Genomic DNA, 72,089 nt, shown 5'->3' with positions numbered 1-72,089 from the left:
AAAATCATTTCAATACTATTAGATCTAAGCTGATTTACAGGACTGAGGATAGATTACTAGCGGTACGGAGATTATGGAATAACTGAGATTACTGAGCTTTCTTAAGTTCTGCAATTGTCTAAGGATACTAAGTTCTATAGCTCACTGAGTTCTGAGAATCATGGCTCGACTGAAATTATCGAGAAACTAACACAGGCTCTAGACAACAGCTCTATTATCGGGTATAAATACCCCCAGGACTCGATAACATAAAAGTAAAACATAATCATTCTTGCATCATCACGACCATCCATTCATCATCGCAATCATTCATTCATCATCACAAACATTCAAGTATCTCTCTAAGTAATTAGGAATCATAACATACTTTCCCCCTTAAAAATCCATAAGGCATCGCATCAAATATTTAGGAAACATAGGCCCCTATTCATCATCACAATCACCAAAGGGTCACTTTAAGCATCTCGAAATAATAATCATATAATAACATAGGCACTCTATTCAACAAGGTTTTACCTCAACTATTTCATACCTATATCAGTATTAACCTATGTTTGGATATCACATGGCTTAGGAAAACTTCATACTGTCATGTCATAACTTACTTGCTAACCACTTGGCTTGTATTAAAAACCTAGCATATATTAAAGAGCACATAATTGGGGAATTTACTACTATCACATCTCCACTTATTCACTAAGGTCCTTCAATAAATACTAGACATATATAGGTTCACATTTATTTGGCGATTTACTACTATCATGGAATAATTCATTCACTTGGGAATTTTATCAAACACTAGGCATGCATAGACTAGCTCACAATTTGGGGCTTTCTATTCAACATACTATATGGCCCATATGCTTCTCCTATGCTTTTATCAAACCTATGGGAGACATGCTCCGCTTATTCAACCAATTTTACACCCAAAAGTCATAAACACATCACATAGAGAGTAAATTCAAGAGGATTTATCACCAACATCACATGAATTCCACATACAAGGGTCAAAGCTCACAAATCTTGTAAACAAACATGAATCAAAACTCAACAACACATGGAACATCAATTTCAACTCATACAAATCATGGAATTTCACAAACATAAAATCTTTAAGGTTTAAAGATGGGTGCTTGAGCTTCTTGGATGAAAATGACCCAAGAATTAATATCTACATACCTTGGGGAAACTTCTTTCTTGAAGGTTCTTGGAGAGATTCTTGATTTCTTAACTTCTCTTGATCTCTCTTGATTTGTTCTTGAAGAAGAAATATGGGTTTTGATCTTGTAAAGAAACCCTACTTTGATGTTTTGGATGAATGAGAAGTTATGAACTTTATTTTGGTGCGATTGGATGTTAAATAGCGTGAAAAATGACCCAAAAATCTCTTTAAAACGGTGTTTCAGCGCTGTCTCGGACAAATCTGACGGTCAGAGTGATGGACCGTTACTCTGGTGACTAACCATCACTTTGGTGACTAACCATCACTTTTGGTCCAAAAAAGGTCCTTACTGCTTCAGTTTTGACGGCCAAAGTGACGGTCCATCACTGACTTGACGGTCCGTCAGTTTGTCCGTCACTTCTGGACAGCTCAGATAGCTCTCAGTAAAATGGTCATAACTTCTTACTCCGATATCGTATTTTGGTGAAATTAGTATTGTTGGAAATATAATTCAATTATATATCTTTTGGTAGGTCATAATCTCAAAAATTCTTTCTATAATGGGAGATATGCTCGTTTGAAGTTGACTATGGCAATGTCCTTCTAAAGAATTCAATCGGTAAGGGATATTTTGATTCGTCTAATAGCTAAAATGTATTTAAGGCCTCAATACACATCAAACTTGATCATAAAACTACCAAATAACTAATATTTATTTATCATTATCTTGAATCATGATTCTACTATTGGTTGGGATTCTCGGGGTATTACATGTGAGGGTCATGGTGTTTGGGATCGTTGTGAACAATTCCCAGGGGTTTTTATAAACTTGGATGTTTTGGCACCCGATTAGGGGAAGAACTTGGACAAATGTCTTATAGATATAGGTTATGATTTTTGACTTTCTCGAGAAAGATTTGGCCATACTAAATACTTTTGTTGATTTATATTTCGTAATTTATTTATTACATAGTTGACCAAAGAATTTGATTTGTTGAGAACTTAGGTCGCCACAAACTATAAAATATTTGTTACTCTCTTTCCCAATTTAAGTAATTTCTAACCAGTAATACTCACTCAACTAGACAATATTTGTTATTTCTTGTTAATCAATGTGTATTCGATAAAATAGATATATGAACTACACTTTCTATTAATTAAATTTGTATATGATAAAATAGATATATGGGCAGCAAAACAATATTCAAAGTATTTCTAGAATAACAGTAAAATAAAATGAACAAAATTAAATTGAGTTCACTATATTCACAGTGTGTGTCCTTAAGAAAATTATCTTCGACAATGTATCCAAGATAATAGAATATATTCTTGTTGAATAGAATGATTTACTCACCAGTATAGTGTTACAACAAACTCTGATAAACAATGAACTCGCTGAACAACAGTAAATCACAAAAAAAATTATGAACTACAAAAAGAAGAAGAGTAGAAGATTACAAAATTTGTAAGGAATATCTGAGGATTTATCATGTATACATAGCCATCAAAGTACTAAAAGTTGTAACCTTTCCGAAAGGTGAAAAGGCGGAAAAGGAACGATAATAAAAAATCTATTCAAATAGGTCAAAATTTGGTGAGAAGTTTTGAATTAAGTAATGATTAAATATAAATAAATTTGATCCAAAAATGTCTCTCCATCAATTTCAATTTTGAGATTGAGACCAAGCAACAATAACACACAAGACATGTCTTCATCTCAATCCTTTAACAACATGACACAGTGCTTTTATATTTAAGCATAAGAAATTTTTACGACAAGAAAAAGGTCTATTTAAGACCAGCATTTAGGGACAAGCCAATAATTTCGTCGCTAAAAGTATACTTATTAGGACGAGATTAAATTTTGATCCTTAATACTATACTTTATTGCGAAGGTACAAAATTCGGTCCCTAATGTTTTTTTAATTGGTCCCTAATTCTTTGAGTGTGAATAACACCAAAATAAAATTTTAAAATTTTAATAATTTATTCTATTTCACTAAGGCGCCAAATTCTTTTTACTTAGCTTTTAATTAATTAACATTCTGAAAATTAAGCTAAGGTAACAAATTAATTATAATTTCTCATCATTCAATCCTCTCTATAGCAGCCATACGCGACCAACATCGATCATCGACGACGTCGGCTGGACCAACCAATTGTAGAGGTAAACTTGAATTGGGCTTCTTGTTTCTTACTTTTGGTTCACACCCTTTTCAAATTACTCAATTTTTCACTGTGGGATTGCACTATAAAGCTCTTCTTGATTATGTTTAGTGGTGGAATTGCAGTAATATTACGTTATAGGGTTCTTACTTTTTTTTATTTTCCCTTATTTTTATCTATTTCTTGTTATGTTAACCCTTTAGATAATGAGTATGAACTTGGATTTTGTTATGATTTTGATGTTTAGGTGGTGACCATAGGGGTTTTTTTGGATATGGGCGTTTCTGGTTTTCTTGATTTTTGTTGTTGTTTGATGGGATTGGTCAACCAAACACATGGGTTTATGGAGTTAAAGGGTTTTTTTGTCTACTTTACTTTTGTGTATTGTTAGTTTGGGGTTCTGTGTTGTTTCATCAAATAACTTGATTGTGTCTAAGATATGGGGGCAAAGGTAGAGAGAGTGTAGTCTGTGTATATCTGATTCTTTTCGGACCCCATGTATGGGATTACATCGAGTATATTGTTGTAGACATGTGGTTTAGGTATAACTAAGGAAAGGATTGCCTAAGTCCAAATGAGCAGATCACTAAGTCCATTTCCCAAGCTATGGGACATGGAATCCAAATTGAAGTGAGCGATGTAAAGATATTCCAGTTGAGCCTACCTCAATCCCAAAAGTTAAGTTTATGACAGAGGAATTGTACAAGTATAATTAAGCAGACCACCAGTCCTTCCATAACTAATGTGGAACTCGAACCCACTCTATCGATTATTGTTGTTGTCTAAGATATAAGTGTGGATAAATTGTCAGGGTTTTATCACATTATGATCTTGATCCTATTAACTATTTCTGTTGTTCAAGTAGGAATGGGCATTTTGATTTAGTGGTTTATATGTATGAGAAGAATTCCTTGGGGAGAATCTTTTTAAGCAGCTAAAGTGAAAGGGGATCCAACTATGTTCTTAGTATTATTTATATGAGAAGGAATCAAAGAGCATCAACCATTTATTTTTGCCTTGTGTAGTGACTTATCAGCTGTGGTAACTATTTTTAACATGAAAGATATCAGAAGAATCATGCCAAAGCTTCCTGGAGAATTGGTTACTTCCGGAAATAACATTGGTGGAAACATGAGATAGAAGAAATGGTGGAAGACAATTCCTGAATGTATTTGGTAGTCTATATAGAAGGAAGGGAAAGCAAGATATTTTGGAGATAAAAGTAGCTCTATTCAGAAAATTAAGATGAGCTGTGTATTTTTATTCAACTTTAGATGTAAAGAAATTTTAGAAGCAGCAGACTCACATTATAGTCCTTGTAAGAAAGGATTCACTTTTGTTTTGTTTTTTGAAATGTCATATGGATCCCAGCACAGACTTTCTTCCGAGAATATGTAATGTTGTTTCCTTTCTTAAAAAAAACAAAAAAGGAGTTTCTAGTGAAGTAATTCTTTTAAGAACACTTGTTGATCTTATGTAAATCTTATCCCAGTTTATGGATACTCCTGCATGCACCTGTTGGTATGATCTTACAGGGGTTGTTCACTCTACAACCTTCTTGTCCGCATTTGCTGGAATCCTTCTAGTAGTTTATGTTTTTTATGCCTCATACATCTGGGAGTCCCTGGGATTTTTTTTATGCTGCTGGTTGACTTGCTTAGCTTTATGATTAATTTCTCTATCTCAATAAAAGGCTGTCGTATGTGCCCACCGAAAAGTGCCATCAAAGGACCATAATCTTGTATATTGGGTAGCTGGGGCTCTCTTAGGCCTCTCTGTATTGCTGGAGAAGAAAGATAGATGTGGAGAACTTGCGTTGTATGTTCTTCCTCGAGCTGCAGATTCTTTGTGGTATATACTAGTGAACTGTCATTTACTTCCGGATATCAAGAATGTCGAGGTATATTATCTCATCTTTCATGCAATTTGGTGCGTTTGCACTGTCGACCACTTATAAAATTTTATCTTACAGTTTATGACTACTAATTGTCTACTTATATAATTAAAGCATATCATGGATAAATTGAAAAACTTAAACTATTTACGGGAAGTTTGTTCCAAACCAAGCATATGACAAGGTAAGATATAGAGTTTTTAACATCTTGAAAGTATATGTTTCATGAAGTCTTCAAAATTATTGACGGTGGCGTGTCGGATCCCTCCAAAAGTAGTGCATTTTTTAAGGATTTAACATCTATGTGATATCACTTTTGGAGAGTTAGAGCAACACAGCTGAAAGTAATGCTTCATACAGAAAGCTTGATGGGATGATGAAAAGGAGAGAATGTTGGCTTCTTAGGACAATTTTCTTCTTGCAACCTTTGTCTAAATACTTCTCTTTTTAGCCGTGGGTCTATGAAAAACTGCCTAAACTACCTCTCTAAGGTAAGGTCTGCACACATCTTATCCTCCCCAGACCCCAGTTGTGGGATTACGTTAGGTATGTTGTTGCACTTGAAGATGCATCCTTTTTTGAGTGCAATGACATGCTAGAGCACATTATTATCTTTTTGTTTGACTATTACCTGGTTTCTCTCTTGGGAGAGTAAATACACCAAGTAGGGTGCAACAAGACTAGTATTAACATGTATGAAGGTCTCTCAACATCCATATATGCATTTTATTTATCAAAGAGTTGCTCAGCCTGTTACTCAAAGTGGTTCAGTTAACTATTGTTTCTACTTGTTGATTTGGATTGAAGGTTACAGCTCTTTGGCCTTTGAGTAGGAATTGTGTTCATTTACTAACTATTCTAATCATTCAGATACATATGTTTGTAATGGACTTTACAAGTAGTGGTAGAGCCTGGATTGAAAAAATTGGTGAAAAGTTGGAAAGTCTGTGTTCCGAAGTTGATGCTAGATCTCAGGTATCATTAGTTGGCCTTCCATATATTTCAAGTTCCATTTTCTTTCTTTGGCTTTTCACCTGTTACTTCTTTTTGTAATACCCTACCCTTCTCCTAGTTCAAATTCGTCTCTAGAACATCAAAGATCTTTCTTCAAAGATGAATATATTTTATTCCATATGAAATTTTTAATATTTTAAATTTTTATCCCGTGGGAAATCGAATAAGCTTTCCATAGATACCAAATTCGCCCAAATCCAGCACTCGGGCGAAGAGTTAGAGCCATTTTAGTAATACAGTGTACCACCTAGTACTTTAGCACGTCGCGGAGCAAGCCAAAATGGCAATTGTCAAAATCCATTAAGCCTCCGCGATTCTACCGCATCGCGTCAAGGCTCAGTTTCCCAATTGTCCAATTTCCAGTAAGCTGGCGCAATTATGGCGCGTCGCGCCAGGATGTAAAATTGGGATTTTTCTTGTTCTGGATTTTAATTCCAAGGGAAAGAAGGTCATTTTAATACCCCTATATATATTTTTTAACACGATATTTCTCATTATTTCACCCAAATATACTAGTTTTCTCTCAACTTTCTTCAAGAACAACCATTAGGGGCTCAAGAACCAAGTCATCAAGATTCCTCCGTAAATCATCCGAGAATCATATAACCAGGTATGTTAGATGTTGATTCTTGGATTCCTTCCACCCAAGAAGCTCAAGAATCCTTTTCAAAATTTTGAGGTTTACGTATTTATGAAATTTCATGATTTATGTGTATTAGAGTTCATGATTTTGTATTGTTGGGTTTTAATTCATGACTTAGACTATCAATTTCAAGAGTTGATTCTAGTGTGTGATGAATTGTATGATGTTCATGATAAACCCACTTCAAGTGGCATAATATTGATGTATTTATGATAATTAAGTATAGAATCTGTGGTATAACCAAAGCATGCTCTCCATATGTTTGATAGAATGCTTAAGTAAAGAGAATAGTGCCCTTTTTAGTATGTTAAGCATGAAATCCCCAATTATGTGATAACTAGTGCATGTCAAGCGTTTGTTGAAATTCTTTAGTGAATTTATTATGATAAGTTGCATGTATTCTTATCCATGTGTATTCCTTATTGAACAACTATAAGATATTAGTATGCATTCCCTATACATTTACATGTGTATGACATTTAAGTGATTAACGAGATATCGTATTGATTGTGTTGTGAATGAAAGTCCATGGTCATGATTATTTAAGAATAGTTATGTTTTACTTTTATGTTATAGAGTCCTGGGGTATTTATACCCAAAAAATTAGCTGCTATCTAGAGCTAATGTCAATTTTCACGATAATCTCAGTCAAGCCATGATCCTTAGAACTCGATCAGCTATAGAATTCAGTACTCTCAGACAGTTACAGAACTTAAGAAATCTTAGTAATCTAAGTATCATTAGCATTCCAACTTCAGTTCAGTACTCAACTCAGATCTTAGTAGTATTCAAGAATTCAGTTTCAGACCTTAGTAGAATTCAAGTAATCAATTCAGAATTTAGTATCATCCAGTTAGATAATGAGATTCAGAAGTATTCCATCAGATAATGGAATCAAGTAAACTCAGTCAGATCAGTCAAGTAAGATAATCCAGCTCAGTCTAGTATAGTCCAAGAATCAGTTTAGTGTCTTTCAGTTGGGAGTAGGAACTAGCACCGAGCGAGTGCAAGGATGGAGACTTCCCCATTAGAGAGGCAGAGTCGTTAGTAATAGTCCCTGAATTCCAGAACTGCATCACCAGAGGAGGACCAGGAGTCACCCGTTAGATTAAGCTTGACTGTCATATTGCCTTAAGCTTGACTTCCTGTTCAGAATTGCCCGTTAGAGAGGCTTGACCATAGCAGAGGTCTTTACCCGTGGCACGGTATTGACACCCTTCCAGCTGGGGTTACAGGTTGGACCCTACTAGATCAGATTCAGGGCATGTCGGTTAAGTGAGAACTCTCACAGTTGCAGTTTCAGTATCAGTCTTCAGAGTAGAACTCAGAAATCAGGACTGTTAGATACTGTCACCCATCTCAGTAAGGAACTTAGATAGTTCTATAGATCTATGGACCACCCGCTAGATATGCCTGGTCTCACATAAAGTTAATCAGTATCAGTACTAATAGAGCCGGAGACCACCCGTTAGATAGGCCTGATCTCAAACTCAGTCCGTCATTTTTATTATTAAAAAATTCGGAGATCTTCTGCTAGATAGGTCTGATCTCAGATATAATCATTCTTTATCATTATTAGTAGATTCAGAGATCATCCGTTAGAAATGTTTGAACAGATTTAGTCAGTCGATAGTAGCAAACTAAGAACTCAGTCATTGATATGAGCAGATTCAGTTAATCAGCTTCAGTATTATCAGTTTCAGAGATCAACCACTAGAGAGGACTGATCTCAACTTTAGTACTCAGCCATCAATATTAGAAGATTCAGTTATTCAGTATCTCAGTATTAGTAGTGAGTTCAGATGTAAAGCAGTATCCGAGTATTAGTATTCAGAGTCACGATGATTTCAGTTATGGTTTATGCATTCATGCATATGTCCTCATTCAGTACTCTCATGTTATTCAGTTAAGCTATGTTCATGCATAAGCCGTTGCATTTAGCCTTACCTCATCTATCATACCAGTACATTCAAAGTACTAACACATATTTTTCTCTTGAGCTATGGTGTCTTATACCATAGGTTCCAAAGTGTGAGATCCAGAGCACCCTTAGTAGTGCAAACTCAGTCAACAGCAGTAGACGTAGCAGTGAGTCCTCTTCATTCAAGGATGATCCTTATTTTACTATGGCATTAGACTCACTTTATTTTCAGTAGACGGAGTTAGTTAGGGACATGTCCCATCAACTCCATAGTTCAGATAGTTAGAGGCTTTTCAGATAGATGTATCAGTATTCAGTGTTCCATTTTGAGTATTTTAGATATTTTGAAACTTATGGCAAGTTTTCGCCAATTTTTCACATTTATTATATCATATTATGCAGTGCTCAGGTACAGATATCAGTAGAGGGTTAGCTTGTGGTCTTTCGGGATCATAAGTACCGTGTGACGTTTCGATTCCAGAAAATTGGGGCGTTACACTTTTAGCTTGCCTTTTTCTTGGCTTTTTTTTTTATTTTCTTTGCTTGTTATCAAATTGGAATATATAGATCATTTCATGTTTTGGGACATTGCAATTGGTGCTTTCATGCAAATATACGCATAGAATAAACTAGCATAAATTTCATCCGAATGACCACCTCATTGATGTCCCTATTAGTTTTTTTATTCCTGCTAAAATAATGGATCTACGAAAAAGGGTAGGCTACAACTATTAATTGTGGTATCATGTAAAATCAGTGAACCTCTAGTTTTTGTTTGAGTTCTGGATATTAAAATTAAGTTTCTGCCAGCTTCGGTGTTCCTTGATATTCTTTTAATTAGTTTGTTAATTTTGTGTTAGAAGGAACACTTTGGTTTGATCGAAAGCCAATTGCAGATGACGGGTACAAATCTGAAATGATTTTGTTCAGAATTTATTCAATAAATACTCCCTGCATCTTTGTCAGATGCCGAGGTGGAGACCAGTAATTTATCTTTAGAACAAAATACAGAAGAACATCATCCAGCTTCTGAGTTGTTGAGCATCAGTGTGCAAGAAGATAATAAGAATGAACTTTTCTGTCCAAACTCATCCTGTCCCGAGCTAGCTGTGGAAAATATGGAAGGAACACATGTTGATTCATCACTTTCTCCACAAGTAGATAAGAAGATGAACATGTCTGTTGAAGGTAATTTGGAAAAGGCACTCTCTTTTTCTGGTAAAAGTTCAGCATTAGTTGCTTCTACTGGGGAAACTTTAAAAATGACATTACCATCTTGTAAGGGTGATAAAGGAGTTGAAGGTCCTGCCAAATCTTCATCAAGTGCATCATCAGTTGAATCCCTAGAATTTGACCCTTCTTGAAAAACGAGAAAACTATAAACTTCATGGATCTTGGTTTTAACACTTTGAATGTCCCATCATTAACTTGTTCAACTTACTCTATTGAGTCACAAAAAGGTGTTGTTCCTGATTTTGACGAAATAAATTCTAATGCAGCACTTCAAGCAGTATCAAATAGTATGTCTTCCCTAGTATTTAGACTAGTATATCTTCTTGTTGGTTCTTTTATGATGCTAATTTCCCCATTATGGTATAATTTTTTCTCCCTCAATTAGCACAGTGTTTCCTCTTTTTATTAGTAACCTTTTTAGTTTTTTGTCAATTATATATGGAAATACTTCCTTGGTATCTCTGACTACTTTTCCTTTTTTTTTTTTTTCTGCTTTTGTGCTGATAATAAAATCTTCTTCAAGTAGTAGGTTAGTTAGAAAGCATTGCTTTGATGGACAAGGTAATTGCTGTATGTGAAACGACTCGTCAAAACAAAGTTGTATATAGAAAACTACATAGAATTGATAATTGATTTCTGATAACCAGACATGACCACCAATACTGTTATATCCTTTTAGTCTGGACTTTACTAATGCCTAATGCTTGTTTGACTCATTTGGAGTCACTGAAACAATCAACATTCATACTGTCAATAATACAATTGTATCTCCTTTTGCTTTTGACTTTGTTTTGGTATTTTATTGAATATTGATATATTCTTATTGATTCAATAAGCTTGATGGAAGTGAAATGGGATCTCCTTTTGCTATGTTCTTTATTAGTTCTAGCTCTATTTTCTTCTAATTTTTTTACCCTCCTTTTTAATGTTATGTGCGGTTAAGTTATTTCCTTGGTTAAACTGAATAGATCCATAAACAATCCTTCCTGGTTTCACATGCCTAAGGGAGAAGTGTACGATTGAGAAATCATTGGCCTTTAAATCTCCGTTTCTAATAGATTAACAATGCAGGAGCGTCTGTTGAACATACTGTAAATGAACCAGCCATTGACTCGGTTTCTGAAGTGGACTCGGTTTCTGAAGTGAAGTTTGATGGAAGCTGTGTTCTGGTTGATAAAGGATGATGTGTTTTCAGGCTCTGAATTCCATGGATCTCATATCTCTAATAAGGTTTTGCCTGCTTCTTTCCCCTGATTTTATCTTTCTGCACCAGATGTCGCCTTTTTTTTCCCACTGATCTGTTTGGCTCCTTCGTGTCACCTTCCATTTATTTTCTTTATTTGTATGTTAGTCATTTATCTTTGGAAGTTGGGGTTGAGCGTGCTTGTGGCTAACTGAATATGAAGCGTTACAACATTGGACGTGGAGTGTGCTAATTTGTGGTAGCTGATACTTTGTATCTGGTGTACTGTGTGTATCCTGTATGATTTATGCTTTTATCTTTGACGTGAATACTTTCAGGATGTCATGGAAGTTCCACATATAGCAGCAGATGATTATACATATGAAGGTGATGCAATAAAAGGATGGCTGTAAAGTAGACACGATACTTCTCCAATGACAAACCTCAAGCTCGATACCTGTGATTTGATTCCCAATTATGCTCTCTATCGCACAATTCAGGAATGACAGCAGTAGTGCTAAAACTCATTCAGGTCTATAATGCCTTCTACAAACAAAAACAGCTCCAAAGATGAACTATATATACTGATATAGAAAGTTATTCATGTCTCGTGGTAGTTCCACCGAGTTAATACTTGGATTTGAGTTATTTGAACTTGTCAGGTAAGTATTAAGTGTTACTACAATATTGAGATGTACAGACTTTATCACTATGTATACTAGATTTGATTCTCGATAGCAGTTTGATATAAATTGATGAAATTTATTATTTTGTGATATATATTAGGCTCATTTGTGATCAATTAGAGACTAGAAATATTGTTCGTCTTTAAATGTTTATCTACTACTCGTCCTTAAAGTTTGATTTAGAACTAGAATATTGCTCGTCTTTAAAAGTTAATCTACGATCAGGATGTTGCTCATCCTTAAAGGTTGATCTAGGAAAAGAATTTTGCTCGTCACTAAAGAATATTCGGAATGAGAAATACCATCGCAAAAAGATAATTACGATGGGGTAGTTAGTCTATTTGAGACAAGAAATACCATCGCTAAAAGATAATTAGGACAAGGTAGTTAGTCTATTTGGGACGAGATTACTCGTCGCAAAAGTAATTAAGATCAGGTAGTTAGTCAATTGAGACAAGCTATACTGTTGCTAAAAGGCAATTACGACCAGCTTTTTTACCGTTGCAAAAGGGTTTTAAGGACTGGTTTATTGGACTCGTTGCTAATGACCTTTAGTGGTGGAGCCTGTTAGGACGGGACGCAACCGAATTTTTCTGGTTCTAAAAAAGCAATTGGGACAAAATTTGGACTTTCTGGGACCATATTTCCCTTCCTTCTAGACTGTTTTTCTTGTAGTGTTTCTTTCCAACACTAATGTGGGACAAATGCTTCATCCAAAAAGCAAAAGCTCACTCAAATTTGTTTTCCTTTCACTTACATAGAAGCCAACACTTCCTCCATCCTAATTTCAAGTGTTCGAGTTTGACTGAGCACGAAGCATAAGAATTAAAAGTTTTTTTTGAATTTTATAGTCTTCAATTAAGAGTATGTACTTTTTTAAACTTTGTCATCTTAAATTTATTATATAGAATATTAGAGTTGAAAAACCTACTAAATATAGAATGAGATACTCATTTCAGACAAACCAAAATAAAATGCAGAACACTTAAATTGGGAGGACGGAAATACTCAATTAATAATTTTCAATTCTTTTAATTGTTTACTCGTCCGAATAATCAATACTCCTAGGAGTCGTAGGAAATAAATTATTTTGAACTTAGTTATCCCACCATTAAGATCGATATAAATAATGATGTAGTTTCAAAATATTACTCCTATTTAAAAAATAATGAACTTTTCTTTTTACTCCGTTTAAAAAAGAATGACTTCTTTTCTATTTTTTAGCAAATTTTTAATTTTAATTTTTAATGTGACATGCTTAAGATCATATGATTGAAGGATATTTTAATACATTTGACATATTTTTAATTTATGATCACAAGATTCAAAAATCTTTTTTAATTCTTAAACTCCATGTCAAATCAAACTAGATCATTATTTTTTAAACGAAGAGAGTAACTAATAATTCCATACATTTTATCTAATTTAAACTGAAATAAATTTATCTTAAAATTAATTTCAAAATTAGTTCTTCCTCGTCTTTTAGGAGCGTTTGGCTAAGAAATTAAAATTGGGGCGGCATATCTGCAATTTGAGGGAGTGGTCCCAGTGATGAATTGAAAAGAGCCAAACTTTACGCCCCTCAAGTCTTTAAATATGCAACAAGAAACAGATAAAAAGGGCCATCCATCCCAAAGAGACAACCTCTAACGGGAGAAACCCAGCAGGGATGTGGGGATCAAGTCTACTCTTACGTATTAACAATCCTCACATTTATATTCATGTCCTATTCTAAGTTTCAACTGCCTCTCATCTTTGCTTAATTCTCTGCAATATATTACACACATTACCACAAAGTTTCTAAGAGAAAAAAAAAACAGAGATGAGATATGTTCGTACAAGTAGCCTTAAGAGGCTCTTCTCATTCAGAAGACAAAGTTTTGATGGAGAAATTCCAAAAGCTTGTGGTTTCAATGATACAAATACCCCTACTGCTGATGCTGCTACTGCCACAACACAGACACCTCATAGACCCACATGGAAATGCTTCTCTTTTCAAGAAATTTTTCATGCCACAAATGGTTTCGGTTCAGGTTATCCTCCTCTTATTTATACAAATTTGTTGTCATATAGCCAAAGGGAAATCTAGGATCCTGAGTCTCAGCGGGTTCATAATAATAAATAGTAATAAATACAACTTAACCTATAGTAGTATTTTACCAGTATATGATTCGACATAGCATCAATTTTTGTTTTTTCTAATTAATAATTGAATGTTCAGAAAATATGGTTGGGAGAGGAGGGTATGCAGAGGTGTACAAAGGAGTACTAGAAGATGGAGAAGCAATAGCTGTAAAAATGTTGACAAAAGCCACCGATGATGAGAGAAAAGAAAAGGAGTTCTTGACAGAAATTGGGACACTTGGTCACGTTTGTCATCCCAATGTCACGTCACTTCTTGGTTGCTGTATTGAAAATGGACTTTACCTCATTTTTCAGTTTTCCTCTAAAGGCTCTGTTGCTTCAATTCTCCATGGTACTTTTTTTTCTTCAACAATTTCAAGTTTTGCTTCCCTTTTTTAATAATTTGTAGGTGTTGGATCATAAAAATTTTTTAATTTTATTTTAAAAATTATTTCACTTTAGTGATAAAAGTGGAAATCATAGTCTAATCATTTCATTTTAGTAAAAATTATTTTTACAAAAGTGAAAAACTTGTTTTACTCTTCTATCTTCTTCACAAAATTTCAAAAACAACTTTAATTTATATTAATGTTCGAACGTAACACAAACTCTAATTGTAACTCCAATTCTGAAAAATTATTATTTTCGTGCTCAAACGGGAACTTAATTAATCTTGTGCCAATATACATATGTCAGATGAGAAATCACCCACTATGGACTGGGAAACAAGGTACAAAATTGCAGTTGGGACAGCAAATGGTTTATATTACTTGCATAAATCTTGTCCTAGAAGAATAATTCACAGGGATATCAAGGCTTCAAATGTTTTGTTGAGTGAAGAATATGAGCCACAGGTATTTTTTTTGGATATTATTTCAAGCTTCCCTTCAAATTTCAATGGCCACTAATTACTGCTGATGATAATGTTAGTAATATGTCATGGGTGTTGCACTGCATGCCTAAGCTGTTGTACCGAGTTAGAATAGGAGTAGTAAATGTCGGTTCATTAATTAATCATCTGTTGGTTGAGTGACAGATATCAGATTTTGGACTAGCAAAATGGCTTCCATCACAGTGGACCCATCATTCTATTGTTCCAATTGAAGGGACTTTTGGGTAAAATAGTCCTCTCTTATGCGTAATCCTAATTAAGCCATTTGACAAGAATGTAACAAATGGCTCAATTTTTATTTTATTTTAAAATTGTATTCAGTCTTGTATATGGCATTTCTCCAGGCACTTAGCACCAGAATATTTCATGCATGGCGTAGTTGATGAGAAGACAGATGTTTTTGCATTTGGAGTGTTCTGCTTGGAGCTCATTTCTGGAAAAAAGCCAGTTGACAATTCCCATCAAAGCTTACATAGCTGGGTATGTAATCCATCGATTCTTGAATATTTTCATTAGTCACTAGACTGAACCATAGCAACATTAGTACTTACATCAGATATTGGTTATGAATATTACAGGCTAAACCTCTTTTGAGCCGAGGAGTTATAGAAGAAGTAGTTGATCCTAGTCTAGAAGGGACATTTGATTATACACAACTTTATAAACTTGCCTTCGCTGCTTCTCTTTGCATTCGTGCTCCTTCTGTATGGCGCCCTACCATGAGTGAGGTAACACAGTAAACTATACTTCTTTTCCCTTTTATCTTTACGCAGTTAAAAATCAAAAGAGCAAAAATATTAGTAGCGTAAATCGCAAAATCATATTAATTTCCATAAATTAAAAATACAAAGAACATTTGTATTCACCAAAAAATGTTGAAATGCACCTGAAGATACAACTTGCATGGTCTAAATCTAGCAAAATGAAGGAACTAAAACTAAATGCACTTGAAGATGCAACTTGCATGGTCTAATCTAGCAAAATGAAAGAACTAAAACATTGTCAATCAATGTTGAAAGTATTTGCTTAGACTTGATGAAGTGGTAGCAAAATAATGGTGAGCATTTGCAGAGTTTTTTAAATTGAAAAATTACTAGCATTTATAAGAATATTCAAAACCGAAATCATTTCTAAATATTTTTTTTGGAAGAACGATACCAAGTTATTATTCCTTTTAAGTACTTTAATTTATTACGATAATGAGTAATTCCAATTATTATTACTTTATAGGATTCCCTTAATAATGTTGGAATAACCTTCCAACTTGCATAGAGTAAAATATTTGGTAGTATTATTTTCTATTTGTCTTGTTCTCCTAGGTTGGCCAACTGAATCAATTCCAAGTCTCAATCTTCTCACAACATATACAATAATTCTTTCAAGAGTGCCTTATCCCCCTGTCTATATATCTACCCACTTTTAAAAATGTTTGCTCTAAAAAGGAATTCGTGTGACAGATGGACATCGTGTTAATTTCTTTAATTTTATGAGTGCAGGCAAAGCATTCTTGTAGTTTTAATTAGGTAATTCACCTAAACACACTGCAGAGTTTTCTCACCTGCTTAGGGTTTTTTGATAAGGACCTTAATACTTCTTCTATCTTAAACTAAATTTTCAATTCTTTTGCTTTTTTATATGGTAATGTTTAAAACATTTCTTTGAAACCTTGAAAAGCCAAAATTTAGAACATGCATTTCTTTAATTTTATTAGTGTAGAGGCTACGCATTATAGCAATTCCAATTAGGCAATTCACCTAAACGCCAAACTTTTCTCACCTGCTTAGGCTTTCTTGATAAGGACCTTGATAGTACTTCTTCTATCTTAAATTAAATTTTCAATTTTTTGCTCTTTTTTTTTGTTTATGTTTAAAACATTTCTTTGAAATCATAAAAAGCCAAATCTAGTACATGCATTTTGTTATATAATATGGATGTCATGTGACATATATATGTGTGAAATGTCATTAACGAGAGATAATAGTTAATAGCCAAATTGAATTTGAACAGAGATACTTGTTCAATTTGAATTTGAATACCTAAAATGGTCAAATTGCCAACTTACCAACTTGAAGTCCAGTTTGGCAACTTAAGAACTAAGTTTGGTAGTCTATAAATAGTCACCCTTTGTACATTTTATTGATACATCAAAGTAGTAACAAATGTACTACTAAAATTCTTTAGTTCTCTGATACAAGAATGACAAGGGTGTTAACACACCAAAAACAACCAACCAAACTAAGTTAAAACACAAGATGATGAACAAGATAACAATAACAACAATGTGGTAACAATAACACCACCTCACGGGTTGGAGTACAATTACAACAAACAAATGATTACAACATAAACAAAGGGATAGATAGTTAAACAAGTGAAGATATAATCTTAAGAATCCAAGAATTTTGTGGACTCTTGGACCCTTAACACTCCACATGACAAACACCTAACTCCTACGTTGACACAAGATGAACTTTACCTCCTCTAAACACCAACATATCAAGCCAACATTGCAACACAAGTGATATCCATACTTGTTGTGCTCATTTCGGTTTGGTTGCTATTCCATGCCTTATAACTAAAGGAGTTACTATGTTTCAAGTCTTACATCCATGAACAACTAAGGAAATAAGCCCTAAAAGGTTCTACTTATAGTACATTATAAAAGAAGACAAAATGACTACACTACCCTTAACGAGAGGGGAGGCCATGGAGTGGATTTTGGGCAAAGTGAAGAGACCAAAATGCTGTCAATGAAGATGGCCCAAAACCGTGAGCTATTAAGTGTTCAAAACCATGAATCCTCAAGTATTCAATGCTCTAAACAATCTTCCACTCACGACCTTGATGAATGGTATGCCCAATGGTAGGCTCAAAATGGATCTTTCTTGCATATTCTTGTGCCCTTGGGGTGACTAATTCTTGAGACTTTAAGTGATGGTATCCAATAATGTCTTCAAAAATTAGGGTGGCCATTTGACTTGTATCATCCTCCCCTTCTTGAAAGGGATTCGACCTCGAATCCAAACCTTGCAAGAACAAAGGAAAGACAAATAATCACCACATCCTCATGACATAAGGGTTAGAGTTAGTATAATAAACAACATCAACATGCCAAGGAGGTACACACTTGAGATATAACCACACATCCTTTGTTTTAATCACGAGGGACTTAGCAAAAATATTACAAAGGAGCTGGCGAAAGGAATCACCATCAAGGGGAGGTGCCCTAATTGCAAATAAATTCCATACAACATATATAGCAATATTACTCAAACAAGTGGACCTACCAATAACTATGTCCTTCACACCCTAAGAAGTTACCGAGGTCAAATGGGAGACGTAACCTAGGGCTTAGGTCTTGGCCACTCTCATTCTTCCCTAGGGTGTCATCCAGAAAGGTGTTCCATAAGTCAACTTCAAATAAAAGGTTCTCATGTATGCACTTACTACTAGTTTCAAAATCTCCACTAGGAATATGCCCAACATAAGGAACACATAAAGAAGAAGTAGATGGAATTTCTAAGCACACATCACCTTTTCTTTCCAAGGAGCAATCCTCACTTAGACACAAACCAACATCGGCAGCCAAGAGTTCACAAGCAAAACAACCTTTACCAAGACAATCACAATTCGGGTTTCCTAAACAATCAAGCACATCAAGGTCATTTCCCCCCGATTGATCATTGTCCACATCATTACTAGTTGTCGGCAACTCATATACCAACATAGACCCACCTTGGTTTTCAGCAGGGTCAACTAGTGTGTGAATACTCTCGTCACTTGGTAATAGAACCTTAGTCAAGTTAAAAGTGCTAGCACTGGATGAACATAAGTCATTCTCATAAGGAGAATCAATTTCGTCATCTAAAGGATCAACTAGTATTTGAGTATCTACAACAAGAGTTTAGTCCTCATGCGACCAGACAATACCAAAAGTATCACAAAAAGGAGACTCGAGCACCTCTACCTTAGGCAAAGCCACAACTACACCTACTTGGCTCCTACTAGCCACAACACAACATTCTAAGTTCATAGGAGTGTAGGGGATATCGTTTTTATCCCGTAGCTCACATAAGCTATGAACTTTCTCTTAAAGTGTGTTCGGGCAACTCACTTGCTCCCTTTGACCTACCATACGATCCAAATTTCATTTGCCATAGCTAGGTCTTGGGATATAGTGTCAAGGTAGGCCAAAATGACATTGGTTGCATTACTATCCATGGGTTGAGAGGTTGAGTCGTGGGTTCCCTCGTAATTGTACCTAAAATAAAAGAACAAGCCTACAAAGGAAAACACAAGTTAGTTCAAAACAACCTCACCGCACTCTCACACATTTAATTGTCTCACACTTGGATTCACAAGTGTTGCAAGTCGGTTTGTAGTTCGTGATGAGTCGAGGGGTGAGTCTACTCCTTGGTCGGAATGGATTCTTTGATTGAAGACTCAAGAAAATGATGTCCGAACTTGAACCAAGGAATTCTACGATTCAAAAACAAGAAAAACACAAAATAACGCTAACACAAAGAAACGTACTCAAAAGCTAATTTACAATCTAGTAGAGGAGTACTAGATTGTCGATTAATTATTAGAGTCAACAAATGAAACTAAGAATTAACAAATAAGAAACTAATGATCCAAGTTTGAGCTCAAATTAATATGTGAACAGTGAAAGTGATGATGTGTCACCCTATAATTGGCCATGACTTGCACTAATTTTAATTAATTTTAATTATCAAGTTGATGTTTTTGGTCACTTCTCAATTTGGAATGGATGAAATTGGTTTTGGAGGGAAAGTGTAAGTCTTAGAACCTTTGTCAATTTCAATCTTCAAAAAGGTGTGACTTGACTTGTACTATTCCCACAAAACAAGGCTCTTGAAATAGGGAAAGTGGTTGAAAAAGTTAATGTCAAGTCTAGGAAGCGATGAGTTCAAGTCTTCTCACAAACAAACTCTACAACTTTTATCTTTACCTTTTTGAATCAATTTTGCACTTTTTGTTGGTCAAGTTATGATAGTAGGTGAAGAACAAGATGAACACAACAACAACCTTCAAGAACACCATAACAACATACCAATAATGTCCATTCCAACGTCAAAGAACAACAAGTCCACAACACAACCACTTTCAAGTTCACAACAATAATGTCAATGTTTTAAGCTCAAATTTTAGATCTAGCACTTGTAGTGTTGGTGAGAAAGAAACCAACACTAGAAACACTCTAAACAAGCAAAAGACTACTAGATCTAGACAACACAATTCGGCCAAGACCACAACAAGATCTTCAAGTTCTCGACCAAGAACACTAACAAGAACACTTTTTTTCAGAATTTTCTAACAAGCAAGCCCAAGATTGATCTTGTAGGAACAAGATTAAGCCATGCTCTGATACCAAATGATACAAGAATGACCAAGAACACATGAAATCACACACCAAAAATAGTTCATAAGTTCAAGAACCGAGGACCCCTTTGGTGACCAACTCTTGATTCAACAAACAATCAACAAAACGAGATGACAAGGGTGTTAACACACCAAAAACAACCAACCAAACTAAGTTAAAACACAAGATTATGAATAAGATAACAATAACAACAATGTTTTTACAATAACAACACCTCAGGAGTTGGAGTACAATTACAACAAGCAAACGATTACAACATAAACAAAGGGATAGATAGTTAGACAAGTGAAGGTATAATCTTAAGAACCCAAGAATTTAGTGGACTCTTAGACCCTTAACATTACACATGACAAACACCTAAATCCTATGTTGACACAAAAGGAACTTTACCTCCTCTAAACACCAATGTATCAACCCAACATTGCAACATAAGTGATATCTACACTTGTTGCCCTCATTTTGGTTTGGTGGCTATTCCAAGCCCTATAACTAAAGGTGTTACCATGTTCCAAGTCTTACATTCATGAACAACTAAGGAAATAAGCCCTAAAAGGTTCTACTTATAGTACATTATAAAAGAATACAAAATGACTACACTAACCTTAATGAGAGAGGAGGCCATGAAGTGCATTTTGGGCAAAGTGAAGAGACCAAAATTCCTTCAATAAAGATGGCCCAAAACCGTGACTTATTAAGTGTTCAAAACCATGAATCCTCAAGTCTTCAATGCTCCCAGCAATGTTCCACTCACAGCCTTGATGAATGGTATGTTCAATGGTACGCTCAAAATGGGTCTTCCTTGCCTATTCTTGTGCCTTCGGGGTGACCAAGTCTTGAAACTTTAAGTAATGGTCTCCAATCATGTCTTTAAAAATTAGGGTGGCCATTTGACTTGTATCATTCTCTCATTTCTTTAAGTTTGATATTTTGATATTTTTTCTTTATTTTATAACACGTTATTAGCACGAGACTCTACCGTCTCAAAATTTAAAGGCTAAGATAAGACAATTGAATCAAAAAGTAGAGAACGCAAGACCGCAAAAACTGTATGATCATCACGACTTGAATTTCACTTTTCTACCTTTTATGATAAGATAAGTATATTATTAACTCATATTCTTTTATTGAGCTTAAAAATGATATTGATAATCATAAAGTGGTGATATCCTTATAGACTCAAGTTTGAGTTTATTATACTTTGGCCTAATATGTTATTGGCTGAGGGTATGATGGTGGATTTAAATCTCATGCCATTAAGAGGGTAAGACATCGGGTTAAGAGTCACAATGCACCATGATGATTAGATGTTGGGTTTAAGTCCCATTGATTTCTGGACTAAGACGCCTTTATATGGATAAAACATTGAGTTTTAATCTCAATACAACATATTGATGATATAATAATGATTAAGGCAAAATTTTATTGAAAAGTCATGAAATATGTCCCATTGAATATGCTCCTTTCCTTGAAGTGAATGTGGTAGCATGCAGTGCATAGTATGTCTGAAAGAAGACATGTGATTGAATTTATGAATATGAATATAGGCGTAACAAGGACAAAACATTTTGTTACATTATATGTACGCCTCGATTTGCTCATAAAGGAGCAATATCTTGAATGAAATTCCAAGCTATCATAATTTGATAGGCTTAAGACATCATTATATTTCATTCTTGGGGAATGAGAATTTTGATTATTAAAACTACAGACTCATTCCCTGGGGTGAATGTGATAGGAGTAACACCTGCATAAGAGATAGAATAATGGAGAAGAAATATTATGAAATATACTCCAAAATAGAAAACTTGAAAAATTATTCATGTTCTAGTAAATCTGAAATTTACTAAATAGAACTCATATGACATGGTAAACTTGGAGTTTACTAGTACAAATAAGTTCATAAGTTGGCATGAACGATTTTGTCATCTCGAAGATGTGCACATTGAGTATTACATAATATATATATATATATATATATATTAAAGAATTGAAAGGTTATATTCTTCGAAGAACATTATGAGTTCTCAAATGATCCTTTAAAAATGAAGGTAATTTTTTTCACTAATGGACATGGTATTAAAAGTCATTGCACATGTGATTGTCGTGCGACCTAGTTTGATATAAGTTTTATAAATCCTCCATCAAAACAAATGAATATAAAGTTATGGCGCACTTGACCTTTCAAAGTCATATTGAGGCCTGTCATATAAATATAATAAATTGCATGGCCTAAGAATAAGCTTCTAATGAAAATTTATGAAGCATGCACATATGATTATAATTCATTCCTTTAAGAGAATGAGACTTGTGATAAGCATCCTTGATACTCTACCATTCTTTAAATAAATGTGTCAAGATGTGATAAAAACTATGAATACTGACATGCTTGTGCACGGTTGAAAAATGTCAAATCTCACCTCTATGAAAGGTTTGAGAAAAATAAAGAAAAATTTATTTTGACATAAACGATCATTCATAGCGTACTTGTAGTATGTCACAAATATTCTGATACATTTATCATGGATTACTAAAGGGTAAAAGCAAGAAACAAGTCTTGCTTATATAATATCTTAAGATTATGACCGTACTTATATGATTTTCTCCTTGAAGGAGATGTTCACCATATGAATGGTGTGTGAAATATGTGTAGTACATGAAATTAATTGAGAGCTCCAAAAGAGCTTAAGCGTTACTATCCGGAGGAATGAAATTATTCATAATATTGAGATTATAGTAAGTCTCGAAAGAAACGTATTAAGTTTCAAAGACATTACCAAAGATAAATTATATTGAGGCTATAAATAATGAAAAGATGTTATATCTTCATATTACTACAATTGACGTAGGTTAAATATTTACGTAAAAAGTTATCCGCGCTTTTCCTCTTATTTGTAATATACAAATTGAGCATGATGACAGAATCACATGCAGTAGTAAATTAAAAATTTACTGAAATAAACATCAGTTGACATAACGGTTGATTATTCCAGTTCAAATGTGATGTAAAATTAATTGAGAATTAATGTGGTTATATATTGAAGAAATAAAAGGTTCTTCACGAATTCTCTTGTGCTGTTTATTTTCATAATGAGTTGATCATTGTACTAGGTAAGGTTGAGATGTTTTTCCTAAATTTTGGAACATATAAAAAGATGAATATGGGTCCGTTCGCCTACCATGTGGACCGATTACTATTATATAGTTTAATAGATGCATCTATGATATGGTCACATATGCTTTTCTGTTAACTTGAATTTTGATTTTTTCATAGTTCTTTGCTCAAATTATTAAATTAAGAGCACGGTTTTGAATTATAAATTATGTTGATAATGCTGGTCGATTTAGTAAAAATTGTATGCCTTTAATTCTAGCTAAATCATTGATTATTATAACAAATCTCCCAAAAGAAATTTGGTATAAAATATGTCATTTAAAATATAGTAGCATTCATATGCATCAAGCCAACAACACTCCCTTATCACTATTATTTTATGGTTAAGAACCAAATAATTTTAATATAAAAATTTCAGTGTGCGGCATATGATGCAATTGCTTCATCACAATGGACAAATACGAATTCCAAGATAAGGTTGGGAATAAATGTTAGAATTTCTAACATTAGAGGGAGAGTTGATTAATAGTTGAAAATTATGCATGAAATGAATTATCTAGATACTCATAAAAATATATATGTGAACCTGAAGTTCAAGAGATAATTCATTTGCAAAAATTGCAAACTAATTGTCAGATATGCTTGCTAACTCTATATGATAATTCAACTATGAAATGCTCCAATGAAAAGTCCGTAAAAGGACAGAGTATGATATGCCTGAAGCGTGATAGACCAATCGATTCCAAAGGTAAAACTCTTTGTAGAAGGAAATGAGCAAATGATCAAGATAGTCATGATAATGAGGCAAATTCTTTAGCACCGATATAACACTTCATAAAATCTTGACAAAGGTTCAGGTACCTGAATAAGTAATGAATATGAAGAGATCTTTATTAAGTTATGTCTTATTGGAACCGATATCAAACAATTGTTGATGATATCTTTGATATAATATAGCGCTCAACATTATAAATAATATCGAGGATCTTGGATACAAATCTGTCAAAGAAATATGGATAGATAAATTATCGGCCAAACGAAAGTATGTAATTCAAGTAACTTGTTTCACTTGAAAAGTGAATATTTAGGCTCATAATCCAAAGACCAGATGTATAATGCTAGCGAGGTACAAATAATATGCTATGTAAAAGTAAAATTCTTAAGATATAAAGTATGACTTGGCATAATGATTTCACAAAGTTTCTGGCATTATTGTAGGAGAATTGTTCTCCTATGGTGGATGAAATAAGGTTTGTTTCAGTCTGACAATCTCGAAAATCTTGAATATGCATAATGAATTATTGTCATGTCTAGCTAGATGACAAATTTATATAAATATCCTTGAAGGAATTAAAATGTTATAAAGCGATTTTATTGGATACCCCATGATTATAAAGATCGCTTAACTTGAAAACAAATCAATTTTGATCATATGAAAATGATTGGTAAGTACTATATTTTAGTGCAGTTGGTGCTCTTATGATTGCCGAGCATCATTTATAAGAATAAAGTGTGTTTTAAACAATGCGAGTATAATACGCGTGATGCACTCTTTTTTCCTTAGCCGAGGTTGTATCCCACAGGGTTTTCCTGACAAGGTTTTTAATGAGGCAGCTAATAATGCGTACTACTGGATGTATACTTAGAGCGTTTAACAAATGAAATATTTGTTCATTGATGAACATACATTGAAAAGGTATTTATCCGATCCACATAAAATTCAATCTTAGATGGGCTATTTACTTATATATGGAGATACGACTACATCATGGCTTTTGATGAAGTATACAAAAGATGTCACTTTTTTAAATCATGCTGGATAATTGCTATTCATAAAGCAAGTTGAAAATGTGTGTGGTTGAGATCCATGATACATCTCATCTGAGAAAATTATGGTCTGGAATATGATAAAGTGCCTACGATTTTATATAAAGATAATGCAACATGCATAACACAATTAAAGGGAGAATTCATAAAAAGGAGATAGAACGAAGATCATTTCTCCAAAACTTTTCTACATATATGAGCTCCAGAAGAATGGTGGTATCAAAGTGCGACAGACTCATGCAAGTGATAATATTGTTGATCTGTTCACCAAGTTTCTATCAACTATAACTTTTAAGAAGATGCACAAGATTTAAATGTGGAGATTCAAGCCATTAAGTTGAATTTTTCATCAGGGGGAGTAAAATACGCGTTGTACTCTTTTTTCCTTCACCAAGGTTTTGTCCCAATCGGGTTTTCTGGTAAGTTTTTTAATGAGACAACATTAAAGGCATATTACAAGATGTATGTACTCTTTTTCCTTCACTAGGCTTTTTCCTATTGGATTTTCCTAGTAAAGTTTTAACGAGAGACATTATCTCTTAATGGATATCAAAGAGGGAGTGTTATATAACATGAATGTCATGTGAGATATGTCATGACCCGGAATAGGCCCTGACTGTGATGGGCATCCCGAACTATGAAGGCCCGAGAGGCCCGAGAGTCTTTCTAACTTGGAATCATACACCATTCATATGCAAAGATAAAATGCGAAAATAAACGACATTATGGAACCATGGTCAAACTCTGGATTCAACTTAGTCAATAATGAAGGGATTCCATCAACATCTAGACAACATCAATATCAGTCTGCAAAATCTCTATAGTATACGAAAATAGCTAAAACTGTCTGAAAACTAGAACAAAGCCCCCAGTGGACCTAAATCAAAATAAATAACATATGTCTGAAATGAAATAGGCCTTTCGGAATAGAGAAGGATCGCCAACTGCACACTTCACTTCTGTCTGAGACAAATTTACGGGTTACCAGGACCCCTAGACTGAGTCTTAGACCCTAAAATATAGGGGGTCAATACAATTGTACTGGTATGTGAAACAACTCAAAATAACATGTTTTTATACATAATAAATGATAGCTTTTCATGATGTCAAAATTAGTCATATCAGTAAAAGAAATCGTTCTTGGGCATACCTTTAAGACTTTAAAACAAGTTTGTCACACTGACCCACTCTTATTATTCTTTTGAGCTAGTCGGTACACCCTACAAATCTGTAATCCCACGGGCTTTGTGGGACCCACCTATGACTTGGCGGCCGAGCGTTCAATCCAAGTACCCACCAGGATTTAGAGCTGGTAATACCCCCCATGTGAGCACACCCCAGGAATCCCCCCATGTGAGATGTCCTAATTATTTTTATTATCCTCCCATGTAGGATACAATATCATAACACCCGCATCGATAATTACGGTTTCCAGCGATGAGCCCTTACACTCAAATGCCTTCTTCGGGTAACCTACTAGCTCTCGAAATCCCAACTTTTAATTCTTTAAAACAACATGCTTCATTCTTTCAAAACATTCAAAAACTTATCTTGTTAAGGGCATATAATCACCGAGTATCGTCATACACTGACTTGCAAGTCAATCCAATCACATCATATCAATCTGTAGCCCTTTTCACTTATTATCATATTAAAGACCACCCTAACTTTTAAACATCAGATGAGAGAGTTATGTATTAAATATTTCATTCAACATCTTCATCAAAACCTTCTCCTCTCAATTGCAGAATCAACAGGTGGTCACCTCATATTTGAAATTTCTTAAAAGCCAAGGAAGGTGCTAATTTGACATAATAACCATTTACCATGTGAAAATATATGCTCAACATGTCATAAGCAGTATCAAACCATAATCATTTCACAATCATTCGCCCATTGGTTTTCACTTAGAAAGTTCATGCCTTTAAACAACCCATAACAAGAAAAATCGACAATATCGTGATAAAAGAGGAAATTTTTATCATTCATGCTCTCATTCAAACTTTACAAACATACGAATTCGAATATACATAGTGATAGTTCAACTTCCATGAAGAGTGGTTCAAGACAACATATATTTTCATCAAAACAATCCCATGATGCATATTTTCCTAAAAAAAATATCGAACAGTTCATTATAAATCATAGTTGGGGATCTTTAATCTTGATAAAACATTTAAACTTATGCCCAAGGTTTTTAGAGTAGTCCCACATACCTTATATCAATAGTTTCGAAGAGTGGATCCCTAGCCTTGACTCCTTTATTGAAGATCTTGACTTAGAAGAAGAGTTCTTGATCTATGGGAGGGAAGTTAACGTTTATGTTGAGAGAATATGAGTGGTTTTATGATGTGTTCAACCCTAAACATCTTTTAATTTCGTGTTATGGCTGAGATGTGACAAGGAAAAAGAATTAATTACCCTCCCTCATGGCCAGTTATTTAAAAAAATTTGCGAACTGGACACCGGCGCATTACCCGACGCGACGCATTGAGATCGCGTCGGTCCACTGTTTCAGCGACACTATCATTGATGCGGTGATCTGACTTCATGTTAGGCCATTGCTTTCAAAATCCAAACCTCTTTAACGATGCTTAAAAATTTTGAAACTTACCTGAGATGTAATAACAACTTCCTCGATCATGAAACAACTTAAAAATTAGCTTTCCGGGGTCGGAAGGTCGAAAATAAGATCATCAAACGTTAAGAGCTCAAAATGTGACTAAGTCCATTTTTTACACTTAGAATATTTTCAGACATTTAACCCCCTTAGCATACTATGAAATGAGGTATTTTGTCGAGGACATCATGATGCGTCGCATTATCCCCCCTTTGGGATCATTCTTCCCCGAATGATGGCTTAGAATACAGACAAGCACGATTTCAACATACTAAGGAAAAGAAAGAGGAATATAAAGAGTAATGGAGTGGTACCTTCTATGTCGTCACCTACTAACTCAAAAAGGTTTGGGTATCTAGTTCGCATATCGTTCTCTAATTCCCAAGCAGCTTCTTCAACTTTCTGATTTTTCCAGCACACCTTAACCGAAGCTATTTCCCTGCTTCTCAACTTCCGGACTTGACGATTCAGAATAGCAACAGGTTCTTCTTTATATATCAAGGAGTGTGTCAACTTGATCTCCTCTACAGGCAACTCGAGAGAATGATCTCCAACACACTTCTTCAACATGGACACATGAAACATGGGATGGATAGAAACCAGATTTGCGGGCAACACTAACTCATAAGAGACCCCTCCTATCCTTCTCACAATCTGATATGGTCCAATATAACGAGGACTCAGCTTCCCTTTCTTCCCAAACCGTATAACTCCCTTCACAGGGGAGACTTTTAGAAACACCCAATCAGCAAAATCAAATTCCAACTCCCTTCTCCAAACATTGGCATAGGAATTCTGACGACTCTGAGTTGTCTTGAGTCGTTCTCTAATGATTTTCACTTTCTCCATTTCTTGATGGACAAGATCAGACCCAAACAACCATGTTTCACCCACTTCATGCCACCCAATTGGTGATCTACATCTTCTCCCATAAATGCCTCAAAAGGGGCCATCTTCATGCTGGCATGGTAGCTATTATTGTAGGCAAACTCTATCAATGGCAAATGATCTACCCAATTGCCTTTAAAGTCAATTATACAAGCCCTCAATATGTCCTCAAGTGTCTGAATGCTGCGCTCAGCTTGCCCATCCGTCTGAGGGTGGAATGCAGTGCTCAGGTTCATTCGGTACCTAAACCCCTCCGAAAAGATCTCAAAAACTGCAAAGAGAATTGCGTACCTCAATCGAATATAATGGATATCAATGCCCCATGCAAACAAACTATTTCCTTATTGTATAGCTTGGCATAATCATCTCCCAAATAGTTAGTCCTCATCGGCAGAAAATGAGCTAACTTGGTCAACCAATCTACAATTACCCAAATAGAGTCATATTGGTTTTGGGACCTTGGAAGTCCCCGTGATGAAGTCCATATTGATCATATCCCATTTCCACAAAGGCAAAGCTATCTCTTTGAAAATACCACCTGGTCTCAAATGTTCTACTTTAACTTGTTGGCAATTCAAACACTTGGAAATAAAGTCAGCCACATCACGCTTCATATTATTCCACCAATATATAGTTTTAAGATCATGATACATTTTAGTAGAGCATGGGTGAACACCATATCTCGAAGTGTGATCTTCGTCCAGAAGTCTTTTTCGCAAACCATCCACATCTGGCACACATAACCTACCTTGATATCTCAGAATACTATCACTTCCAATTTCAAAAGACATCACCTTCTGTTGACCCACTTCTTAATCTGCATAAAGATGGGATCCTCGACCTATTTCTCCTTAACTTCTGCGCACAAAGAAGATTTAGCTATTTTATGCACAACTACTCCTCCATCCTCAGAATCCAGAAGTCGCACCCCTAGATTTGCAAGCTGGTGAATATCTTTCACCATTTCTCTTTTTCCTTTCTCAACATGAGAAAGACTGCACATAGATAATCTACTGAGGGCGTCGACCACTACGTTCGCCTTGCCTGGATGATAGTGCAGGCTCATGTCATAATCCTTCAGAAGTTCCAACCAGCGCTTTTGCCTGAGATTTAATTCTTTTTGCGCGAAAACATACTGTAAATTTTGTGGTCAGTAAATATATCAACATGTACCCAATAAAGATAATGCTGCCATATTTTAAGTTCAAACACCATAGCCGCTAACTCCAAGTCATGGGTGAGGTAGTTTCGCTCGTGCACCTTCAACTGCCTAGATGCGTAAGCTACCACCTTACCATGCTGCATAAGTACACTCCTAAGTTCCACCTGGGATGCATCACAATACACCATAAAACCCTCTGTGCCCTCGGTAAGGGTCAAAACAGGTGCAGTAGTCAACTTATCTTTCAACTTCTCGAAACTATTCTCACAAGAGTCAGACCACACAAATTTTACCTTTTTCTGTGTCATCCTGGTAAGTGGAGCAGCTATGGAAGAAAAACTCTCTACGAACCTTTTGTAATACCCTGCCAAAACCAAGAAGTTCTAAATGTCGGTTGGAGTCGTGGGTCTGGGCCATTTTCTCACTGCCTTAATCTTTTGGGGATCAACCTTGTTCCCTTCACTAGACACAATATGCCCCAAGAAAGCAATAGCATTAAGCCAGAATTCACACTTGGTTAATTTTGCATACAACTTATGATCTTTGAGGGTCTGAAGAATAATTCGGAGGTGATTGGTATGATCCTCCTCACTCTTACAATAAATCAGGATGTCGTCAATTAAAACTATGACTAATAGATCCAAAAACTGATGGAACACCTTATTCATTAGATCTATGAAAGTTGCAGGGGCGTTAGTCAATCCGAAGGACATGACTAAGAATTAATAATGGCCATATTGGGTTCGGAAGGCTATTTTAGGAATATCAACCTCCCTAACCTTCAACTGATGGTACCCCAAACGAAGGTTTATCTTTGAAAAACACTTAGCACCCTGAAGTTGGTCAAAGAGGTCATCAATTCTAAGAAGGGAATATTTATTTTTGACAGTGACCTTATTCAAATGGTGATAGTCTATACATATACGGAGGGAGCCATCTTTCTTACGCACAAGGAGTACAGGTGAACCCAAGGGAGAGACACTTGGACGGATAAAGCCTTTATCAAAAAGATCTGCCAGTTACTTTTTCAACTCTTTCGATTCAGTAGGAGCCATCCTGTATGGCGAAATAGAAATGGGATTGGTATTCGAAAATAAATCAATACCAAAATCTATCTCCCTATCTAGTGGGTATCCTTGGGAGATCATCGGGAAAGACTTCTGGGAATTTATTAACCACACAGACAGACTGAAGAGAAGGACTTTCAATATTAGAATCTTTTACCCGAATAAGATGATACAAACAACCGTTAGATATAAGTTTGCGGGCTCTGAGGTAAGAGATGAATTTCCCTCTAGGTGCTAAAGAATGACCCTTCTGTTCTATCACTGGTTCGTTCAAAAAAAAGAAAGTAACCTCTCGGGTTCTACAATCTAGTGTGGCATAACACGAATGAAGCCAGTCCATTCCTAAAATAGCAGCGAAATCAACCAGAGGTCTGCCACAGTATCACTGCTACAAATAGATACAATACAATTTTTATATACCCTCCTAGCCACAACAGAATCACCTATAGGAGTAGAAATAGAGAAAGGTTCTGCAATAACTTCGGGCACAAACCCAAAACCGACTGCTACATATAGGGTCACATAAGACAAGGTAAACCCGGGATTAAGTAACACATATACATTACGGAAAAGATTTCTAACATACTCGTGACTACATCTGGTGAGGCATTTTCCTCCTGACAGTTGGACAAGGTATACAACCAGTTGCGACCACTCCTAGTAGATAAAGCAGCGTCCTTAGGAGGTGGTGGTGCTGTGGAATTTTTTTGGGAACTCGTACCTCCAACATTCTTTCTCGAGGGACAGTCCCTCTGAATATGCCCCGATCGACCTCATGAATAGTACATTTTACCATCGAAAAAGCATCTCCCCGGATGGTTCTACCCACAACTATCGCAGAGAGGGTGTCTTGAATGACTGACCCACGCTGCCCTGGGACTGATTCCCTTGCATTCTCGATCTATGGATAGGCTAAAAACTCTAAGACCGTCGATCAACTGGAGGTTTAGGCGCTGGGACGCTGGCTGAACACTGAGCATTACCCCAAGTATTCCTCTTCAACCACATGTTACCCTAATCTCTATCCTGACATTGACTAAAGTTCTGGTCTACTGGTCTAGCCCTCTTGGTCTATCTATCCTTCTGCCTTGCTTCAGCAACCCTCTTTTTCTGATCCTCAACCTGCTGCATGTGAATTGACAGTCTGGAGAAGTTCATATCCCTGTTCAACATTGCCCCCTTGCACTCTAACACCAAGTCATCCAAAAGACCAGATGCAAACTTCGTCATATAGGCCCTCATGTTTATAGCCAACTCAGAAGCATAACAGGCGATTTGATTGAATTTCAGAGTGTACTCTTTGATGCTCATCTTTTCTTGCTTTAAGTTCATGAACTCTTCTGCCTTGGACTCCCTCAACTCCTGAGAAAAGAATCGGTCTAGGAAGGCTTCCACAAATTTGCCCTACATAGAGGGCTGGGCATTGTCACCCTTCGAATCTTCCCACTCATTGTACTACTGATTCGCTACTTCCTTAAGTTGATAAGTCGCTAGTTCAACCCCTTCCACTTCATCCACATGCATTACCCCTCGATCTCGTCCACAAACTCTTGTGTATCCTCTCCTACCTTTGTACCTATAAACTTAGGCAGATTCAGCCTTATAAACTAACTCACCCTAGTAGTCTCATATGCACCAGATGCATACCCAACATCCTCCGACCGTCGAGCCAGTGAAACCACCAACTATGTAAGAATTTGCATCGACTGTCTGAACTCGGTATTTGATACCTCTCTCTCAGGAACTTAGGTATGGGTAGTCCCAGATCGGGGAGCCCTAGGTGCCTCGGGTGGGCTGGTCTAAATATGAAGAAATCTCGAAGCAGCGACAAATTCGGGAGTGTGAGCCCTGCTGTATGTCCTCATCCCATGGGTGAGACGGACATCATAAGTCTGGGTATTTTGATCATTGCAGTGGCGTGGAGGCATGATAGTTTTTCTGAAATACAAGAGACCAATGAATAGGGTATATTTTAGACTCCACAGTATAAACTAAATCACAAAAAAAAGAGACATTCCTAAACCCTAGTAGCCTTCTGCTTATAAGTGTGGCGCGCTACATACTCATCAACAAGACTCTACCCGATGCAATTTGGCAGACAACCTGGGACCATGTATCGGGCTTTGATACCAAATTTGTCACAACACAAAACGAGATCTGGTCATGATGGGCATCCCGCACCATGAAGGCACGAGAGCCCTTCTAACTGGCAATCATACACCATTCATATACAAAGATAAAATGCGGGAATAAACGACATTACAGAACCATGGTCAAACTCTGAATTCAACTTAGTCAATAATGAAGGAATTCCACCAACATCTAGACAATATCCATATCAGTCTACGAAATTTCTATTACATATGAAAATAGATAAAACTGTCTGAAAATTGGGACAAGGCCCTCGGTGGACCTAGATTAAAAGCAATAACATATGTCTGAAATAAAATAGGCCTTTCAGAATAGAGAAGGCTCACCAACTGCACACTTCACTTCTGTCTGAAACAAACTTACATCTTAGCAGGACCGTTAGACTAAGCCTCAGACCCTAAATATAGGGAGTCAATACAATTGTACTGGTATGTGAAATAACTCCAAATAACATGTTTTTATACAAAATAGATGAGATCTTTTCATGATGTCAAAATTAATCATATAAGTGAAAGAAATCATACTTGGGCATACCTTTAAGACTTCAAAACAAGTTTGTCACACTGAACCACTCTTATTATTCTTTTGAGCTAGTTGGTACACTCTACAAATCTGTAGTCCCACGGGCTATATGGGACCCGTCTATGACTCGGCGCCCGAGCCTTCAATCCAAGTAGCCTTTAGGATTTGGAGCTGGTGATACCTCCCATGTGAGCACACCCCAAGAATCCCCCCCATATGAGATGTTCTAATTATTTTTATTATCTCCCATGTAGGATACAATATCATAACACCTGTATCGGCAGTTACGATTTTCAGCGATGAGCCTTTATACTCAAATGCTTCTTTCGGGTAACCTACTCACTCTCTTAAGCCCAAATTTTAATTCTTTAAAACAACATGCTTCATGCTTTCAAAACATTCAAAAAATTATCTTGTTAGGGGCATATAATCATCAGGTATCGTCATACCCTGCCTTGCAAGGCAATCAAATCACATCATATCAATCTGTAGCCCTTTTCACTTATTATCATATTAGTGACCACCCTAACTTTTAAACATTAGATGAGAGAGTTATGCATTAAATCTTTCATTCAACATCTTCATCAAAACCTTCTCCTCCCAATTGCATAATCAACAGGTGGTCACCTCATATATGAAATTTCTTTAAAACCAAGGAAGATGCTAATTTGACACATAACCATTTACCATGTGAAAGCATATGCTCAACATGTCATAAACAGTATCAAACCATGATCATTTCACAAACATTCGCCCATTGGTTTCACTTAGAAAGTTCATGCCTTTAAACAACCCATAACAAGCAAAATCGACAATATCATGATAAAAGAGAGAATTTTGATCATTCATGTTCTCATTCAAACTTTACAAACATACAAATTCGAATATACATAGTTACAGTTCAACTTCCATGAAGAGTGGTTCAAGACAACATATATTTTTATCAAAACAATCCTATGATGCATATTTTTCGAAAGTGATATTGAACAATTTATTATAAATCATAATTGGGGATCTTTAATCTTGATAAAACATTTAAACTTATACCCCAGGTTTTTTGAGTAGTCCCACATACCTTATATCAATAGTTTCGAAGAGTGGATCCCTAGCCTTGACTCATTTCTTGAAGCTCTTGACTTAGAAGAAGAGTTCTTGATCTATGGGAGGGAAGTTAAGGTTTGTGTTGAGAGAATATGAGTCATTTTATGATGTGTTTACCCCTAAACGCCTTTTAATTTTGTGTTATGGCTGAGATGTGACAAGGAAAAAGACTTAATTGCCCTCCCCAGGGCCAGTTATTTAAAAGAATTCGCGAACTGGGCACCAAAGCGTTACCCGACGCGATGCATTGAGATCGCGTTGGTCCACTATTTCATCAAAGCAGCTTGCCAACTTCACGTCGGGCCACTGCTTCCAAAATCCAAATACCCCTCTAATGATGCTCGAAAATTCCAAAACTTACCCGAGATGTAATAACAACTTCCTCGATCATAAAACAACTTAAAAATTAGCTTTCCAGGTCGGAAAGGTTGAAAATAAGATCATCAAAGGTTAAGAGCTCAAAATGTTACTAAGTCCCTTTTTTACACTTAGAATATTTTCAGACATTTAACCCCCTTAGCATACTTTGAAATGAGGTATTTAGTCGAGGCCATCACTGGGTGTCACAATATATATATGTGTAAAATGTCATTAATTAGAGATAATAGTTAGTAGCCAAATTGAATTTGAACACCAAGAATTGCTTGTTCAATTTGAATTTGAATACCTAAGATAGTTGGCCAAATTGCCATCTTGCAAACATGCCAACTTGAAGTCAAGTTTGGCAACTTAAGAATTAAGTTTGGTGGTCTATAAATAGTTACCCTTTATACATTTTATTGATACATCAAAGTAGTAAAAAATGTACTACTGAAATTCTCTAGTTCTTCATTTATGTGAGTTTGATATTTTGTCTTTATTTTATAACACATTTCTTTAATTTTATGAGTGTAGTCTAGACATTCTTATAATTTTAAATAGGCAATTTACCTAACACTCTTAAATTTTCTCTTCTGTACGTTTAGGCTTTCCTTATAAGGACCTTAATTTTCTTTTATCCTAAGTTAAATATTCAATCCTGTTTTTACTGGCTTAATGTTTGATTTTTTTTTTGAAATATTAAAAATCCAAAATTTATAACATGTTAGTTTCTTCGATGAAAAATTTGGATAAGTTGATACCTCTGTTATGTCTGTTCTTGAGCTGTGAAACTCCCATCTCCAGTTTTATGTGCAAGTAAGTACTTCTATCAAACAAAGAAAGAATCATTTTAAACTTTTAACAGTTTTCCAATATTTTAATAGAAAAACAAAGATTCGTTTTTCACTTTTGGTAAAAAGTTTTAAATCATAATATTTTCAAGTTGATTATAAATGTGTGGAATACAACCATCAAAGAGGTTGATGGAAGATTAAAATTCTTTCATTCTAACCACAGGCAGAAATGGAAGACGTTTTTGTAAGATAATACTTTATCCTTATGTTTACATTAATATTGGATCACTGACCTTTAGATATCGAATAGCTACACTTTTTTAGAAAAGATAAAATACTTTTTGACATGATAAATGATATTAGTACTTGATGGGTTTGTGATGAAAGTGAATAAAAAATAAAAGGAAGTAAAATGATGGAAAAGTGAAAATATGTATTCAATTTATAGATGAGTTTTTTGTTCTCACATTGGGAGACGAGAACACTTTTATGCTTAAATTAAGATGCATTCCTTGATGAGTATGGTGTGGCAAGAAGATGACAAATCTTGCGTCATTGTCGTCGATCGACTTAGGCTTTAATTTTGGCTTTGAAAATTGATTAAAAGATTATCTTTTTGAACAAAATTCATTTGAAACTTAAGAATTAGTAATATTTTAATCAAAAAAATTTGATAAGAAAATTTTCTTCATTTGCTAACACACTTGAGCATGTGCGGATGCATGTCACAATGCACCTCGAAGGGAGGCCACCCTTTGAGGCCCTATTTGGAAATGAGAATGTGACCCGTGTGCGTACCTGGCCACCTATACACGTAGGTGTCAGCATGTGTGCCAACATAAGTCAGCCTATACCCACTATTTTGTGCTACATGTTAACATGCTGGGTGCATGTCGTAACCTGCAGACATAGATGGATCCGCAGGTCATCCCTAATATTCGAGAATAGGGAGGTGAATTGAATTTTTTCTAAGTCGACTGATCAATCTTGATTGTCATCTCACCTGAAGATTAGTATACTGAACAAAATAGATTAAACTTTAATGTGTAAACAAATAAATAAGTAAGTAACAGAATAACACAGGATTTATCTTGGTTCAAAACACCGATGTGGTGCCAACTTCCAGTCCCCTTGGGTTACAAGGGTTTTCTTAGAGCTTTCAAAGTAGAGTTAGAGTACAGATGGAGTGAAAAATTTCTGAATCTTATTTTGTTATTCAGATCTTGTGACACAACCTCAACTGGTAGGGCTAAGTTGACTCGACCTTTCTCTTTTGTAACTATTGTAAACTTTAAATTACAAAGCTTTAAAGAGAATAAGATTGAGACATAGTAAGAATTTCCTATAAAGTTGTGTGATGTCTCTAATCTTCAATCTTCTATCGTATAACCTTCAGTATATCTGACTTCTTTGCTCTATAAGAAAAACCCAATGGATTTTTTCTCAAGCAAGGATTTAGATTGATTCCTTGATAGTAAAATTACACTATTTGGTATGCCCATATCAGATATGTTCGTACATATGGTGCAACCTTCCTTTCTCGGATGTAGACTCACAACCATACATGTCTATATTAGATATGTCTATGTAGAGGGCGTGATCTTCTTTTCTTTTGCAATTCCTTGCGAGATGCTATTGCAATTGATTGCCAATTTATCTTTCTTATAATTTGGGATCCAATGAGATACGTTTTTTATGCGATTACAAAACCAACATTGACTTTCTTGTAGTTAGGGATCACATGAGATGCTTCTCCATATTTATCTCCCGAAAGATCTTCCTTGACTAGCTGCATCTTCAATGTATCATGCACATATTCGTTTATTAGTTTTTCTTTATTAAAATATATTATGACAATATGGGGCTAACAATCTCCCCTTTTTTTATAATGACAAATAATAAACAATTGAATTCCCTGTTCTTGTAGTCGGCTTCCTCCCCCTTTCTTGTTGACTCTTTTAACTTTGTTGTCAGTTGACTTTAGAGAATTAGTAGTCGACTAGTTGCCCTTTACTTGAAGACCTATCTGATGTTTCAGTTTCTCCCTCTTTTGACATATAAAAAAGAGAAAAGCACACAAAAACACATATAGAACACCACAACAAATGAGCTACCAAAGTATCATGTAAAAAAAAGAAGTGTGGCAGGACAAGTTAAAGTATCAATTACAAACCCCCCCCCCCCCTAAAAGAAGGGACTAGACCCTTTTTTGAATAGAGAGTCATCATCTTAACGCTTGGCCAGTAAATAGGTTAGAGTGTTGTGCATATTGTGATAGAATTGCTCATAGGAATTTTCAACATTTTTGGAGAAGTTGGAGTAAGAATTCTGGAATGATATGTCAAGATCGTTATTGGAGGAGTTGACCTCAAATTTGATGAATTCCAAACACACAAACAGTGTATTGAACAACTTGACACCTGCTTGAATCCATCAATAGTTAGCCGCACCTTACCTATATCAATACTGTTTTCTTACCCAACTACGATAGTCTGGTAGTCGACTCCTGAAGAAGCAACAAACCTTCTTAGATTGCCTTGAGTCGATCCTTGACTTCCTTATTTCCTTAATCATAGGTAGCACAAAATTAGACATAGATTGGTTTATGTTATGAAGATCCGTTCTTGGTTTGACAGAGTCCTTCTTGCACCATTCATTGTCTAGCAAGATATCCCATGTTGGCAAAGGCCTTAGAATCATACGTTGTTGAGACTTCCACAATAGGGTATGCTGAGAGATCAATGGAGTAATAAGGTGGATTCAGATGATTAACAGTCCATAGGGCAAGCTAGCGGAGGCATGAGCATCTACAATGCTTTCCAATATATATTCTTGAAACCAGACAACCCAATTGATTTATACTTTTTCACCATGAAGTACAACACAAAGACATCACGACATGTCACATTACTAAGAGATTCTTTTTGAGGAATAAGTGTTATGGAGATAATATGATGCAGAATTCGGTTTTTGAAGCAGAGAGACAAAGGACAAAATTTGGATAAATAGACATTTGGGTCAGAAATGATCTTTTTAGCTTCCTCAAAGCTAACCTCAAAATTTTCAGGCCATGTACCACTTATGAATGGAATGATCCCAGAGAACTTAGTGTAAAAAACTTTTCAAATAGAAAATCATTTACGATAATTCTCATTTCAAGAACCAGGGTTTCTAATTCGCCACTATCTTGAGAAAGGCAAAGGTTTGGATAGAACATGCACATAGGATCCTCATACACTTCCATGCCACAGAGGCGAAATACTAGAGATAAGTCTTGAATTTAGTGAAGGAACTTATATTCTAGTGAGATTCTTTTAATAGAGAGAGTTCAATGATTTGGCCAGGTACAATTGAGCTATTTTTGAAAGCGACAAACTTCTCCCATTTTGAGCTAGTCCAAAATTTATGCATGTCGTCCGATGAAAGGGAATCCATATGAGAGGGGCGAGTTTTCTTGATAGATAAATTTAGACTCGGGGTGGAGAATTTTGTAAGAGCAGTTGAGTGCAAGGAGTGTGAAGAGGCTTTCTCAAAGGAGCCAGAGATAAGGATTGGATCAAGATTGTCAGAGTGACAATCTGAAGAGATTTTGTAATATTAGCCATTGATTTGTTCAGGTCATTGAAGAATAATGGGTTTAGAGAGGGTTTAAAAAGACGGAGAGGGAAGTTGAAGAGGGATGAAGTGAATAGAGACGACTTGTAAAGTGAAAAGACGGTAGAGGTCCAGGGAAAAGAAAAGGGTAAAGTGGCAGTAATTAAGAAGAGAGTGAAAAATGAGGCATGAAAGGATGGATAAAAAGAGGTGATGATGGTGAGTAAGAGGGGGTAAAAAATAAAATTGTGTAGAAGATTTTTTTACAAAATAAAAGGTTATATAATTAAATATCATTAATGTAGGTTATATCAAAGCTTTTCCTTATGGAAAAAAAATCTTTCTTCCAATAAGGATTTCGTAAATATATCAGCTAGCTGATTTTTTGAATCAACAAAATTAAAGAAAAAATCTCCATTTTTTACATGATCTCGAATGAAATGATGTTTGATATCTATATACTTAGCTCTAGAATGATGCACAATATATTTTGGTAATCTAATTGCACTAGTGTTGCCACACATGATAGCCACAAATTCAAAAAGTAAATTAAAATGCAATAATTGATGCATAATTCATAAAATTTGAGTACTACAATTTCCAATGGCGATGTATTCAACTTCAGTTGTCGAGAGAGCAACTAAGGTTTGTTTTTTGCTATGCCATGAATTTAGTGCATCACTAAGAATCTGACATATTCCACTAGTACTCTTTCTATCATTTTCGTCACCTGCAAAATCAATATCTCAATAGCCAACTAAATCAAAATGTGAGGAGTAAGGGTGCCATAGTCTAATATCTTGTGTCCTAATGAGATATCGAATGATTCTTTTAGCGGCAGTCATATGAGACTCTTTAGGAACCGACTGAAATCTTACAATGCATAGGCTGAACATATAATATCTGATCGACTTGCAGTCAAGTACAGTAGCAATCCAATCATTTCTCTGTTTGTTTTTACATCAGAATTCTTTTCGAATGTGTCTGATCAAGATTTTAAGGATGGACTCATTGGAGTTCCGAAATCCTTTTCTTTTTTCATACCAAATTTCTTGATGAGTTCCTTTATATATTTGGCTTGACTGATAAATGTACCTTTGGGAGTTTGCTTGATTTGTATTTCCTAGAAAAATGTGAGTTCTCCTATGAGATTGATTTCAAATTCTCCTTTCATTAGATTTGCAAAATTCTCATACAAAGAAATGTTAGGATTACCAAAGATTATATCATTGACATAAATTTGCACAATGTGTAGATTGGGATCAAACTTTTGAGTAAAAAAAGTAGTGTCTGCTTTACCTCTTTGAAAATAATTATTTAACAAAAAAGTACTCAACCTATAATACCAGGCTTTTGGGGACTGTTTGAGACTGTAGGGTACTTTTGATAGTTTGAAAACATGATTTGGATAAGATGAATTTTCGAAACGAGGTTGTTTTACATAAACTTCCTCATGAATAAACCGATTTATAAAAACACTCTTAACATCCATTTGATATGATTTAGAATGTTTAAAGGCGGCAAAAGCTACAAAAATTTGAATCGATTCGAACTTGCTACAAGAGCAAAAGTTTTATCGTAATCAATAGCTTCCTGCTAGGAGTAGCCTTGAGCTACAAGTTTGTCCTTATTTCAAATAACCTTACCTTCTTAGTTTAGTTTGTTCTTGTAGACACATCTAATTCCAACAATTGAGCAGTTCGTGGGTATTTCAACTAGATTCCAAACTTGATTATATTTAAATTATTCTAATTCCTCTTTCAAGGCCTCAACCCAAGATTTATCTTTGAGGGCCTCATCAACCTTTTTGGGCTCAATTTGAAACATAAGAGCAACAAACCCCTGTTTTCTTAATGACACTCTTGTTTACATCTTATCATCTGGGTTTTCATGACAAATACATTTGGAAAGCTTGCATTGTCTCTCCATTGTCATGGAACATTAGTTTTTATTGTTTCATCAATAGGAGTTGACTCTAGATGAGCTATAGTCGACTCAAAAGTTGTTAGTTCAAGAGTTATGTCTGTTCTTGCTTCTGAATGTAGATAATCTACCTATTCTTCATCAAAACTCAAGCTCATATAGGAGTTTAGTTTCATAAAATAAAATATGCATAGATTCTTCGACACATAGATTCCATTTATTATAAGCTCTATAGGCGAGGCTGGTGGGAGAGTACCCAAGAAAAATTCCTTTATCACTTTGTGGGTCAAACTTTCCTAAATTATTCTTACCATTATTGTGGATAAAATATTTGCATCCAAAATGATGAAAATAGATGATACAAGGCTTCTTTCCTTACCGCACCTCATAAGAAGTCTTCTTTAGAATTGGTTTGATGAGACATCTATTGAGAATGTGACATGTTTTGCTTACTGCCTCTGCCCAAAAGTGATATAGTAGATTTTATTCTTGAATAATGATTCTTGCGGTCCCTTGAAAAGATCTATTCTTTCATTCCACCATACCATTTTGTTGAGGAAATTGAGGAGATAAGAAGTTCTCAGAGTAGCCTTTTTTAGCACATTATTACTCAAAAGCTTTATTTTTGAATTCTCCTCTATGATCCTATGAACGTAAGTCAAATGTCCTGCTTTTCTTTGTACTCTTCTACAAAAGATCTGAAATGTAATGAATGTTTCATGCTTGTGAGCAAGAAACATTACCTAAGTCAAATGAGAATAATCATCAACAATAACAAATACGTATCTTTTTGTATCAATTCTTGCAATCTAATTGGGGCCAAACAAATCTGTGTAGATTGTTTGAAGGAGCTTGGTAGTAGTGAAAATATCTTTGACTTTAAATGATGTTCGAGTCTATTTACCAAGTTGATAGGCATCACAGAGGTGATCCTTCTCAAACCTTAGTTTTGGCAGACCTTTTACCAATTCAATTCTAGAAAACTTTTTAATGGCATGCATGCTGGCATATTCAAGTTTTCTGTGCCACAACCATTTGTCATTGGTTTGCACAGTAAAACATGACAGAGTAGCAAAATCAAGATTATTTAAAACATAAATATTATCAGCACATTCATCGATAAGAAAAATACTTCTTTTTTCTTGTTTGATGGAGCAACTCTCAGCTTTAAAGGATACTCCGAATCCTGCATCACATAGTTGACTGATACTCAGCAGGTTGTATTTGGTTCTATCTACGAGATGTACTTCAATGAGCTCGCTTGAGGATTTGAGCTTCACTAAGTCGGCTCCAATGACGTTACCTTTGGCATTATCGGCAAATCTGATCGATCCTCTAAAATACCCTAGGTTCTTGCCCTTGTAAATTTATCGAGTCTTGAGCTTTCTGATTATCATACGACTTACCATACTAGCCGTATGGTGTAGGTATGAGTCAAGTGACCCAACTCGTAGGGTGTCCAGTGGGTAGTGGTTGAGTTTTTGTTATGGGTACGACTTGCTGAGTACTAGACATATGTTCAAAATACAAGGGGTATAGTGTCCAATCATACGTTATCTAGTATCATCCCTTGATGATCTGCTTAGGGTATGACTGGATTGGTACTAGTCGTACGGTGATGATACAAGTGGAGCAAGTGAGTCGTATGTTGGATAGAATGTGGTTTCCAACCTACTGTCTTGGTGACAACTAGATGTTATTGGTCATATGTTATGGTGACGACTTAAAGGCTTGACTCATACGTTGGGATGAGATTTTTATAGTTTAAGTTGGGGGTATTCTGAACATTTCCTCTCTTAACTCCTTTTGAAACCCATGACATAAAACACCTTTGGGGCTTTCTTAGCCTATTATTCTCAATCAAACACTCTCAAAACACTCTCAAATCTCTCTCAAGCTCTTGGTATAAGAAAGGCTAGGGTTTTCTTTAAGGGAATATATTAAGGCTCTTAAGTGTGGTTTCTCTCTGTCTTCCTTATTGTCTAAGGCATGTTACTCCTCCTCATTATTAATTGAACTTAAAGCATGTTTTAATGAATGAATTTCATGGTATTATTGTGGTATTGTTTTGGGTTTTGAAGTATATATTGGGGGTTTTGGTTGTTCATAGTTCGATAGTATTTTCCCATGTTTTACTTATGGTTCTTATGTTATAATTGTGATTTGAACAGATGGTTGCATGGGAATAGTCAATTGATACTTGGTTTTGGCTTTGGAAACTATACGCCCTCAACATGTTTGTTAAAATGCCAATGAGAATGTTCATCACATAGTTTGACTATTATTAAAATCCCTACATTGCATAAAAGGTAATGAAACCTAAATTGATTTAAATGATTTTAAATAGATTGTAAAGATCTTGGTGGCCATAATATTGGTTTAAATAGAAACTTTGGAGTCAAATTAGTTTAATGGCTTTGGTATGGCTTAAATGGATAGACTTGGAAGCTCTAGTTTTGGTATGACGATACCAATGGTTAATGCCCAATTAAAAGGACCCCTTGGTAATTGGTTGGTTATATGTGAATGATTTTAATATGGGCTTAAAGGGGGATGCGTTAGCAAAGCCAAGGAAGGTGGCGGTCCTGGGGGGACCAAAACTGGAAACTCATTTCTGCTGATGTGAGGTTGGTCTTGGTGATCGTGTGCATTATGTCACACTTATATTTTGGGAGATGTACTAGTCATCTTTGATTTTTCTCCGGCTCATACGGCTAGCACGCGCTGTGGCCCATTTAGCAGTAGAGCTGAACTCATATAGCCCATAGGTGGATTTAGTATAGCAGTGCAATCCCAAGTTAAAGGTTTTAAATACCTGTTAAACCTGGTTCCCTTCCCTGATATGGTATATATATATATATGTATGTATACGATTTTATATGGTCATTTACCTTGGTTTTAAATAATGGCATTAATTTTTCCTTACTCCAGAGTACATGCGAGCGTTCACCTGCTAATCTATCTTCAAGCACTATATTTCCACGCGATGCAGAAATCGACCATACTGCTTGTCATGCTCAGTGACTTGTATTCGGGGACAACATTCGGGTTGGATTGAAGTGGTGAGCTTTCATACTCTGGAAGACTCCATTTCATGCTGTGAACTTTTTTTACATATTTTTGTTTATTTCTTAGACTTTGGTTTTGGCTATGGTCGGAGGCATATCCCAATCGAATGTTCTTTGTGTTTTGTTAGAGTCTTCGTGTGACTGCTATGGGCCTGGACAGTTCGGTATTGGTGTCAGCCTTGGCATTGGTATTGGTATTGGGGCTAACACCGATTGGATGCTTGGTTGGATCTTTGGATAGTTATGGTTATGAACTTTATTAATGTCTTTCAATTAAAATTGTTCTATCTTATTATATATTCAGAATTCATTCGACATAGGGTACAAGGCAATTATGGTTGGGTATTGGGGGTGGTATCCGATCTAGGTCAGACTTTAGATGCCCGATATGACTAGGCCCTGGTTTGGGTTGTGTCAAATTGGTATCAGAGCCCTAGGTTCATGTTTAATTGGGAGTCCGCAAAGTCTTGTCGAGTAGAGTCTCTTTTAAGAGTGTGTAGCGCGCCATATTCATAAGGGAGAGGCTACAAGACATTTAGGAATGTTTTTCTTTCTTGTGTTCTATTTTCAAGCTGTAGAGTCTAAGTCCTGAAATCTTCTTTAATTCTCTTTTGTTCATTTGTCAGATCATGCCTCCTCGATGATCTGAAGCTCACGGAAACTCCTCTGTCCCACCCAAGGACAATATTGATAGGACACATTCTACTTATGGGGTCTAGACCTGATCTAGGGGTCCGGTTGATGATTGCCTTTTTGCAGTTCCACCGGTTCCTTCCCATCCTCCTCGAGCTCCTTAGGTCGACTTGACAAATGCTAAATTTCGTCAGTCTATCCATATGTTGGCTCAATTAGTAGCTTCTAAGGCTGAGCGTGGTGCATTTGTTACTCCATCTTATGAGTCCATAAGGGTTGGCTAGTTCATGCCGTTGAACCCTTTCACCTTTACTGGTGTTAAGGTGGAGGAGGATCCTCAGGGTTTTCTGGATAAAATAGAAAAGATTTTGAGTTATGTATGCCATGAATATGAAGGGCGTGAAGTTTACCGCCTACTAGTTGAAAGCTATGGCGTACCAGTGGTATGAGGATTGGGATCAGTCAAGGGGTGACGAGGCTCAGTCAGCCCTATTAGAGGATTTCTGTAATGCTTTCAGAACCTCTTTTTTCCTCAGGAGTTGAGGGAAGCAAAGGCGGAAGAGTTTATCAATCTGAAGCAAGGCATAATGTCAGTCAAAGAGTATGCCTTGAAGCTTTACCAACTATCTCGGAATGCTTCGGAGATAGTTTCGAGCATGACAGCTAGAATGACAAAGTTCGCTTTTAGGGTGTCAAGATTTGGTATTATAGAGTAAGTCTGCATTGTTTGTCAAGGACATGAATATCTTTAGGTTGGTTGTGTACATACAACAGCTGCGGGAAGAGAAGAAAAAGCACGTTGAGATAGGGAAGAGGTAGGGTAAGAAATTTAGGTTCTCTGAGCAGGATGGTGGCCAATGGCAGAGTGGCAAGGATTGTGGGAAGTGACCTAAGAAGAAGTGGGGAAACTATAGGTATTAATCGATAACTAGTGATCCCTACCCAAAGCCGTCGGGTGGAAGACTTTTCTAAGGTTGCGACAACTTCAGGGAACAAGGTGCCTAATCTTAAGCTAGTGGGGCCCAATCAGCTCCATCATATCCTTTCTGCAGGTTTTATTAATTACATCAAGGTTATTATGAAGAAGAAAGGGATAAGTGCTTCAGCTATGGTCAGCCTCGACAAATAATTAATAACTGTGCAGTGCCCAAGGTTGCTTCGTGGGCGAACAAGGTTCCATTTGCTTCATCATCAGCTCTGGAACCAAAGGGTGCACCATCTAGTTTCGAAACTGGTCGGAATTGTCTTTATGCTCTCACTACTTGATAATAGTTTGAGGCATCACCTGATATCATGAATGGTATGTTGAAACTCTTTTCTCGTGATGCATACTATTTACTTGATTCGGGTTCCACTCTCTCTTATGTGACCCTATTTTTGGTTGTGTATTTTGGTTTTGCTTCGGAGTGTGTTTCAGACCCTTTTTTTATTCCACTCTAGTGGGTGATTCTGGGGTATCTATCAGAGTTTATCGGGGTTGTGTGATATCTGTGGGAGGTCAGGAGACTATGGTGGATCTGTTTGAGTTAGATATGGTTGATTTTGATATCATATTGGGGATGGATTGGTTGCACTCGTGCTATGCATCTCTAGACTTTCAGACCCCTAAAGTCATCTTTAAATTCTCTAATGAGCCAGTTGTTGAGTGGGAGGGTGGTTCCCTAGCTCCTAAGGGAAGTTTCCCTGATGACCTTACTTGAGTTTCTCTTGATAGAGAGATTGAGTTTGGGATCAATCTTGTTTCGGACACTTGTCCAATTTCTTTTCCTCTGTATATAATGTCTAGTTGCGTCAAAGGAGCTTAAGGAGCAACTCAAGGTTATTTTAGACAAGTATTTCATCCATCCTAATGTGTCATCGTGGGGTGCACCGATTTTATTCGTGCATAAGAAAAATGGTTCCCTTTGGATATGTATTAATTACTGGCAGTTGAACAAGGTAACGGTAAAGAATAAGTATTCTTTTTCAAGGATAGATGATTTGTTTGATCAGTTGCACGGTGCTAAGTTTTTCTCCAAAATCGATCTTCGATATGGGTATCATCAATTTAAAATTCGGGAGGTGGATATCCCTAAAACTGCCTTCTGTACCTTATATGGGCACTTTTGAGTTTCTAGTTATCCTTTGGGTCAACCAATGGCCCTGCAACATTCATGGATTTGATGAATAGGGTCTTCTGTCAGTTTCTAAAAATTTGTTTGTCATTGTTTTTATAGATGATATATTGGTGTATTCTAAGAGTGAGGTGGATCATGCGAATCACCTTCGCATTGTGTTGTAGACCTTGAAAGAGTAACAATTGTATGCCAAATTTTTGAAATGTGAGTTTTGGTTGAACACTATCACTTTTTTGGATCAGGTCATTTTTAGTGAAGGGATTTTTGTGGATCCACAGAAAGTTGCAGTGTTGAAAATGTGTCCTAGACCCACGACTCCAACTGACATTCGGCGCTTCTTTGGATTAGCGGGTTACTATAGAAGGTTTGTGGAGAGTTTTTCAACTATAGCTGCCCCGTTAACTGATTTGACTCAGAAGAAGGTAAAGTTCCTGTGTCTAATAATTGTGAGGGTAGTTTTGAGAAGCTGAAGGATAAGCTAACTTTGGCTCCGATTTTAACTTTGCCGGAAGGCACTGATGATGCGTCACATATAGGGCTTGGTGGTGTTCTATGTAGCATAGAAGGGTGATAACTTTTGCCTCTAGACAGTTGAACGTGCATGAGAAGAACTATCCGACTCATGACTTAGAACTATTAGCTGTGCTGTACACGTTGAAAATCAGGCATCAGTATTTGTATTCAGTGCATGTAGATATATTTTCTATTCATAAGAGCCTACAATATGCGTTTAATCAAAAAGATCTTAACCTCATGTAAAAGAGATGGCTTGATTTTCTCAAGGATTATGATATGATTCTTCACTACCACCCTGGTAAAGCTAACGTGGTTGTTGATTCTCTTAGCAGGTTATCCATGGGACTTTAGCTCATGTTGATAACGATAGACGGGAGCTGGTGAAGGCTATTCACTGTTTGGATAACCTTGGAGTTTGCCTCTTGGACTCCTAGAATGGTGGAGTGTTTATGTAGGAAGTGGTGTGGTCGTCTCTTGGTGATGAGATCAAGGAGAAGAAGATGTTAGATCTTGTCTTGATGAGGATCAAGGACGATACAGGTTGATAAAGAATAATGGCCTTCGAGATCAGTCGTGATGGTACCTTGCTGTACTAAGAGAGGTTATGTGTTCTTGACGTTGATGGCTTGCGAGAAAGGATCTTGGCTGAGGCACATGTGTCGTGCTATGTTGTCATCCTGGTTCGACAAGTATTTATCATAACCTCAAGGTGACGTAGTGGTGGAACAATATAAAACGGGATGTGGCTAATTTTGTGGCCAGGTGCATAGTGTGCCAGTAAGTGGAAGTTGAGCACAAAAGACCCGGGATTGTATCAAGAAATTGAGTTGCCGGAGTGGAAGTGTATAGCAATTAACATGGATTTTGTTATTGATCTTCTTCAGTCTTGAAATCAGTTTGATTCGATTTGAGTCATCGTGGATAGAATGACAAAGAAGCCTCACTTTTTGCCAGTGAGGACTAACTTCTTGGCTGAGGATTATGCCAGGTTGTACGTCTAAAGGATTGTGAAGTTGCATGGGGTACCTGTTTCTATCATATTTGACCGTGGTACGCAATTTTCATCGTACTTTTGGTGGTTATTTTAGAAAGGTTTGGGGACTAAGGTGAGTCTGAATACTGCTTTTCACCCGCAGTTGGATGGGTAAGCAAAAATGACTACTAAGACATTGAAGGATATGCTTCAGGCTTGCATGATTGGCTATGGTGGTAGTTGGGTTGAGCACTTACCTCTTGTAGAGTCTATTTACAAGAATAACTACCATTCTAGCATTGGGATGGCTTTGTTTGAGACGCTGCATGGTAGGAGGTGTAGGTCTCTTATTGGGCGGTTTGAGCTTGGTGAGACGGATATGTTTGGCCCAGATTTGGTTCACCAAGCTATGGATAAGGTGAAGGTGATTCAAGATAGGCTTAAGGCTGGCCAAAGTCGCCAAAGTTCCTATATAAACATGAGGTGAAGGGAGTTGGAGTTTGAGGTTGGAGATAAGGTATTCCTAAAGGTGTCTCCCATGAAGAAACTGATGCGATTTGGGAAGAAAGGGAAGCTCAATCCTCGGTATATTAGTCCATACTTGATTTTGAGGAGGGTTGGTAATGTTGAATATGAGTTGGAGTTACCTTCTAGATTGAGCTCCATTCACTCTGTATTCCATGTCTCTATGTTGAGAAAGTGTATTGGTGATCCATCGCAGGTTGTGCCTATCAAGGTTATTGGTATTTCGGATTCCCTATCTTATGAGGTAATCCCGGTTGAAATCTTGGATTATCAGGTTTGTCAATTTCAGACCAAGGATGTGGCCTCGGTAAAGGTTCTATGGAGGAACCACAAGGTGGAAGAGGCTACATGGGAAGTTGAACAGGATATGAAGTCCAAGCATCTGTTCCTGTTTTCCACTCCAAAAATTCGTGCATAAGGTATGTGCTCTTCATGAAATCCTTGTTTTCTAACTTGGTTATAGGATAGATTGATTTCCTTGCATCTTTGTTTTATGTCTTTATTAAAGGTAAAAGAAGTGAATTCCTTGGTGTTTGTTTTCTGTATTAAATGTAAGAGTAGAGATGTTTGGTGGCTTTATTGTGCTTGTACAGCCTTGTTCCATCATTCGAGGACGGATGATCCAAATTGGGGAGAACTGAAATACCCTGGGTTCTTTCCTATGCAAATTTATCGAGTCTTGAGCTTTCTGATCATCATACGACTTACCATACTAGTTGTATGGTGTGAGTACGGGTCAAGTGACCCAACTCGTAGGGTCTTTAGTGAGTGGTCATTGAGTTTTAATAACTTGATGAGTATGAGTTGTATGTTCATGATACGAGGGGTATATTGTCCAATTGTATGTTTTCCAGTGTCTATACCTTCATGTTCTGCTTAGGATGCGACTAGAGTGGTACTATTCGTATGGTGATAATACGAGTGGGGCAAGTGAGTCGTACGTTGGATAGAATGTGGTGTCCAACCTACTGTCTTGGTGACAGCTAGATGTTACTGGTCGTATGTTATGGTGATGACTTAGAGGCTTGACTCGTAAGTTGGGATGTGATTTTTACAGTTTAATTTGGGGGTATTCTGGATATTTTTTCTCTTAACTCCTTTTGAACCCCACGATATAAAACACCTTTGGAGGCTTCCTTAATATATTATTCTCAGTCTAACACTCTCTAAACACCCTCAAATCTCTCTTAAGCTCTTGGTTCAAGAAAGGTTAGAGTTTTCTTCAAGGCAATCCATTAAGGCTCTTAAGGGTGGTTTCTCCCTGTCTTCCTTATTGTCTAAGGCATGTTAACCCTCCTTCATTGTTAGTTCAACTAAAAAATATTTTAATGAGTGATTTCCATGGCATTATTATGGTATTGTTTTGGGGTTTTGAAGTATATACTGGGGGTTTTGGTTATTCTTAGTTGGATAGTGTTTTTCCATGTTTTCTTATGGTTTTTATGTTATAATTGTGATTTGAACATGTGATTGCATGAGAATATTCAATTGATACTTGGTTTTGGCTTTGGAAACTATATGCCCTCAATATGTTTATTAAAATTCCAATGAGAATATTTTTGTCACATAGTTTGACTATTATTGAAATTCTTGCATTGCATAAAAGGTAATGGAACCTAAATTCATTCAAATGGTTTTTAATGAGTTGGAAAGGCCTTGGTGGCCATAGTATTGGTTTAAATGGAAATTTTGGAGTCAAATTGGTTTAATGACTTTGGTATGGCATAAATGAATAGACTTGCAAGCTCTAGTTTTGGTATGACGATACCGATGGTTAATGCCTAATTAAAAGGACTCCTTGTTAATTGGTTGGTTGTGTGTGAATAGTTTTAATATAGGCTTAAAGGGGGGTGTATTATCAAAGCCGTGAAAGGTAGCAGTTCGAGAGGACCATAATTGGAAACTCATATTGGCCGATGTGAATGCCTAATTAAAAGGACTCCTTGTTAATTGGTTGGTTGTGTGTGAATAGTTTTAATATAGGCTTAAAGGGGGTGTGTTATCAAAGCCGTGAAAGATAGCAATTCGGGAGGACCATAACTGGAAACTCATATTGGCCGATGTGAGGTTGTTCTTGGTGATCGTGTGCATTATGCCACACTTATATTTTGGGAGATTTACTTGTCATCTCGGGTTTTTCTCCAGCTCATGCAGCTAACACGCATCGGAGCCCTTTTAGTAGGGGGAGATGAACCCATATAGCCTTAGGATGGCAGGGCTACACAATCCCAGGTTAAAGGTTTTAAATATATGTTAAACCCAGTTCTCTTCCTCAGCATGGTATATATGTATGTATGTGATTGCATATGGTTATTAATGAAATTATTTTATCCTTACTCTTAAGTACATACTAAAGTTCACCCATTAACACATCTTTGGGCACTGTATCCCCACACGATGCATGAACTAGCCATACTACTCTTTCTTTTTAGTGACTTGGATTTGGGGATAACATTCAGGTCAGACTGAAGTGGTAAGCTTCCATACTCCGGAAGACTCCATTTCATGTTATGGACTTCTTTTTATACTTTTGTTTATTTCTTTGAATTTGGTTTTTGCTATGGTTTGGGCATGTCCCGATCGGATGTTCATTATTTTTTGTTAGAAGCTTTTTGTGACTGCTATGGGCATGTGCGATGTTGGTATTGGTGTCAGCCTTGGCATTGATATTGGTATTTGAGGTTGAAACCGGTTGGATGCTTGGTTGGTTGTTTGGATAGTTATGGTTATGAACTTTATTAAATGTTTTTCAATTATAATTGTTCTAACTTGTTATATTTTTAGAATTCATCCGACACAGGGTACATGGCAGTTATGATTGGGTATTAGGAGCGGTCTCCGATCCGGGTCAGACTTGAAATGCCCAACACGACTAGGCCCTAGTTTGGGTCATGTCATCCTTCTTTAATTTTCTTTAGAGGAAAGATGTTTTCTTTCTTTCTGGTCATGTGTATGGAACATCTGTTGTCAATTACCCACATTTATTTCTTATAGCTTTTGCAGATATGTTCTTGCAAAACAAGAAGATTAACTTTGTTTAGGTACCCAAGTGATTTTGGGTCCTTGAGGGTTAGATGTGCTTCTTTTGGATCGCCAAATCCACAATCCTTTAGACCTTTGTCTGCAGTTGCATGATTTATGCACCTTTTTACCATAGGTATACGAGACTGGTCCTTGGAAAAAAAAGGTTTTTGCAGATTCAAATGAACTTGATGAGGAGCGTCATTTAGCTTTAAGAGAATTTGATTTTATAGAACTGTGACTTGGTGATTTAATAATGTTGTTTAACTATATTTTTACATCATCAAGTTCTTCATGACGTTGGTCAGTTTTGATATGACATGCTTCAAGTTTAGTTTGCCAATTTCTGTTTTCCTCTTCAAACTTTCGTTTTAAGTGAGCTTGCCAAATTTATTTTTTTGAGCAAGTTTATTATATTCATCAATATTTTTTTGAAGCTCATCAATGATCATATTAAGATTTGTTTAAATAAGGTTACAGTTATGACAACTGAAAGGTCTTACCTTACTTGATTCACCCTTTGCCATGAAGCATATATTGGTTATTTCTGCATCATCTTCAGTTTCATCTTTATCACTCCATTCCCTAAAGTTTTTCTTTGATGATCTTCTCCTTAACTCTGGACAATTCTGTCTAATGTGTTCATATTTACCATAATAATAACAACGATCATCATTCCTTGTAAATTCATTATTCTTGAAGCTTTGTGGTCTTTGCTGCCTTTGTCTTAGAATTTTCCTTACTCCGCGATTTATGAGTCATTCCCTCGCTGTTGTTTTCATTTATGGATTCTTCTTCTCCAGTTGTTATGGCATTGCAAGCCACAATTTTCATGTTTTCTTCTTTGCTGTACCTATTTATATGATTTTTTTCATAGGTAATGAGGTTACCTCTCAATTCATTGTAGATCATGTTGTGGAGATCCCCATCTTGTAGAATGACAACTTTAGTTTTTCATACTTTTGGAGATTCCTTACAAGCTTTTTGACTTGCAAACTGTTTGGATAGATCATTCCTAAGGACTTCAGTTCACATACAATTTTGTTGAATCATGCAAACATTGATTTCACACTTTTATTTTCTTCCATTTTGAAGAGCTCATACTCATACTCATTGACCAGGGCGCTAATTCTTGTCTTCTTTACTTTAGTGGTTCCTTTGTAGGTCACTTCTAATTTCTCCCACATAACTTTTTCCATTTCACATGTTGATATCTTGTCATATTCAACTCCGTTAACTACACAATAAAGTAGCCTTATAGCTCTTGCATTAGTTTCAATTACCTCTTGTTATTCCTTGGTGACTTTGAAATTTTCGAAGTCATTCAAGTCAATGCTGCTTGATTCCTTGTCCTTATACTTATCCTTGTCTTTTTCCTTGATTTGTGAAATAGGTTTCGGTCCCTTCTTAATGACAACCAAAGCTTGGAAGTCGCTTGACTGAACATAAATCTTGAATCCATTCTTCCAGTGAGAATAGTGTTGTCCATTAAAGTATGGAGGTCTGGTTGATGAGTGACCATATTGAAGAAGTGCTCCTGGTGTCTGATAGTTTACCATTATATCTTTGCTCACGTACGGTTAAGCAACTCTTTGGTGAGGCATGCTCTGATACCAATTGAAATTCAAGAAAAGGTGATGAATTAAATATTTTTCCTAAGTTGACGGATCAGTCTTAACAGTCAACTCACTTGCAGATTAGTATACTGAACAAAATAGATTAAACTTAAATGTGTAAACAAATAAATAAGTAAGCAAGAAAATAACATAGAGATTTATCCTAGTTTGGAACACCGATATGGTGCTTACTTCCAGTCCCCTTGAGTTACACGAGTTTTCTTAGAGCTTTCAAAGTAGAGTTGGAGTACAGATGGAGTGAATAATTTCTGAATCTTATTTTGTTATTCAAAGCTTGTGACATAGCCTCAATTGATATGACTAATTTTACTTGATCTTTCTCTTTTGTAACTATTGAAAACATGAAATTACAAAGCTTTATGGAGACTAAGATTGAGACACGCTAAGAATTTCCTGTGAAGTTGGGTGATGTCTCTATCTTCGATCTTCTCTTTTATAATCTTCAGGTGGTCCAACTTCTATGCTCTATAATGAAAACTAAAGGGATTTCTTCTCAATCAAGGATTTAAATTGATTCCTTGATTGAGGATTGCACCATATTGTATGTTCATATCAGATATGTCTGTAGCTGTGGTGCAACGTTCCTTTCTCGGATGTAGACTCACAAACCATACACGTTCATATCAGATATTTCAATGTAGAGGGTGTGATCTTCATTCCTTTTGTCATCCTTTGTAAGATGTTATTGCGATCGATTTCCAATTATCTTTCTTATAATTTGGGATCCAATGAGATCCCTTTCTGATGCGATTCCAAAACCAGTGCTGCGTTCCTTGTAGTTAGGGATCATAGGAGATGCTCCTCCATATTTAACTTCTACAAGATCTTCATTGCATTGACTGCATCTTTAGTGTATCCTTCACATAATCATTTATTAGTTTATCATTATTGAAACATATTATGACAATAAGGGGTCACAATCCCAACGTTTCAAAAAGTTGCAGCTTTTCATGAACAATTGTTTTTTTTTCTGAAGCAACAACTTTTGACTATAGATACTTGATATTTCCTCAGGTATTAGTACAAAATTTTGAAGTTAAAAACTCTATTTCTGCATAAGAACTCATGTGTGATTTAAGAATCATTTTGTGTTCGAAATTCAGCAAATTTGAGGTACCACTATTTGCTGAAGTGAATTATTTTATTCTAGGAGGATAAACTCCATTAACCTTGGAAATTTGATGGAAATAAATTCCTTTAGGACACACCGTGAATTCGGTGGACTTGATTCTTTCTTTCTTAATCTATTTCTAAACGTTGAATTTACTACTTTCTAAAATATAGTTCGAACTTCTTTGTTGTTCTTGAAGTTGTTTCTTGAGCTTTGGATTGGAGTTCATTGTTGTAAATGCAGATTTTGTATTAGAAAACAACAATCTTAAGGAATTTATTAATCTGTATTTTAGTTTCTTTTCTGGAGATTAAGACTTTTTGGTTTTCTTCTCTGTTTGAACTTGATATTGATTTGAAGATATATAAACTTCATCACGATTCAAATATTCATTCGGTTCATGATTTGAAGAATATAAAAACTTCATCGTTAAACTAGAAACAAGTTGCTTAAATTTTAAGAGTTTATAGTTAGTAGTTGTGATACTAAGTTATTTGTCTATTTGTGATAGCAAAATGACAATTGAAAATCAAGTCAATGATGGAACGACGAATGTTGCAACAACAAACATTGCTACGTCGAGCCGTTCGAATGTTTCTTCTGTCATGGCACCGAAGAAAAAACTAGAAAAATTTTCTGGTGTGGATTTCAAAAGATGGCAGCAGAAGATGTTCTTTTACTTAACTACATTAAGTCTACAAAGATTCACGAAGCTTGAAATAACGCGGATTTCTTATGTAAGAATTACATTCTGAGTGGACTACAAGATATGTACAATGTCTACAACAACATGACGACCCCAAAGTAACTCTGTAATGCTTTAGAAAAGAAGTATAAATTAGAGGATGTCGAAATGAAGAAATTTGTTGTTGCAAATTTTCTAGACCCCAAAATGGTAGATAAGAAAGTTGTAATTATCCAAGTTCAAAAATTACAATTCATAATTCACGATCTTCTTTGTTGAAGGTTTGGTTTTGAATAATGTTTTTCAAGTAGCTGCAATAATTGAGAAGTTACTACCTTTGTGGAAGGAGTGTAAGAACTACTTAAAGCATAAACATAAACACAATGAGATGTATATTGAAGATCTCATAGTGTGGTTAAGGATTGAAAAAGACAATACGACAGCAGAAAAAAGGTCTTGTAGAAATTTTCAATGAATTGAGCAAATATTATGGAAGATAATTCCACTAAATCAAAGAAGAGAAAGAACACATCGGGTTAACAAGGCAGTCCTCCTAAGAAGAAATTCAAAGGAAATTGCTTCAATTGTGACAAAGTTGACCACAATTTGCTAATTGTCGGGCTCCAAAAAAAGGCAAGTAAAAGGATCAACAAAATATGGAAGAATCGAAAGAGAAAATAGGAGATCTTTGTGTTATGCTTTCTAAAATGCAATGTAGTTGGAAATCCTAAAAAGTGATGGATTTATTTAGGTGCCTCCTGCCATGTGAGTACCAACGAAGAACTCTTTGCATCATATGCTTCGGCTCAAGTTGATGAGAAGATATTCATGGTAAAATCCACTATGGCAAAGGTTGGAGGAACATACAAGATTTTCTTGAAGATGACATCAGGTAAGGCGGTGACATTAAACAATGTCCTTCATATTTTGGATTTGCGAAAGAACTTATATTCTACTTCACTTCCGACTAAGAATGGATTCAAATGTTTATTTGTTTTTGACAAAGTTGTAATAAGTAAGGGTGAAGTGTATGTTGGTAAAGGTTACTCACCTAGGGTTTTTTTTAAGATCAACGTAATGACAACTGATATGAATAAAAGTTCATGTTCTTCTTGCTTGAGTCAAAAGATTTATCGCATGAATGTTTAGGACATGTCAATTATAAAACCTTGTAAAAATCTATTAGTTTTGGAGATTTGCCAAACTTTGAGTGCATTAAGTCAAAGTGTCAAACATGTATTAAATCTAGGTATGCTACGCATCCATATAAGTCTGACGAAAGGAATTTCAATCCCTTATACTTAATTCACACAGACATTTGTGATATATAGTCAACATCATCTCGTGGTGGAAAAAATATTTTATCTTTTATTGACGATTGCACTAGATATAGTTATGTTTGTTTGTTAAATAATAAGGATGAAGCCATAAAAGCATTTACACAATATAAAACTAAAGTTGAAAATCTGTTGGATAAAAAGATTAAAATAATAAGTTATGGGGTGGAGACTATGCATCTCATTTTATAGAGATATGTTTGAAAAATAGAATTGTCTATCAAACTACTGCCCTGTACTAACCTCAATAAAATAAAATTACAAAAATTAGAAATCAAACATTGAAAGAAATAATGTATGCCTTACTGATAAGTTCAGATTTACAATAAAACTTGTGCGGGAAAGTTATCCTTACAACAAATCAGATACTCAATAAAATGCACCATAGCAAGACTTAATAAATTTTATATGAGAAACAAAAAGGATGAAAATCGAACTTGAAATATTTCAAAGTGTAGTAGTTGGTGTCTAGACAAAGTCTATGTTCTCATACCCAAAAAGGTGAAAATAAGGTCAAAGACTTTCGACTGTGTTTTCATTGGATATGTTACAATTAGTAAAGAATGTTGATTTTTAGTTCATAATTCAAATATTTGGATATCCATGATAATACGATGATTAAATCAGATAAGGCTGAGTTCTTTGAATGCATTTATCCATATAAAACTAGACATAAGTCATCTAGTAAAGGGTCTAAACAAACTCGTGCTGAACCAAGGTAATGTTCTTAGAAGATAATTCAAGACATAGTAAACGTCAAAGAACGTCAATTTCCTTCAAATCAGATTTTGTAATATTTGTTCTAAAAAATGAGTCTCAAACAGTTAAAGAAGCAACGTTTTCGATGGTCTTATCCTTTTGAAAAGAGGTTGTCAATAGGTAGATTGATTCAATCATGAGCAATCATACTTGGTTGTTGGTTGATTTCCTCTGGAAAATAAACCTTCAGGTTCTAAATAGATCTTCAAAAGAAAAATGAAAGATGATGATACTATTGATGAATATAAGATAAGACTTGTTGTGAAAGATTTTTGACAAAAAGAAGGTCTTGATTATTTTGACATATACTCGACGGTAATAAGGAAAACGTCCATTTGGATGTTGGTTGCATTAGCGGCAGTATATGGTCTTGAAATTCATTAAATAGATGTAAAAACAACTTTTTTAAATGGTCAATTGGATGAATAAATTTACATGGAACAACCTGAGTGTTTTGCGGTTCCTGATAAAGAAATAAAAGTGACCAAACTTGTTAAGTCATTTTATGAACTAAAACAAGCACCCAAACAGTAACATGCCGTGTTTGACGAAACCATGTCGGTAAACGGATTCAAGATAAATAAATGTGATTGTGTTTACATTAAAGAAACTCCAAATCACATATTTATTATTTGTTTATATGTGGATGACATGTTGATCATCATTAGAGACATTTCTGGCATAAATGCTACTAAATAAATGTTAGAAAGCAAATTTGATATGAAAGATTTTGAAGTTGGTGATACGATCTTAAGGATAAGAATTCATAGAACTCCACAAGGGTTGACGTTGTCATAGTTTCATTACATTGAAAAGGTACTTGACAAGTTCAAGTATTTGAATTTTAATATTGCCAAGACTCCGTTAGACATGAGCTTTGTACTTCAAATTAATAAAGGTGAAATTGACTCATAATTGAACTCTGCAAGAGTATCGGAGAGTTTGATGTATATTATGAATTATACGCAATTGGATATCGTATGCATTATTAGTAAATTGAGTCGATACCCGAGTTATCTATATCAAACTCATCGGATGACAGTGAAAAGAGTTTTGGGGTATTTAAGCATACCCAAGACTATGGTTTTCATTATAACAAACATCCAACAGTAATTGAAGGATATTGTGATGCAAATTGAAAATCAGATCAAATGAAGTAAAATTTATAAGTGGATATATATTTACTCTTGGTAGAGGAATAGTCTCTTGAAAATCATCCAAATAGACATCTATTATTCGCCTTACAATGAAATCTGAATTTATCGCGTTAGATAAAGCTGACGAAGAAGTTTAATGACTCTTAAATTTCTTGCAAGATATTTCTTATCGGCCCAAATCATTGGCACTAGAGGAAGTGAAACTAGTCTTAGATGTCACTAATCCACTGCTTCCTTCTTTCTCTTAGCTCTTAGAATAGATTATAAACGAGATCGTATTAGCCTAGCCTAGTCATCATTTGATATTGATAAAAATATAATGACTATGGTAAAAGTGTTTTCAATTCGTCATGTCATTCCATCCTCTTAACTATATATCGTGAGGATCTTTATGACAATAGGTAAGGTAGGGAGCATCATGTATAATGGTAAATCTCATTATATAAGACAATGTCATAATACTATTAGGAAACTACTCTTTACTGGAATTATAACGATTGACTATGTGAAGTCTAAGGATAATATTTCGGATCCACTTATAAAAGACCTATCTAGAGAGAGAGTTGAGAGATCATTGAAGGAAATGAGTTTACGGCCTAGGACAAGTTATCACGACGGTAATTTTACCTAGCATACTGGAGATCACAAGATCAAGGTTCAAGAAGATCAAAGAAATTTGTGACTAACGATTCAACATTGTCAATTAACTCAACACATTCTCATGATGAAGACAATGTTTAGGAATCAATGATAAAACCTGTCGTTTGAAGATTTTTAATTGTTTCTATGTTTGACAGATTTGATCAAATAGTTTGATCTATAGAATTAAACATTAGGGATCACCAATGCGAGAGTGAGGTGGAGGTCCCATCAAGGAGAATGATAGTAAAGAGCTATTCTCTAAGCTCTCATGAAAACAAAAAAAGTGTTCATGACTGAAACAAATAAAAGCATGTGAACTATAAAAGGGAAAAGACTGATTGTGTGACTTATTGTTTAGGTACACAAAAGTTCAACGGTTTAAAGATATCTCATCTACCGATTGACCAAGTGCACCTTATGCAAGTTCACAAAAAGTTCAACGAGAAATCTACTTATCCAGACGCAATTAGTCTTTTCTGGTAAATCACACTCTTCTCCGTATATTTTTTTTTTGATAAAATAGCTATTCTCCATTCATGTGAGGGATTGTTGCGTTTGTGATACAAGTTAATGGAAAATAGAGAAAAGTGAATGTGTATTCACTTTATAGAATAGTGGGTGGGAGAAAGGAAAATTCTTATGCTTAAATTAAGAAGCATTCCTTCATGAGGATAGTGAGGCAAGATGAAGACAAACCTCACGTCGTTGTCGATCGCTCGGCTTCAGGTTCAGCTTCAGAAAAAGATCGAGAGATTATTTTTTTGGACGAAATTCGTTTGAAACTTGAGAATTAGTGATATTTTTAATCCAAAAAATCTGATAGGAAAATTTTTTCCATTTTCAAGCCCACCCGAGCATGTGCGGAAGCATGTCACAATGCACCTCTAAGGGATGCTACCCTTTGAGGTGTTGTTTTGAAATGGGAAGTTGGCCTGCATGCACACTTGATCACTTGCGGACGCAGGTGCCAGCGCATGTGTCAACGCAGGTCTGCCTACGCAGATTATTTTGTGCAAAATGCTGACATGAGGGCGAATGTCATGACCTTCGGCCTCAGTTGGGGTTCGTAGGTCATCCCAACGTTTCAAAACTTGAACTTTTCATGGACCAATGTTTCTTTTCAGAAGCAACACCTTTCGACTATAAATATTTGATTTTTCCTTAGGTATTGGTACAGAATTTTGAAGTTAAAAACTCTATTCTTCCTCAAAACTCAAGTATGATTTACAAGTTGTTGAGTGTGTTTGAAGTTAAGTAAATTTGAGGTACTACTATTTGCTGAAGTGAATCATTTTATTCTGGGAGGATGTACTCCCTTAACTTCGAATACTTGAGGGAAATAAATTTCCTAAGGACACACCATGAATTTAATGAATTTGATTCTTTCTTTTTATATCTCTTTCTAAACGTTGATTTTACTATTTTTCAGAAAATAGTATCAACTTCTTTGTTGTTCTTGAAATTATTCTTGCACTTAACATTAAAATTCATTGTTGTAAATATATATTTTATACCCAGAAAACAACAATGTTCACTGCTGACTTCACTGTAAGAATTATTTCAAAAAATGAATTGAAATTACATCTGAGACCAGTTCATGCATGTAAGACAAACTTTTAATGTTGACCACGCCGAATGCATAGAAAATTTCTCCGTCTCAATTCAATCTTGCAACAATTTTCGACCCTTCGTAAAATTGTAATTTTGTTGATTTTTCAAGTTAATTCACAAATCGATTAATTTAACATTTAAAATTAAAATTTGGATATTCAAAAAAACACATGAATAATACTATAAGTTGTACTTCTTTTCATATTAATATAATTGAATCTCAAAAAATGTAAAATGTAACATAAATTGGGATAATGACTATACTAGCTTATGTATACTAAAACAAAATTAATAGTATTTGTTTCCAATTATATTTTATATTAGAGAACTGTTTTCTCTTGATAATACTCAATTCTTAAGAAACAACTAATAAATAATGTAACAACTTAGTAAATATGCTTTACATTACTGTTTAACTTAACGGTCGTAAAATAAGTTAAAGAGGCTTATTTTGAGACCGTGGGAGTAATATTATAAGGGCTTAAGTGACATCTGTGCAGTTCAATACAGAAACCTTCTATTATTTCAAACAATTTTCGAATCACTTTGCAGAGGCGTGCTGCAATTAAACAAAGTTATCTAGTCATTTTTGTTGTGTTGATGATGTGGGGAAAATTTATTTCTACTAAAATAATTTTGATTGTTCCGTCTTACCAAACTCATGAACTCTTTTATAGTTTAATTAACAAGTTATCTATGGACCTTGACAATTGATTGGGAAGAACATCCAGAGGTATGACAAAGAAGTGGTCAAATCATATTTAATGCGAGTCCTTCCATTTTTTCACAAGTTGCCCTCTGTCGTAGAGATAAACATCATTATATTAATTTTCAGCTTGTTCTTCCCATCTTTGTTATATTTTGTTTATTTTACGCTGTCATTTAATGTGCTCAGAAATCATATTCTTCAGTTAATTGATGAAAATGTTAAATATTGAATATATTTAATTAACATAAGAAATTTTATCGTGAAAAAGTTTTTGCTCAGAAACTAAAAAAATTATCTGCCTTTGTAAAACTAAATCTCAAACCTTCGCTGAAATTTGTACAATTTTAGGTTGCACTTTATCCATCGTAGAGACGTAACATCATTATATTTTATAAGCCTGTTCTTTGTATCTTTGTTATCTTTATCTTTTTCCATTTCTTCCTTATATCAGCACATTAACGAGGAAGTCATGCTACATTATTGTTGCTTATGTCTCACTTTACCTGAGGAGAAAATTCGACTTATTTTTTGGCTTAAAGTTATAATTATTCTTTAATTAAAAGTATAAAAATAAAGGTGCAATAATTAAAAAAAAAAACAATAAGAATTTGAATTACAATAATGACGTTACTTACCTATTAATATTGTGAATCTGTTTAACAAAAAAGTTAAAAGTACGAACCTAGAAAAATACATTTTCAGTGTAATATATGAAAACTTTCTTTAAGTAGCAATTGCATGATTTCATCTACGCCTTAATCCGGATTTTAATATATAGATGCGCTACTTTTCAAATAAAATAGAAATGAGACTATTGTTGGCGACCAAAGGTGGACAAGGCTAGTAGAAAAGTCTATAGTTTGCATGGGGCAACGATGGCTTGTACAACTGTGGTACAAAGATATCAATTTTCTTAATTGGGATACATTTTTCTAAAAAGGTGTTTGTTCTAAAACTTAAAGTCCTCAATTCAATTTCATGTACTAATGTTACTATATGTTTTCTGATAACAGATTCTGGAGATATTATTGGGAGGTGAAGTTGATAAAGACAAATGGAAAATGCCAGAAAAGGAAGAAGAAGAGCAAGATGAGTTTTGGGGTTTTGAGGATCTTGAATATGAGTGTGATAGTTCCTTTTCAACATCACCACATGACACATTCTCAACCAGAAGCTCATAAATCCAAAATCCACATATCAACGTCATTTACTAAGTATATATGAGTACTACATGACTTTATGTTAGTGTTAGACATTTACAGATAACACTTAGGTGGTTAGTTTGCTAGTCATTGTGCACTTCAATTTTTAAATTTTTGAGGTTGAACTTCCACGTTTTAATACTTTAAAATTCTTGTTATTTTACAAAAACAACGTATCATTAATTATTTTCCGCATGTAAATTAAGATGATTGGAATAATTGATATTGTCACGATATGAGTCTACACCCTAGTCGTGAGACATAACTAGATGCTCACTGATGGTCATGAAGGACCCTTGGCATAACATATATTTAGTGTAATATACATAACAGGACTGAAGCGGAAACATAAATAATGTTTATGGACTAAATGAAAAAAGAGAATTTTTATTGAAACATGATTGGAAATAGGTGAAAAATTGTCAACTATCACATAACTGTTGTCTAGTGAAGCCTCTATTACTAATCAAAAGAGTCAAAGGGGACAAGACTTCATAACCTTTTTTGAAACAAAAGTCTAAACTAAACAAATAAGAAGGCTGCAATAAACTTTACGTTGCTTGAATGATAGGAGAGTTCACCAATCTTCTGAATGTCACGTGCTGTTGAATGTCTAGTAGCAAACATTATGCTCGAGTACCTGAATCTAAGACACAGTCAATACAAAAAAATGTATTGGTACATAAGATATACACATGTATATAGTATAAACTAAAGTGATGGACATAATAACATATATGGAATAACTAAAAATGAGACTCAAAAGCTGAATCATATGTCTTAATAAGATCACATAAAATACCTTAAAACAACTGACAGTCTGAAGAGAGCATAACAACAAAAGTTTGTATAGAAAACCTTTCACGTATATGATAATAAAGTTACAAAGTCATAAATTAGTGGGAGTTTTTTTTTAACTGACAAACATCATATGAAGTCATGATGTCCAACAATTTAAATTGGGAGGGCTACCCTATACTTGCTAAGGTATAGAACCTATCTATCTATGGATCTAGAACTAAGACCCTTGGCCTGAAGGGATCATCCGACTTTCTAATCAAACCATAAGCTTCGGTGACAACGTAGTTATTCAACAAGTATTACCTAAAACTCATGTCTTCTATGTACCAAATAATTTACCCAAAATTATCTTTATAATTATATAGGCTCATAACATATCTTGTTGATACACTCAAATTGTAACACAAAAGTATAAGCAATCTTTGTCAATATATTTTTATCCAACAAGAGTCGGGGTCGTATCCACAGTGAATGAGAGGGATATCTTCACTTTCAAGTTTCACAAGCAGCTTTTGATTTGCACGAAATGTTAAAATTAAGCATGAAAGTAAAATGTGGGGTTTTGTTTGAACAATTTTAGGCATCAAATTAATAGTATAAAAGATTGATTTGCCAAAACTGAACGCAACAAGGTTGTAATCAAATAAGCTAGAACACTTGGGCTTACGCCTTCTTGGGGATGATTGCATGTCTGGGTAAGCGAAAATACACCTAAGAATTGATTACTAGTTATGAGTAGGCATGATTTTAGATATTGAAATGATCTTTCAATCCATAACCAAATTTCATAAGAGCTTCTCTTGAACATCCAAATATTTACACTATCAAACAACTATTAGCCTCGAGGTGGGTAATCTATCGCTGGCATTACCACTAAATAAGTGCAGTTCAAGTCTTATTAGTAAAATCTCATCACTTTTATACCCCTTTTCAGGAAATATAAAAAATTGTAGCATAAAGTAAGTTTGTAACCTCAATCTACCGAACTCAATATAAAAAATTCTAACATAAACTAAGTTTGCAACCTCAATCTATCAATTTAGAGCATAAAGATTTAGCTAAAATCATAACAAACAATCTAATATGAAGGTAAATAATCACTACTCATACACAATCAACACTCAATCAGACATAACTTCAAGTATGAGATATTAGCTACTTATAGTAAAAGAAGAAATTACATTCATATTCACCAAAAAATTCAAATGTTTCACAAAAAAACTCTAAATTCCAATCTAAAAGTAGTAAATCGCAAGATTAGGATTGATTATAAGTTTAATCATAAGTAAAATTGACTAAAAATAGAATTTTCAATGACCCAAAAGGCTTAAATAGCACAAAAAACTGACAACATAATTACAGAAATGCCACTACTTGATAATTTTGCTGAGAAAAAATCATCGTCAAATAACTCAGTGATGTGTCGAATATCAATTCGCCAGCAAGACAAGCTCAAAGGGTTGACTTCTATTACTTTTGACGATACAAGGCTTGGTCTTTCGACCACATCGACGATGCGCAAATACATTTATTGCGTTGCTATTTTGTTTCCCTTTTTCTTTGCATTTTTTTTGAGAGCATTAGTGAGGGAGATTCTTGATTTGATATGCAACAAAGTGTCTTTTTTATGTAGTTGTGCAGTTTTTTTCAATGTTCCATCTTTTTGTCTAGTTTTTTACTCCTTTTTGTTATTTTGACCACTTATAGGTCTTTACCTTAAAATCATATCAAATCAACATTAAAAACACTTCAATTTAGCACTAAGCATATGTCTTTTTCCTAATTTTAGAAAAAATATGTTGCAATTTGCTGACTCAACACTTGTGAAACTATCTGAAATAATATCAGAAGCCTTCGTTGAAATTTTTTATTTCGTAATCATACTTGTTGTGAGACAATGCTCAAACAATATCATAAATTTTATGTTGAAATTCTTGATCTAAAACACATATTCAGAAACATAATGTCATGCTTTCATAAAAATAAATTTTAAACATAGTTTCAAATCATATTTGTGATATAACTTGATAATCATAAGATTCTAAAGTTTCTATATAATTTTTTCATAAAATTATGCTAAACATATAAATGAATTTCCATTAATGAGTTGGGGAAAAAAAATAGTGTTAAGAATGATTTAAATGAACTATGCAAGTACTTGGTTCTGAGTGTAAACATCACCTTTCAATAAATTCTTTCATACTTGTTGAAGACAAAAGATTTGACAAGAGAAGACTTGACTATCTTGCTAGAACAGGAATCCATACTTTATTTGCCTAGAACTTGCTTTTGACTTGATTAGGAGAAACAAAAGGGTAACTGGCTTAAAGATGTTATATATACCTTTTGGTAGTTTAAAAAATATTATGAATTAGTGATAGAAATCAATTTACAAAAACAAAAACTAAAACATAAGAATAAATATAGGAAAGTAAGAAGTACATGTTGAATTTATTGTTGAGTTGGTACTCTGGGGGTTGATTGTCATAACTCAACTGATCGAATCGTTAGGAGAACTTACCTTTGCCTACTCTAGATAGGAAAACTCGAATATCTCACCATTAACCAATGTAGAATTTGCTACAATATTCACTTAATCAATACTGTCTATTATCTTAATAACAATTTAGTAGTTCACAAATGATTATTAAATTATTTTATTTAATAACTTATTTTAATGCATCAAATATGAAAAATAAATGTAGAAAACTACCAGTAACTCACCATAACCTAGCTAAATTGGTACAAGATCACTAGAAAAGAAAATAGTACATCCATGACACAACATCCATGCAAATAGAAATAGTTCGAGCTGTTATTGAGTGCTCAACATCATTTCCATAGAAACTTCATCTAACTTGCGCCATGCTATACCCTAAAAAGAAGTATAATGAGTGTAGCATCAGTACAACAACACAAATTGATAAATATCATCGATCAAACAGGGTTAGAAATAAATAACATCAATAATAACTATTAAAAAATTATAACATCAAGTAAACTTCTAATTTTAAACCCCATATAAAATCCTAAACATGTCAGATTAACATCTCTATGAACTACCTGTCATATAACATTCTAGTTAGCTATGGATGGTTTTAGGTAGGGTAAAGTTAGGATGAAGAAATATTAAAGGGAGGTAATTATACATGATATGACATAGTTACACCTTACGGAGGACATGATCCTTGAAAGAAAGGTGTGGAGGACACATATTATGGTAGAGGTTTAGTGGGTAGGAGTTCATCCGTAGTAATAGGGAAGAGTGTATCATGTGTATCTATACCAATATTTTCTTATTCGTGGTGTTTCAGTGAAGTCTATAATTTTGAATAAATAGTTTATAGTGTTATCTTGTGGGTGTATTATTTCCTTTATTATCTAGCGGTGTATTATCTCATTTTGTTGTATGTTTTTTTGTGTTTTGTTTGTTATATTATCTGTCCTGAGCTGGGGTCTATTAGAAATAGCCTCTCTACTTTATTTGAGGCAGTGGTATGAATTACTTACACTTTATCCTCTCCAGACCTCACTTTGTGGGAATATACTAGTTATGTGTTGTTGTATATCTTTGTCCTATGGATTAATGTTTTTGTAAATCTTTGTCCTTTGACTACTTATTCCAGCTGATACATTTTCCGCCCATGCTGGCTCATTTTATAGTACCTACAATTATTTAATCTACTTTTACACAAGTCCTCTTAATATTTCCTATCACAAGATATCATAATACCACATCCCTGAGAAATCATAACAACCAATCATATTCTACCATAACTGAACATCTTAGGGGCCTGTAGAATCTCATCTATTATATAGCTCACACAAGGGACCTAAAATACATTTGTAAACCCTCTTTTACCATTTACCACAACGGGAACACATATGAGAACATATATATATATATATATATATATATATATATATATATATATAATAGAATTACATTCAGAATATATAAATAAATGTATGTATGAAAGTTATGCACATCATCTCTCCTTACCCCTTCTTAGAAACCTTATCACCATCATCAATATCATATTATACCAGTATGGTACCCAACCCATATCACAACATATTATGGATGTACCAGTATGGTACCCAACTCGTATCACAATAATTTATATTCATACCATTGTGGTACCCCACTCATATCATGTCAATATATCATCAAAATGCAGAAGAACTGCAATGCATTCATTAAGTTCCAAATTATGCAGGAGGCAATCATAGATGTAAAACTCACAAACAAACACAAGCCATGAAAGTCTGAGTGCTGCAACAATCGTTTAACCACTTTGGTCAGCGACCTTTGTTTATACATAAATAAAATATTCCTGACCATTACGTGCCATGTATCTTTACGGGCTGCCATAGCTCAAGTTAATACTATCACACATTTATTCTTTATCCACACCTCCAACCTCACATGTTTTATATTAGCCCCTAATCTTTTCTAACTATCCCTAAGGGGGATTCTATTCTTTACTTCACAATATTACTCTTATGTTCATTCAACAATTAGGGGATCCACTTGTACTAATTATTGATCCCAATTGCCCATACCTCACCTCTTAGTCACTTAATTTAGATTCTTTGAGTTATCTTCACTTCACTTTTTACTACTCCATGTTTTTGAATTCAATTTTCGAGTATGTTCAAGCCCTGAAATATATTAAACTATGCATAATCACTCTACTATTCTATCTGGACCGCATAACAATCAAAATATCAATGTAATTTATAATCAAACAATCTTATTTAGGCCTAACTAAATTTCAAAGTGTCCGTCCATACAACTCCATGCATGAAGGCCTAATGAATGATATTTCCTACATTACCACTAAAGTTAAATGTATCTAGCCTAAGTCTAGTTTCTAAAAAATAAATCATATCTTACCTCTTAGGCAATACATAAAACTAAGGATTGGAGTGATTTGTCCCACATATACTAAATGTATTACCATGTTGGATTCTCCTTGGGTGTGTCTCAAGACTGTTCTCACAAAACTTAACCTTTGGAATCTCTTAGTTAGAGAGATATGGGTTTTCAGAGTATTTTTTGAGAAAGAGGGAGGCCTAGAAAAATAAATAAAAGGGTTTTTAAAAATCTTTTGGTTGGGTTACTGCTTGTTTTTGCTGTAGTAGAATTTTTACCGTTGCACTAGTACTATTGAAGCACTTATCCAACTACTACAATAGTTTCGCTAGTCTAGCCTAATCCATATTGGGCCTCTTGGCCTAATTCCTATAGGCCCCATATTTTCTCCCTGATTAAAGCTTTTCTCAGTTAGTTTTGAGCTTGATATTTGTTATAAATTATTTTTGGGGCATTTTCACATGTAATGATGGTTTTGGTTATTACATTGATCAAGCTTGTTAGCGTTATCATTTAGTCATTCTAGAACATGGCATGGAACCTCTCCCTTAGGTGTTAACTTTTCCTTCCTTTTGTTTGGGAACCTCTCACTGCGAAAGTGAATCCATACTCTATTTCCCGATTCAAATACAACTCTTTTTCTCTCTTTGTTTTCTTTCATAGTGGTCTCTGGATTCTTCTTCACAAGTTGGAGCCTCACTTTCTCATGTAATTTTTTCATGGATTTAACTAATTTTTCACCATCTAAACTTATTTCAACATTTTGATACAAAAGGGTGAAATTTAAAAAGGTTAGTGGATTAAAACCATAGAAAATTTCAAAAGGAGTCAAGCCGATAGGACTATGAATAACTCTATTATATGAAAAATCAACCATAGAAAAAATTCTCCTCCCAAGATATCAATTTCTCCTTTACCATTGCTTGAAGCATAGAACCAATCATTTTCACCACTTTGGTTTTGCCATCAATTTATAGGTGGCAAGATGTCGAAAACAATAATCTCATCCCAAGGCAGCTCACTAAGCCATCCAAAAATGACTTATGATTTTAGAGTCCCTACAACTTATAACGGTCTTGGGGATATTATGTAGAATAATCCAATTCTCAACAAATAAGAACTCAACATGAGATGCTTCATCACATTTATTACATGCAATAAATGAGCCCTTTTAGAGAATCGGTCTACCATAACAAAAATATTATCCTTTCCTCGACTAGCCTTTGGAAAACCCAATACAAAGTCCATGTGACAATGAAACCATGGTATATGAACGATAGATATAGGGTCATACAATCCTTGGGGAAGAAGCCTGGATTTGATACTCTTGCTCTCACCACATTGACATTAAATGTTAGTAATATCGGACCATATTTTAGGCCAACAAAATTGCACTTCAAGAATTACAAAGGTCTTAACATTATCAGTGTGACTCATCCCCATTATGTGCCTCCGTCACAAGGGGTCCTCTCCAAGAGATATTAGGCAGAAAATACTTTTTCCCTTAAATAAGTAACCATCAAATTTTGAAAAGAGAGTAGAAGATCTATATCTTAACCACCTTCCCCTTTTCCATTCTTCGCAATCTTGAAAGATTTATGCAAAGTAGGGGTACTTTGGATAAAATGTCGTCAATCATTCAAAACCAAATAATTTAGAAGATAAGTATTAAGAAAACATGGTTTCTTGACAAGGCATCAACCACCACATTTTCTTTTCCCTTCTTATATCGGATTACATATGGAAAAGTTCTAAGGAACTTAATCCATTTGGTGTGACTGTTCTTCAATATACCTAGGGCCCTAAAATGCTTCAAGTACTCATGATTTGTTTAAATGTCAAATTCCTTGAGAAAAAAGTAATGTTCTCAATTGCTCAATGCTCTAATTGAAGCATACAATTAGATATCATAAGTACAATAGTTCAAAGTTTCAGCTTTTAGATTTTCACTAAAATAAGCAATGAATTTTGATCTTGCATTAGGATGTCTACATTGCCTACTTTCTAGCATCAAACTCAACTTCATCATCTTCTCAAAATTGAATAGTTGTAACAAATGACTAGAATTAAGCATCAGTTTCAAGGCTTCAACAACTTTTTCTTACTCATCACTCTACTTAAGAGGCTTATCCTTTTAGATTACCTCAATCAAGGGAGAAGTTATGGTGCTAAATTCTTTCATAAATCACCTAAATAAGCTAGCCAACACATAAAAGCTTGTAATATCGCTTGTTGATTTTGTAATTGACTAATAGTTAATGGCATTTATTCAGATTCATCCACTTCGACTCCTCTTGACCTTACAATAAATCCTAGAAACACAACTTCATCCATACGATATAAACATGTTTCAAGGTTTGCATAACGTTTTTCTTTTCTAAAAACATCAAAGTCAACTTTCAAATGTTCAATATGTTCATCTAGGGACTTGATATAAATTAAAATATCATCAAAGTATACCATAAAACATTTCCCTAAAAATGGTTTCATCACATGGTTCATCAATCCTATAAAAGTGCTAGGAGAATTGGTAATCCTTGAAGGCATAACCATTCATTCATATAGATCGAATTTGGTCTTGAAGGAAGTTTTTTTATTCATCCCCGAGATTCATTGGGATTTGATGGTACCCACTCCTAAGTTCAATTTTTTTAAACACATAAAAACTATTAAGTTCATATAATATGTCATCTAATTTAGGGATAAGGTGGTGATACTTTACCATTATCTTGTTGATTACTTGAAAATCAGAATACATGTGCCATGTTACATCTTTATTTATAACCAACAAGATCAGGATGATTCATGAATTGATGCTCTCCTTTACATAGCCTTTTATGAGAATTCCTCAACTTGTCTTTGAAGTTTTTTTTATATCTTTTAGATTGCTTTAATAGGCCAATTTGTTTGACAATTGAGAACCCAACACAGAATCAATTTGGATTTCAATACCGCAAAGAGAGGGCAATCCACTAGGAGGCACCTTGGGAATGACATAATTATACTCCTAAAAAGAAAGGAAATAGAATGGGAGACTGAAATTAAAATGGTTAGTTTGCAGCACATAAATCCTATGAGTGAAAAGGATCAAAGAACTTTTGGCCTGATCCTCCTCCCTCATCTCGCTATACATAGCCAACATGACCAAGTGGCTTTCTCTTCAACTTTCCCCTCTATTCTCCTTCATTAGCAAGTGAAAAGGATCAAAGAACTTTTGGCCTCATCCTCCTCCCTCATCTCCCTATACATAGCCAACATGACCA

The 72,089-nt window shown here is 35.1% G+C and overlaps 2 protein-coding genes across 9 annotated transcripts; both read left to right on the top strand.

Annotated features, from left to right (window-relative positions):
* The first annotated feature begins 3,174 nt into the window (after positions 1-3,174).
* On the top strand, positions 3,175-11,994 carry LOC107877902. Its single transcript, XM_047393582.1, has 5 exons — positions 3,175-3,329; positions 5,022-5,228; positions 9,767-9,988; positions 11,105-11,263; positions 11,555-11,994. The coding sequence occupies exons 2-4, from the start codon at positions 5,129-5,131 to the stop codon at positions 11,215-11,217; spliced, it is 435 nt and encodes a 144-aa protein (XP_047249538.1). The 5' UTR covers positions 3,175-3,329; positions 5,022-5,128; the 3' UTR covers positions 11,218-11,263; positions 11,555-11,994.
* A 1,435-nt stretch (positions 11,995-13,429) lies between these two features.
* LOC107877903 (probable receptor-like serine/threonine-protein kinase At5g57670) lies at positions 13,430-63,380 on the top strand. 8 transcript variants are annotated; one of them, XR_007042780.1, is made up of 8 exons: positions 13,447-13,935; positions 14,124-14,378; positions 14,723-14,880; positions 15,063-15,142; positions 15,263-15,398; positions 15,497-15,646; positions 59,983-60,103; positions 62,958-63,011. XR_007042780.1 is itself a non-coding variant. In XM_016724703.2 (8 exons), exons 1-7 carry the CDS (start codon positions 13,725-13,727, stop codon positions 44,465-44,467), a joined length of 1,083 nt encoding a protein of 360 aa, XP_016580189.1. In that variant the 5' UTR covers positions 13,447-13,724; the 3' UTR covers positions 44,468-44,505; positions 62,958-63,011. The 8 variants fall into 8 exon arrangements, 7 of the variants coding, with proteins under 7 accessions (XP_016580188.1, XP_016580189.1, XP_047249536.1 ...); XM_016724703.2 differs by lacking the exon at positions 59,983-60,103 and adding an exon at positions 44,375-44,505; XM_047393580.1 differs by lacking the exons at positions 59,983-60,103; positions 62,958-63,011 and adding exons at positions 44,375-44,505; positions 55,556-56,009.
* The last annotated feature ends 8,709 nt before the right edge of the window (positions 63,381-72,089 follow it).

The sequence above is a fragment of the Capsicum annuum genome, chromosome 7 (genome assembly GCF_002878395.1).
Source record: "Capsicum annuum cultivar UCD-10X-F1 chromosome 7, UCD10Xv1.1, whole genome shotgun sequence".
Lineage (NCBI taxonomy): Eukaryota > Viridiplantae > Streptophyta > Magnoliopsida > Solanales > Solanaceae > Capsicum > Capsicum annuum.
Note: the sequence above shows the minus strand (reverse complement) of the source record. Positions and strands in the feature narration are given on the sequence as shown.

Excerpts from the sequence above, each read along its gene's own strand:
- LOC107877903 (XM_016724702.2), top strand. The coding sequence starts at position 13,725 with ATGAGATATGTTCGTACAAGTAGCCTTAAGAGGCTCTTCTCATTCAGA. Across the intron at positions 14,379-14,722 it reads TGTTGCTTCAATTCTCCATG|ATGAGAAATCACCCACTATG; the intron begins GTACTTTTTTTT and ends TACATATGTCAG. Across the intron at positions 15,143-15,262 it reads CCAATTGAAGGGACTTTTGG|GCACTTAGCACCAGAATATT; the intron begins GTAAAATAGTCC and ends GCATTTCTCCAG.
- LOC107877902 (XM_047393582.1), top strand. The coding sequence starts at position 5,129 with ATGTGGAGAACTTGCGTTGTATGTTCTTCCTCGAGCTGCAGATTCTTT. Across the intron at positions 5,229-9,766 it reads CGGATATCAAGAATGTCGAG|ATGCCGAGGTGGAGACCAGT; the intron begins GTATATTATCTC and ends CATCTTTGTCAG. Across the intron at positions 9,989-11,104 it reads GATGAACATGTCTGTTGAAG|GAGCGTCTGTTGAACATACT; the intron begins GTAATTTGGAAA and ends TTAACAATGCAG.